At 39.2% G+C, this 72089-nt stretch overlaps 5 long non-coding RNA genes and 1 pseudogene across 5 annotated transcripts; 3 read left to right on the forward strand and 3 right to left on the reverse strand.

Annotated features, from left to right (window-relative positions):
* The first annotated feature begins 2887 nt into the window (after positions 1–2887).
* On the forward strand, positions 2888–3623 carry LOC125000829. Its single transcript, XR_007111404.1, has 4 exons — positions 2888–2923; positions 3056–3128; positions 3373–3443; positions 3577–3623. It is a non-coding gene; the product is annotated as an uncharacterized LOC125000829 (long non-coding RNA).
* Positions 3624–8515: 4892 nt separating this feature from the next.
* LOC125001213 lies at positions 8516–39420 on the reverse strand (annotated as a pseudogene).
* On the reverse strand, positions 16020–18230 carry LOC125000825. Its single transcript, XR_007111400.1, has 3 exons — positions 18142–18230; positions 16221–16352; positions 16020–16138 (listed from the first exon to the last, which is right to left on the reverse strand). It is a non-coding gene; the product is annotated as an uncharacterized LOC125000825 (long non-coding RNA).
* Positions 19126–23165, forward strand: LOC125000826. Its single transcript, XR_007111401.1, has 5 exons — positions 19126–19216; positions 21485–21557; positions 21841–21919; positions 22053–22115; positions 22588–23165. It is a non-coding gene; the product is annotated as an uncharacterized LOC125000826 (long non-coding RNA).
* Positions 23555–25385, forward strand: LOC125000827. Its single transcript, XR_007111402.1, has 2 exons — positions 23555–24173; positions 25094–25385. It is a non-coding gene; the product is annotated as an uncharacterized LOC125000827 (long non-coding RNA).
* Positions 39421–49280: 9860 nt separating the features above from the next.
* LOC125000822 lies at positions 49281–50906 on the reverse strand. Its single transcript, XR_007111397.1, has 2 exons — positions 50770–50906; positions 49281–49831 (listed from the first exon to the last, which is right to left on the reverse strand). It is a non-coding gene; the product is annotated as an uncharacterized LOC125000822 (long non-coding RNA).
* Positions 50907–72089: the final 21183 nt, after the last annotated feature.

Raw genomic sequence — 72089 nt, forward strand, 5'->3', positions numbered from 1 at the left:
CTTCTGCTACTTAACGTTACATGTTCCCGTTTAGAAAATTTTTAATCCGCTACCATCAAGATAAATGCAAGTGACAGCGATGCACGACTATATTAATCATTGAAATAAAGGAGATATTTGATGCTGTGCGAGAATTATTTTTGAAATGTGAGTTGAAAAACTGTCCGCTTATTTTAACGAAATAAAGAAAATACTGTCAGTGACAATGGGGAAGCTGGTTAGCTCTACCGCTAGCTCGGCTAAACATTTCTCTATTTAGGACACACTGTCGTCTTAAATAAGATAATAATTATATACAATTTTATATACACAGACACACTTATTGTAGTTTACTCCGTTTGACATATAATATGTTGTGTTTTATTGTTTATAAATTGTTTTAACCGGAAGTGAAAGTTATATGCAGTCTCTCTAACTTTACACCAATTGCACTGTAGTTACACTTTATGGCCATAAGAGGACGATAAAAGGCTTTACTGGTCTGTGTTTTAGAGACTGGCAATACATGAAATTTATTTATTTTTTTATGGTTGTAACTTTACTTAAATGTAAATTATAGTGATCCTGTCGCGCAAAATCCTCCACTGAAACCACAGCAGAGAGATCCAGGACCTGTCGGCTTCAAGTCACAAATTAACTTGTACAGTCCCCCTCCCCCTTCCTTAAATCTAGTTGGAATCGTCCACTTCCTGTTTGCCAGTCTGGCCTCCTACCTGGACAGTGTGGATGGAGCACATGGAACAAACATTTGGGTAATTTGAATCTGTGAATGAATGAGACTGAATGTCAATGTTTTTTCTCTGAGTTCACCCTGAAATCCTTCAACTCAGACATTTACCAGTGAAATCATTTCACAAAACATTCAAATCCATTGATACCATCCAAACCAGTTTAGTGAAGAAGGCCAGGACGTCATGTTCCTCTGTCCCTAAAACACCACCAGCTGGAAATGTGATGATGAGAATCAAGTAACAACAGGAAAACACAACTAAAGAGACACAGAGACAGACACTGCTCCATGATGAAAGACTAAAGTTGGGATGTTTTGTTTAACGTTTTAATTCTCTGGTATTCTCTCAACAAACCTTTAGGCTTTAATCAAGCAGCAGTAGTTGACTTCATGTCTCTTTAACTTTGATTTTCATGTTAAGTATAAGTTCAGTAAGTTGGCAAAACGTTTTTATATATTAAAATAATGAATTGATTCCATTGAAACCACTATAGTACAAAGGCCAGAATGCCCCTCTCCCTCCTCTACCAGTTCAACCACCTCTACTGGCCCCTCCCACTGAGAGGCTTATTCTGTCAACTACCTCAAATGAAACGGAAAGAAAAACCAATAACACGTTCATCAATACCCCTTTGTTTATAATTATTGACTAATAATAATATCTTTAAATCTATTTTCAAATCTATTAAGTGTTTAACGTCATTTTGTTTCTGTTTCTAAGTTGTTCCATGAATTTACACCTTTTAATTTAATTTGATGATTTGCACATTGAAGACAGAAAACATTAAAATGGTATAAAAATACTTAATAGTTGTTCAGGAGAGATGGAAGCAAAGAAAGACGAATGAAACACCTCCCTATGTAAAGCAAAATGTATCAACACATGGAAAGTAAAATTAAACTACAAATAATATATTAAAAAGTAAAGAACAACAATTCATTATCTATAAACAACATTAAATAAAATATATAGATGATTTAAAAAGCTACAAATCTTGACTGGAGAGTCACATTTTCAATAGTTTTTTAAACAAACAAACAAACAACTTTTAGATAAACTGTGAATAAGAAAGGTCCTCTGTGTTTAAAGGTTATTAATTAAGATTTATGCTAAATAAAACTCTTTACAATGATGTGAATGAATGTCTGAGGAAAACTGAAAAAAGTCTGAAAAGTGAACGACAAATTACAAGAAAGAAGAACAAACTTGTTAATAAACAGGTTTGGAGTTAAACTTTCTAAATAGAGGAGGAGAAGAATCATTATTCTTGGAAAAACTAATCATTTTAAACATTTCTTCTGGATAAATTTAATCTTGTTGAGAAAAGTTGAACGTATGGTGTTAAATAAATAAATAAAGATAAATTAACTATTTAGTTAAAACAGGTCAAAGGTCAAAGTGATGTTGGAAAAACTTCCTTCAAGGTTTGATTATTTTTCAGCTTCACTTCATAAAATGTTTCCTGGTTTACTGATCCCTGTGGATCTGAAAGTAATAGACTTCTTCTTTCTTTCTTTTCTAATAGTAGAGGAACAGATGGTAATAATCCCCACCCCATACAGCCTCAACTATTTCATTTATTTCATTAGTAGTTTAACCATTTAAATCCTCACATTCATTATTATTATTATTATTATTATTATTAAGTTCTTTGTTTGTAGTTAGGACACATTCTCGTAGCTTCATAAATTTACTCTCCATCTTTCTGACATCAGTGACTTCGATGGAAAATTAGATGATGCCTTCGTGAAAACTCGGAAATTGTACATTCCAACTCGGATTTCAGACTTCTGATATAATAACGTTCATGTTTCAGGTTAACTCGACAAAAATAAGTTTGGTTTGTTGTCACCGTTTGTTGAACATTTAAATATGTGCAGACACTATTTTTCTTTTTCTTTTAGAAGCAGTCATTTCTGAATTTGACAAATCAGAGCTAATTTTTCCCAAGTTGTCCTGAATGCAGCATCTCGCCCCGATAAATAAACCAACATTTCTATTCATTACTATTTCAAACAGTTTTAAAATGACCTAACCTACATCTGCCACATCTCTATGGAGTCAAAGGTCACAACTTTCTTCAACATCTGTTTTTGTTGCAGCCTCACTTTTAGGTTTTGTTCTAAGCCCCAGTTTCTATCACTCCAGAACATTGGGAGGGGACACGGCCTCCACCCTCACAGACCACAGTGGTATCACGTATTATGACATTTTTCTCACATACTGTACTTTTACTTATTCATGGCAGTAACAGATGCTAATAATCTAGTGACATTAGTAAATGTTGTTGGTTTGGTTCTAACCTCCTACTTCTATCACTCCAGAACATCAGGAGGAGACACGGCCATGATGGTTTCACCCAAACAACAGGAACTAGACAACAACAACAGCCTGTAGGTAGAGTATGTTACATTACTATTAAAACTCATTTAACATGAGTCATTACAACAAATCACAATAATCCAAGATGGCTTCCTCCACAGTAAAACTCCTGCTCATAGAGTTTTTATATATACTCTATTACTATTTTATGATAGTAGAGTAACAGGTAGTAATAAAATAGAAATAATAGTAATGTATACATTAGTAAATGTTGTTGGTTTTGTTCTAACCTCCTACTTCTATCACTCCAGAACATCAGGAGGAGACACGGCCATGATGGTTTCTAAGACTTCACCTGAAGAACAGGAACTTCTCAAGAACACCCTGAAGGTATCGTATATGAAATTATCATTTAAAGCTTTTGTAACTTGTAACTCCTGCTGCTAGTAGACATTTATTTTATGTCATATTGTTTGACTATTTCATAATTGTAGACTAACATGTTTTGTTCTAATCTCTCCAGGAGGAGACTCGGCCATGATGGTTTCCAGGACTTCACGTGAAGAGGAGGATCTTCGTGCTACAGGTAACGTATATATATATATTTTTTTTTTTTTTTTATAGATTATTTATATCTGTCCCTCTGTTTGGAGGGACAGATATGTTTGTACTGGACCCCCACAGCTTTTCCACGTGCGGCGGCAAAGAGATGATAAATGCCCTCCCCCCCTCTGCAGACTCCTCCCATGAATCCCTCCCCCTATGCTGACTCCACCCACTAAGCCTTACCCCTCCCACTGGTCACTCCTCTCGACTGACTCCTCCCCCTACAGCCTCTGACTCCTCCCACCACACACTGACTCCACCCACTAGCCACTCCTCTTGACTGACTCCTCCCCCTCACCTTTGACTCCTCCCATTAACCCACTAGCTCCTCCTCTCTGCAGACTCCCCCCCCTCACCACTGGCTCCTCCCCCCTCACTGTAAAACTCCAGCTGCTCTTAGTTATGGGAGACATAACCCCGTCCTTCTACCTCTCAGAAACCACGGGGAGGACACGGTCCCCCCGCGCCTGCTACCACAGGACCCGCCCTGATGATCCAGGCCCCCGACAACGGGTGGGATTCGAACCAATCTCCTGCGACTTCCAGCCGGGGTGTTGAACCACCACACGCCACCGAGAACCCTTCACACTTGGACCTTCTCTCTGAGCGCTTTTGTCATCGTCACTTTGGAATCTGGACTTTAAAAGTCACGACTGTCATAAGATTTGAACCCATGACTTAGAAAGTTTCAACCACTCATTCAACTCTCTGAGCTATTTAACTGCAGGTTTCTAGTCTTTCATTGACATTTTCCATCTGTTTCTTTGGATGTTGATCTTCAAAAGTCACGACTGTCATAAGAGTTGAACCCATGACGTCACACTCACCATAGACTCTTCTAACAGTCTGAGCTATTTGTCCACATGTTCCTGGTCTTTCTTGGAGCTTTTCAGTCTCTACTTTGAGTGTTGGACTCTAAAATTCATAGCCTACGATAAGATTTGAACCCACGTCTTCAGAACCTCCAATAAGTCCTCTACCAGCCTGAGCTATCTGACCACACATGTCCTCACTCTTCCTGGAGCTTTTCTGTTTGTTTCTGTGGTTGATTAAATCTAAAAGTTCTCATGGGGGATTGAACACATGTCTCCAGAACATTAATGAACTGACCTAACACCTTAGGCCACCAGAGAAAAGCTGCTGCGTTCAGATTATATCCGGGTTTTTTAGTCTTTTCTTTGGATGTTGGACATTAAAATGAAAAGTAAACTGTGCAAGGATCAAACCAACAACCTCCCAGTCCTTAGAGGAAAACTCTAACCACCTGAGCCACTAAACCAGAGACAACAACACATCTACTTTTACATCTTTTCAGTCTTTCATCTTGGTATTAATATTTAAAATGTATTGAACCATCCAGGGCTTGAACCCAAACCTTCAGAACCTCTGAGGAAAGACTTAACATCATGAGCCACGACCCCAGAGACGTTGAGATGCTTTAAACTTTAAAAGCATTTTAGTTTTTCCTCTGTCACTTAGAGAATAAAATGTAAAAGCAGAGCTCTGGATTTGATCCACTGGTTTCAGACTGAGAGACAGAACCACAGCTGATCTCACTGAGCTACTCTTCAACCTGGATGTGCAGCTTTTTGTTGTTGTGTTCATTGTTCACTTCCCTCAGACGCAACAACAGAAAGAAGTCAGTAGCCTAGAGTTGAACCTAGGACCTAAGAACAAGGAGGAGTTAATAGGACATCTCACCTCACTGAGCTATTCACAAAGTTTAACCAAAGGAAGTTTGTCCTTAGATCTCTAGATCACCAGCCTCAGCACCAGCTCATCCTTCTCTACTGGGTTTTCTCTTCTCAGTAAATGAGCCATAAAGTCTCTTTGAGGATCAGTGTTTGTGGATGTGGACAGTTGTAGTTTCTGACACTGACCACTGGAGGGCAGTGATGGTGATAGTTTAAAAACACTTCCTGTCCTCTGGGTTCATTAAATCGTTCAGGATCAGGAGGAACTCTGATTTATTTGAGCTTCATCACTCCTCCTCCTGCTGCTGCTGCTGAAGGTAAAACCGTTTCTCTGGTTCCTCTCCTTTAGTCTGGTGTCAGTGTTTGTGTTGATCAACAGGCTGCGTTCACCTGCGCAGGTGAGTGTGTTTTCAGAGCAGTGAGCCTCCTCCTGCCTCTGACTCATCAATTCACTGGTTAAAGAGTCAAAACAGACTCTGCAGACTGACCTGCTGCTTCCTCTCAGTCTCAGTGTTCACCACTAAGTCACAGTTGATCAACTCACTGGAGAAACGTGGAAGAAACACGCGGACAGAGGCAACGTGTTGCTGCTCAGCTGTTTCAACTTCCTGATCAGTCGGCTGCGTTCAGGACAAATCGGACATTTCAGACTCTTTGGTCAAATCCAGCTGCATTTAGAAAAATAATTAACTGACAAAATAAATGTTGATTTAAAGACGTTTTTCTGTATTTTATCAACAATTAAAGTATCTGATGCACAAAGCTGTTGAAGTGTTCACTGTAGAAACAAACCTGTCAGTTCAGTCTGTTACTGATTATCTCAAATGATAGAAACATGGGTGATTTTTAAGATCAGGTGGAGCTTTGTTTAAATGTGCTGCAGAAATATAAATAAAACTGAAAACATATTATGTGTCGTCCAACAGAAACTTGAACATTTGGTTCGTATCTGTGTGTAAATAAGAAGAATAATGTAGAAGGAGTTGGTCTATGAGTTAAAATGTTGAGGCTCCTTCTGTAAAAGCAGCTATAATTAGATAAACAGTGTCTCTAATATTTTGGAGTTTCCATTACATACATTAACTTTTCAACAGGAACAAATGATGAAGGTCTGAGGTTGACTCCACATGGAACCTCCTCCTCTAGTTTGTTTGTGTGTGTTCACGTCATTTAGACTGAGTTCAGTCATTTTTCACATGTGAATCCAGGACGTGTCGTCCTTCTTTTTATTTTTCAGATGAGTTTCCAGGTGAAAACTGAAGATGAGTTGTGGTCTGACTTGGTCTCCTTCTCATCCTGAACCTTTCCTCAGAGCTGGTCTCATCATGAGCTTCACAGAGAAACCTTCTGACTTTTAGGTCAGCACAGTCACCTCAGAAACAGCAGAGAAACTAAAGACTCACTTTCTTTGGACACAGTTATTTTTATTAAATGATCAAATGTTCTTCCACAGTGACTCCTCACAGGAAACTGTATTAAAATGTGATTTGTTGTTTTTTATGGGGAAAATAAAATCTTTTTATCGAACTAAAGAGTGATTATTTTTGTTCCTAATATTTTGTCCCTGTTGTTAAACTGGTGGTTTTGTGGTGAAACATCAGTGTGAGGCTTTAAAAGGACGTTTGTGTGTCGTCCACCGTGTCTCTCAGGTGTGGTGGTGAAGTTTTGGAGGTTGTGTGTTCAGCTCCAGGTCAGACAGTGACTTGAAGGAAGTCCTCCTCACCCAGAGGAAGGACGGCCCTCACCACCTGAGTGGTTTCAGAGAAAGAGTCGTTCATCTGACTCGTCCCAGTCATTTGAGTCAGGAGTTGACGGTTCGGATGTGAAAATCTCAGGAAACCGTGAAGGTCGGGACTTGAACCCCGACCTCCTGATATCAAACCCTTTACTTTACCTCTACACTAAAAACCCAGAGCCCGCTGGCTCCTGCCTGGAGCTGGGTAGTCGCCTTTTTTCAGCTTTTGGCCACTTCAACCAGAAATAGAAGTTAAAAATTTTATATTTTAAGTTGAGAAGTAGCTCAGTGCGTTAAAAAGCAGCCTCCAAACCTGGAGGTTGCAGGTTCGAGACCAGCTTTTATAAATAAGCTTGTATGCTTGTCATTGTAAAATAAAACAAGTCTTTGTGGGACTTGAACTCACAACCTCTGTACCTCCAACCCTTCTTCTTGCTCCCTGAGCCACTTTCTCACACTTTTCCATCATTTTTTGATATATTTGTCATCTAATTTTAGGGAAATTTTTCAGATTTTGGAAAAAATAAAAAAGTTGGCTCCGCCTCCCACAGACTCCGCCCCTCCGAGGAGCCGTTCAGCTCTTGATTCAACTCCCGACTCACTGAGCCGTTCAGTCAGTGACTCCCTCAACCTGAAGACTCTCAACCTCAGACTCTCCTCTGGACTTTGGAGAAGCTTTGAGTGTTGGACCAGTGAAGCAGCTGAAGACTGAAGACACAGTCTCTCAGTGTTTTTACAGCCACTAACCCTCCACCTCCAAATGTCTGAACCTTCTAACAGCCACAGCTCTTTGAGCTCATCTGAAGATCTTTAGTTTAACTTTGATTTAGATTCACATGAGCAGAAGAAGTTTTCTTAGAGTTTCATCTATGAATTAAATCTTTTCTTCACTGGACAGATTCCTGAATCTCAACAGTATCAAAGACCTGAACACTTTAAAACCACAGAAACACATCCAGCAGCTTTTTCTTTCTTTTATTAAATATGTAAATAACTGCACAACTTTTCACGTGTGACAGATTCTTTGGAGCAAAACAACAACAGTTTACACACAACGTCTGATTAGTTACAGCATCAAATGTTTGAAGCACTCAACAAGGAAAACATTTCAGATTTATGAAAATATGATTAAAAAACTATTCAAAATGAAATGAGTTCATTCGTTTTCGCTGCAGATCCTTAATTCCTACAAAGCTAAAATATACAGAAAGATGAATGAAAACTAAGCTACTTTGAGTACATACAGTGATATAATATGAAAACATGTACTAACATGAGGAGGAGCTTTACACTGGAGAGGAGCAGGGACCTGGTTTCTAAGGTTATTCTTCACTGTACAGTTTCTTTAATGTTGTTTGTTGTTCATCAGGATTTCTGGTTGACATTTAGATTTTCTCAGGAGGGATTTCTCCACCTGAATCTTTCCCTCAGATCCTCCCGTCCAGGTTCTTGTCGTGGTGTCGTCCTGAGGGCTGCTCTGGTGGTGGTGATCCATCAGCATGTTCTCCACCTGCAGTAAACACACATCACGTCACTGTTCTTCATTTCACATCATTTACATTTAAATAAAAATGCACATCTCTGTTGTTCCAGGCTTGAAATATAAAACTTTGCGTGTCCACCTGTGATTTCTATGATAAACTGAGTGTCTTTAGGCTGCAGACTGCTGGTCAGACACAAACAAGGAAACAAAAAGATGACTTTACCATGAAGAACTGGAGGCTCCTGCTTTGGTTTTATATGGACATGTTCACATTTCTTCTCCATGTTACACTGATGACACGTCGTTTAAAATAGTAAATAAATATTTGTAATGTCCCTGTTTACCTGAACCGTTTTTAATATTAAATTAATGCTCAAACCAGTTTATTTGGGATGAAGCAGTGAAACGCTACATAATATTTCTTCTTAACTTTAGCAAAACAACACAAGCTCCTCCTCTATTAGCTTCAAAGCTAACAGCTAAACACGAACAGGAAGTCAACTTTAACACGAATTACTGTACCTGGATATAACTTTAGTGTCTTCATGTCGGGTTTTTACTTATTTGTTCCCTATACAGTGAGACCAAAGTCAGTTGCTAACTCAACATTAATCAGGTTAATTAATCAACACCATTGACTGATCAACACCTGTTCACTACTTCCGGTTTCTTCTTCTACCAGAGTAAAATGACCGGTGACAGTTTTTCTCCATCTGGCGGTGAAACGATGAACTACATGATATTGCTTTAATAATGACCAGAGAAACCATCACGATCACTGCCCTCCAGTGGCCACATCATTAAACTACAGCTAGCGCCTAACATACACTAAAAAATTTAAACTAGAACATGAACTGTAAAAAATGGAAAATGAGAAACTGATCATTAATCACTGAGAAAGGAGAAGGGGTCGGATTAAATAAGCTTCTTCCTACTTCCTTTCGGACATTTTATGTTAACATTGTTTTTGTAGTTTTGACAAGTTTGATTTCTGTGTGTGTTTGAAGTAAAGCCATCATTCAATAATAAGACATAAAACAATGTTTATTTATCGCACATATGGGAAATGACCTTGTCACAGTAGTGCAGAATTTGGTACGAAAATATATACAAGCAATCTACAAACAAAAAAAGACAGTATGAAGTTTGAAAGAATGTACAAAATACATAAGAATATGCAGCACTCTGACAGTCAGTATATACAGCGTGGGCAGGGAACTTCAAAAATACTAAAAAAAAAAAAAAACGTAATATAATATAAATTTCTAGGATAACACAACGTGGACACTGGTGAAATTAGTGTCAGAAAGACAGTGCAAAAAAGCTGATTATTGTGCAAAAGTGCAATAAGAACTTGCAACGATCATTATGGAAAACCTAGAAGTGCCATTAATTTAGTCTTAAATGAGCCTTTAAGTTTTTCTGAAGGCGCTGAGCTCTTAATTTTAATTCTGAGACATTTTTTAAATAATGTCTCTGTAACCAGTCAGTGTGAGTGAAGCACAACAAAGCAAAGTGTAGATGAAAGTGTGTCACAATAACAACAATAGTTTATCTCCATCTCTGACAATGATACATAAAGCAGAGGCTCAGTGTGAAAACTGCTTCCTGTTTCTTTTCAAATGAAATAAATGTTTGGTTGAAAAAGGAGTAAAATAAACAGTACAATAAATACAGAAGTGAAGAGACACATTGGAATATAGAAAGACTGTTGATGCTGGTTGATTAATGTGTCCAATTATTCAGGAGAGGGACTGGTCTTTACTTGTTGGTGTTAATAGTTTGTGCAGCTCTGTTGAGGATCTTTAATCTCTTGACTCCACCTCCCAGTAACATGGTCCAGTCAGAGTCTCTCTACACACAAGCTGCTGCTGATTCAACCTCTGGATCATCAGGACTCAGCTCATCCTCTCTCAGCTCACATACCGTCCTGTTCACCTCCATCTGTAGAGAGAACAACAACAACAGTAGATAAGTCAGTGTTTACAGAGAATCACTTCATCATCAGCAGCAACAAATATTCACAGTCCACAGAATTCTTGAGGCTGAGAATATTTTTAACATGAAGGACAATAAAATGGTTCCTTTTACAATTAAATCTACTTAACTACTACTACTTTAGTGATGGATTTCCAGCTGTTCCATTTCAATAAAGAGTCTGAGTGTGTTGATGAACATCTCATGTGTTTCTGAAGCATCAGCTGACTAAGAAACATTGAAGATATCTGATGAGACTAATGACAGAGATACAGATGTGATAACTGGACCTCAGCAGAGGTTCTGCTCTGTAGAAAGACCACATGGTTACTAAATGTAATGATGGTTCTGTGATTTACAGGCTTCAGTCAGACTGATCTCAGAGCTGTGACAAAGATGAAACTGATCAGTTGTTTAGTTTTGAGGTAAGAGAACAAATAGTCTGAGATCAGATCTGATGAATGAGGACCACTGTCTCTATTCATCTAGTAAGGCTGTCAGCTGGAATCCACATTTATTTCCTGAAAACATCAACACAACAAGCTTCAGGATGATCTGATTGCCTGACTGTTGTCTCTGTCTTTCTGTCCAGTCTGTCTCCATTCTCCTCTGACAGCATCTCTGAAGAAAATAGCAGCAGGTTTACAGGAAACACTTTAGATTCTGTGTCTAGTACAAAACTACTGAAAGAACAATGAACTGACTCCAACCCTCCACTCACATCAGAGTCTCCAGTTTACAGTCTGGACTCTCCACAAGATCAAGAAGCTGCTTCACATCTGGATGGTTCACGTTGTTGATACTCAGGTCCAGATGTTTCAGATGGGAGGGGTTGGACTTCAGAGCTGAGACCAGAGAATAACAGCTGATCTCTGACAACCTGCACCACCTCAATCTGAATAAAGAATAAAAGATGTTAATAAAATCATTGATAATCTATCAGATGTGTTCAGGTTTTGCTGTTCAGATCAACAAAAAAACAAACAAAAAAAAAAAAAAAAAAAACACATGTCGTTGAGATGATGGATGAAATTAGGAAGAAACAACAAAGAACTAGAGGGAAATAAAGCTAGAACTGAAAACTAAAGCTTCAAGTTCTGTATGAACATAAATTAAGTTCAGTTTGTAATTAAACAAATCAGATCCACAATAGTAACAGACATTCAGTAAACTGACCTCAGAGTCTCCAGTCTACAGTCTGGACTCTCCAGAAAACCACACAGATGTTTCACTCCTGAATCCAGCAGGTCATTTACACTAAGGTCCAGATGTTTTAGATGGGAGGGGTTGGACTTCAGAGCTGAGACCAGAGAATCACAGCTGATCTCTGACAAACTGCAGTATTTCAATCTGAATAAAGAATAAAAGATGTTAATAAAATCATTGATAATCAATCAGATATGTTCAGATGTTAATGTTCAGATCAACATTACTACGTCCTAATCAATGAGCTGTTCTCTAACATGAGCAGAGTGACTTTGTCCTTGTGTTATTGTGGATCATCATCGTGTCAGCCTTCTACACACATCATCCAAACATCAACACAACATTCAGACAACTATTCATTCTCATTGCAGGACCAATATCAAATCACACGTGTTGATATTAACAACATGATGCTCCTTCATTTAAACCAACTGTTGCTGGTCCATTTTCGATCTGTCAATCCTGACAAGAGAACTGTTTAATCTGATAAAAACATTCAGTGAACTGACCTCAGAGTCTCCAGTCTACAGTTTGGACTCTTCAGTCCATCACACAGATGCTTCACTCCTGAATCCTTCAGGTTGTTGTTGTCACTCAGGTCCAACTCTGTCAGATGGGAGGGGTTGGACATCAGAGCTGAGGCCACAACTTCACAGTGACTCTCTGAGAGTACACAGTAAGACAATCTGTCATGACACATACATATAAAATATGTTAATATCAATGAAGACACTTTATTATTTAGTTCATCCATTTGATAACAGTTGGACTCATCCTGTTTGACATTTTGTTTATCACATCAGTGATTCAGCTTCTTATCTGACATGACACAATGATTCTCATCAGTTTCTCTTAAACCTGCAGACTTTTAAACTTTGATTTGTTTTAATCTGCAAATAAATGGAGATAAATGGAGTTACAATGAGGCTTCTTCCAGACAGTCTGTTGGTGTGATCTAATTTGAAATCTGACTTCACAAAGTCATGATTGAAATAATAAAAATGTGGAAAACCTCCCTTTATGGGACATTTAGAATAGATTAGAAATTGCCAATTAATGTCTAATTACATATATTATTCAACGGACAGCTCCAATGTACTGTATATATAAATAAAGGACGATGAATACTGTTTGATAGGGTGATAATTGTACAGTTTAAACATTTAAAGAACAAAGCTAATCTAAACTGATTTATAATGTTAATCACATCTGGACTCACTGAGCCTTTCTGCAGTTCCTCACAGCTGGAATTAGTATCCATCGTCCCAACCACGATGTGTTGAAATCCTTCAGGTCCAACTCATCCAGAACCTCCTCTGACATCTGCAGCATGTAGGCCAGAGCTGAGCAGTGGATCTCAGAGAGTTTCTTCTCTGATTTGTTCTTTGACTTCAGGAACTCTTGGATCTCCTGATTAACTGAGAGGTCGTTCGTCTCCATCAGACAGTGGAAGATGTTGATGCTTCTGTCAGGAGAAATGTTGTACATGTTTATCTTCTTCAGGTTGTTGATGGCTCTCTGGATAATTTCTGGACTGATCTCTGTCTGACCCAGCAGACCTCTTAACAGTCTCTGGTTGGACTGCAGACAGACGCCATGAAGGAAGCGAACCATCAGGTCCAGGTGACCATTTTTACTCTCCAGGGATTTCTCCATGACTCTGTTCAGAAACTCATCCAGAGTTGAGTCATTGATGTTTTGTCCCAGGAAGTCCTCCAGCACCTCTGTCTTCTTGTTGGTGTAACAGTGGATCATGTAGACTGCAGCCAGAAACTCCTGAACACTCAGATGGACGAAGCAGAACACCTTGTCCTGGTACAGTCCTCTCTCCTCTTTAAAGATCTGTGTCACCACTCCTGAGTACACTGAGGCTGCTCTGATATCGATGCCACACTCTGTCAGGTCTGATTCATAGAAGATCAGGTTTCCTTTCAGCAGCTGATCAAAAGCCAGTTTTCCCAGAAACGCAATCATCTCCCTGGTCTCTGGACTCCAGTGTGGATCTGTCTCAGATCCTCCATCATACTTGACCTTCTTCACTTTGGTCTGAACCACCAGGAAGTGGATGTACATCTCAGTCAGGGTCTTGGGCAGCTCTCCTCTCTCTCTTGTTTTCAGCACATCCTCCAGAACTGTAGCAGAGATCCAGCAGAAGACTGGGATGTGACACATGATGTGGAGGCTTCGTGATGTCTTGATGTGGGAGATGATCAAGCCGGCCTCCTCCTCATCTCTGAATCTCTTCCTGAAGTACTCCTCCTTCTGGGGGTCAGTGAACCCTCTGACCTCTGTCACCATGTCAACACACTCAGGAGGGATCTGATTGGCTGCTGCAGGTCGTGTGGTTATCCAGAGGCGAGCAGAGGGAAGCAGTTTCCCCCTGATGAGGTTTGTCAGCAGCACATCCACTGAGGTGGACTCTGTAACATCAGTCAGGATCTCAGTGTTTTGGAAGTCCAGAGGAAGTCGACACTCATCCAGACCGTCAAAGATGAACACAACCTTGAACTCTTCAAAGCTGCAGATTCCTGCTTCTTTGGTTTCAGTGAAGAAGTGATGAACAAGTTCCACCAAGCTGAACTTTCTCTCTTTCAACACATTCAGCTCTCTGAAAGTCAATGGAAATGTGAAGTGGATGTCCTGGTTGGCTTTGTCTTCAGCCAGTCCAGAGTGAACTTCTGTGTTAAGACTGTTTTCCCAATGCCAGCCACTCCCTTTGTCATCACTCTTCTGATTGGTTTCTGTCTTCCAGGTGAGGCTTTAAAGATGTCTCCTGGTCTGATGGTTGTTTCTGGTCTGTCTAGTTTCCTGGATGCTGTTTCAATCTGTCTGACCTCATGTTCATCATTGACCTCTGCAGTCTCTCCCTCTGTGATGTAGAGCTCTGTGTAAATCTCATTCAGAAGAGTTGAGTTTCCTGCTTTAGCAATCCCCTCAAACACACACTGGAACTTCTCCTTCAGACTAGATTTAAGTTCACGTCGACAAACTGCAGCAAAATGTTCTGAATGAACAAATGACAAATAGATCAGTGAAAACATTTACAACATTTAATTTCTTGAAAGAACAAGTGATTATACTCTATCTTGCTCCATATTTTTTCAGACATTAGTAAATGTTTAATTCATTCATCAGGTTCAATGTTCATAGAAATCCTCTTACTTCTCTCCAGACGATCAGCCAGCTCCTCCTGCTTCATTCTCCTCAGGAAGTTCAGTGTGATCTTCACAAATGCCTCTCTGCTGCTCCTCCTCTGCTCTTCATCCTCACCCTCCAACACCACCTCATCCTCCCTCTGACTCTCTAAGCATTCTGGGTAATCTGGACTTAGATCCCTCTGAATCTTCTTCAGCTCCTTCTTCACAAAAGTGACAATGTTGTCCTCCAGCAGCTGGAACAGAAAACTATCTGAATGACAACCAGACTGAAATCATGGAGACAAACATCAGATCCATGTTGGACAGACTGACAGTCCACTGGTCTACAAAGAGCAGCATGGAGATGATGGAAAGTAGTTGTTGTCCATGTACAGACCTGAAATATGGAGTCCAGCTGTGTTTGATGCTGACGAACAGACTGATCATTGAGGACATTTACACTCTGCTGCTTCACTCTGGACAGAAACAGAAACAACAGAGAGTTAAAGATTGTTCTGTGTGTGTCCTGATCAGAACAAACTCTACTGTGACAATAAAAAAGACGTGAAACAAAAGATTAATTCTAAACCTGATGACTGAGGATCACAGAAAGTCCATACCTCACCTATATATGCAGTTGTATAAATGTTGTTTTTGACAATAAAACTCATCTCTCTTTCTGTGCAATGTCTCTTTAATCACTGAGTTTTTTATCGTTCAGACAGAAAATGATTTCTATCTTTTTCCAAACAACTGCCACAGTATCACTTGCTGATGGGGACAGAAAGACAGCAGCCTGAACAGTTTTCTTCTAATTTTAAGGTGCAAATGACCAGTTATACTTATATCTTACTTATTTAGAGCACAGGGCTTTTGTCCTTTAAAGTCAAAAAAGGCATCTTTTGACCTATTACTCCTCATAGACACACAGCTGGGTCCAGATTTTGATTCAGATGAGCCTGGCTTCTGATAGATCCTGGGAGACAAGATGATTTCAAAATGAATAAATGGGTGTTGAAGACCAGAAAACTTACATTTATCACATACAGTTGGGTGGTACATCTGACTATGATGTTAATGATGTTATGGTATCACATTCACTTATTTCTTACTTATTTACAGTAGATGATTCTTCTCTTTTAAAGTCAAAGAAGGCATCCTTTGACCGATCACTCCTCATAGACACACAGCTGGGTTCGGGTTCAGGTCCAGGTCTAGCAGAGTCTGGTTTGTGCTGCTGCTTTGTTCTTCAACACAACACAGGAAACATGAAATGACAATAATAAAGGAGCAATGAGAGTCATGGACAGTTATAAATGTTCATCTCACCTCTGATCTCTGGTCTGGTTCTCATGTTCTCCACTCAGAGTGGTTTTAGAGGGAGGGACTCCCTCCTCTCTGTCCTCACACTGATCCATGCTGCTGGATTCACATCAGCTCACACACACTTTCTACCTTCACCTGCAGAGGAAACACAAATCATTCACCTGAACATTAACTGCAAATAACCTATGAGATCATTTCAGTTGTTAAAACATCCGCTGTCCCTCCAATGACTGGTTCTTATTTTCAGTGTCATATCAGCCAGCAGGGTGTGACTGTGTGAGTAAATGAATAATACATACAATTGTAAGTGCTTTGAGCATCTAAAAATAGTCACAGGTGTTCTCCGTGATCATTACAAATTACTAGAACACAAAGTACACATCTGAACCAGAGTTTGTAAATAACCATGTTCTTTTAATAAATAATGGGATTACTGTTGTAAATTAAGTGCAGATATCTAACAAACAGGTGAACACACACCTACAGCCAGATGGAGGAAGAAGAGACATCATGTTATGTAACTGGTACAGTGTGACTACATCTTTGTCTCAGAGCGAGATCAGTGGCTCCTCTCCACCTCCTCCACAGACTGGTCAGTGTTTCCTCTATATTCATTTAGGATTTATCAAATTTCTTCAAAGTGGAAAACCCTTCTCTAAACAGAGGAGGTGGCCTGAGATTTGATTTACCATCTATTTACCATCTAGCCTAGGCTCACAGTTCCCCCCATTCAAGGACAGGTAAGTACCAGACATTATGGAAATAGTGACCCCAGTTTCTGGTCAAGCAAGTTTCTTTCTTTTTTCCTTTTTGAACCTCAATTTGCCACTAGTTCATCAGAACCGAAGAACTACTCGGATGAGTGGCGAAACATCTTCAAGAAATTCTACAAGTCCAGTTGCCTTTATTCAATGGCTTTTTGGCGTAAAATCTACCTCCAGTCATTAGAAAGTGGAGCGACACAGAAACAACGATTCTATGTTCACCTGATGATCATCAACTAACTCTACAGCTGATCTTATTCACAGACACTAACAACATTGACACAAAATGGCGGATATTCAATACTGAACCTCAGCTGCTGACATCTGATCACATGTTGATGAAAGTGAAACTAAAGCTTAAAACACTGAAAATAAGGATTTATGAACTTTACCTTCAATCTATTAAAATGAACATGAACTGTGAAATGAAAGTGTTCCATGTCGACTCAACCAGAGGTTCCCACCTAAAACTTGTTTTTGTTTGGAAGGTTAATGTACCGTATATCAAGGAAAATCTAAAGTATTATATTATTATTAAATTATTGCCATTACAAATTGCAGCAACTTTACGGAACTCTTTCATTTCTAGTGTTTATTTATAAGTTTAGGGTTTAACCTTCACAGCAAAGTCACTGAAGACAAAGTTAAAGTCTGAAACAAACCAATCTTTCTGTTTAGTGAAACAATCCAAAGAAGTGAAGAACAAGATGCCACTTGTAATGGAAGTTTAGCTTCTTTGTCTCCTCTGTAAAAAAACAACAAAAAAAAAACATTTCTGTATATTGAACCTACCAGGGTGTCTACCACCTCACAGGGCAGGTGTGGAAATGCACAGACATGGGAAAACAACAGGCGTCGACCTTACTTCACATGCAAAGTCGGCAGCAACGACGACGACTGTGCTAGCTCCAGCTCAAGTGCACGATCCTGATTACATATGTAACAAAGGAGACTGTACTGGTTCCTGTCTAGGTGTAAAACCCCGGGCCCGCCAATTGATCACAGGGCCTTTTGAAGACCCCTGGAGGTGTTCCCTGTCTTTTATGAGGTGGATGCCAGCTCTCAGTGTTACCTGAGAGCTGGCATCCACCTCATAAAAGGTGGACCTTGCCAGAAGCTCAGAGTCTGTCTTCACAATCACCGCTCGTGTGTAGACTGACCTTTCTTTGAAGAAATAAAATCAGTGTCGGCCAGCAGAAGTCTCCATTTCGTTATTCACCAGCACCAGAGAGAAAAATTTCCACAACACACTCAACACAAGTTTCCTGGAACAAAGCAAGTCTGTGCCTGTTGGGGGTAGGACACGTAGGAGGAGCTTCGGAATTGTTACATTAGAATCTGCACTTTCATTCCTGAATAAGGTCAGAAACAGCTTCCTCTGTGGGTCTCTATACAAACATTACATACATTCACTCTGTGTTTATATTTGCAGGGGAAGTGGACTCATTTTAACATGACCTGTTCTGAGTAATTTTGGTGACTTCTTTCCTGCCTACAACCAACAGGAACATATAAATGAAATGAACAGAGGTCATCTTGTCTAAGTATCTCATCTATGTTTACTGTACAACCTGTTATTCCAGTTTGAACTAACACTTGGAAACTCCCTCATGATTAAAACAAAAACACAAACTACTGAATTAAAATATAAAATGTTCACAACAAATGTTTCTAAAACTAAAATATAATATAAAGTATTTGCAGAAGTGGCTTTCTATCCCTGATGATTACCACCATTGTCAGTGTGGGGCTCAATGGATCATAAAACAACACACAATAGGCTTAAAGCTGTACTTTACAAGTCTGATATTACCTGTATGTCATATCCTACCCTACTCTCTTTCTACTTGACATTTATTGATTTATAACTGAGCTGCAAAGTAAAAAGTATTCAACTTATTAAAAATGATGTGTCCTGTTATGTAAACAAAGTTATGAAAGACTGAAACACCTTTGTACACCAATGTCCGAAACTACAACATAGAAACTAAACTAGTGAAATTGCTGAGTTTAACTAGCATTCGACTCACAGTAAATCACATCATAATAACTAAAATTCATCATCACTAACTATATAACCAGGACTTAAAGAACCTTTACTCCTGCTACAATACCTCACTTGGTACAGTCCACCTCCCCCTTCCTTAAATCTAGTTGGAATCGTCCACTTCCTGTTTGCCAGTCTGGCCTCCTACCTGGACAGGTGTGGATGGAGCACATGGAACAAACATTTGGGTAATTTGAATCTGTGAATGAATGAGACTGAATGTGAATGTTTATTTCTCTGAGTTCACCTGAAATCCTTCAACTCAGACATTTACCAGTGAAATCATTTCACAAAACATTCAAATCCATTGATACCATCCAAACCAGTTTAGTGAAGAAGGCCAGGACGTCATGTTCCTCTGTCCCTAAAACACCAGCAGCTGGAAATGTGATGATGAGAATCAAGTAACTACAGGAAAACACAACTAAAGAGACACAGAGACAGACACTGCTCCATGATGAAAGACTAAAGTTGGGATGTTTTGTTTAACGTTTGAATTCTCTGGTATTCTCTCAACAAACCTTTAGTCTTTAATCAAGCAGCAGTAGTTGACTTCATGTCTCTTTAACTTTGATTTTCATGTTAAGTATAAGTTCAGTATTTTGGCAAAACGTTTTATATATATTAAAATAATGAATTGATTCCATTGAAACCACTATAGTACAAAGGCCAGAATGCCCCCCTCCCTCCTCTACCAGTTCAACCACCTCTACTGGCCCCTCCCACTGAGAGGCTTATTCTTACAATAAGAAAGTTCTGTCAACTACCTCAAATGAAACGGAAAGAAAAACCAATAACACGTTCATCAATACCCCTTTGTTCATAATTATTGACTAATAATATTATCTTTAAATCTATTTTCAAATCTATTAAGTGTTTTACATCATTTCATTTCTGTTTCTAAGTTGTTTCATGGATTTACACCTTTTAATGTTACACATCTTTTTTCTGTTGCATTGATTTAATTTGTTTATTTGCACATTGAAGACAGAAAACATTAAAATGGTATAAAAATATTTAATTGTTGTTCAGGAGAGATGGAAGCCAAGAAAGACGAATGAAACACCTCCCTATGTAAAGCAACATGTATCTACACATGGAAAGTAAAATTAAACTACAAATAATATATTAAAAAGTAAAGAACAACAATTCATTATCTATAAAACAACATTAAATAAAATATATAGATGATTTAAAAAGCTACAAATCTTGACTGGAGAGTCACATTTTCAATAGTTTTTTAGACAAACAAACAACTTTTAGATAAACTGTTCCATAAGAAAGGTCCTCTGTGTTTAAAGGTTATTAATTAAGATTTATGCTAAATAAAACTCTTTACAATGATGTGAATGAATGTCTGAGGAAAACTGAAAAAAAGTATGAAAAGTGAACGACAAATTACAAGAAAGAAGAACAAACTTATTAATAAACAGGTTTGGAGTTAAACTTTCTAAATAGAGGAGGAGAAGAATCATTATTCTTGGAAAAACTAATCATTTTAAACATTTCTTCTGGATAAATTTAATCTTGTTGAGAAAAGTTGAACGTACGGTGTTAAATAAATAAATAAAGATAAATTAACTATTTAGTTAAAACAGGTCAAAGGTCAAAGTGATGTTGGAAAAACTTCCTTCAAGGTTTGATTTAGTTTCAGCTTCACTTTAATAAAATGTTTCCTGGTTTACTGATACCTGTGGATCTGAAAGTAATAGACTTCTTCTTTCTTTCTTTTCTAATAGTAGAGGAACAGATGGTAATAATCCCCACCCCATACAGCCTCAACTATTTCATTTATTTCATTAGTAGTTTAACCATTTAAATCCTCACATTTATCATTATTATTATTATTATTATTATTATTATTATTATTATTATTATTATTATTATTAAGTTCTTTGTTTGTAGGTAGAAATTTCAGACTTCTGATATCATAACGTTCATGTTTCAGGTTAACTCGACAAAAATAAGTTTGGTTTGTTGTCACCGTTTGTTGAACATTTAAATATGTGCAGACACTATTTTTCTTTTTCTTTTGGAAGAAGTCATGTCTGAATTTGACAACTCAGAGCTAATTTTTCCCAAGTTGTCCTGAATGCAGCATCTCCCCCCGATAAATAAACCAACATTTCTATTCATTACTATTTCAAACAGTTTTAAAATGACCTCACCTACACCTGCCACATCTCTATGGAGTCAAAGGTCACAACTTTCTTCAACATCTGTTTTTGTTGCAGCCTCACTTTTAGGTTTTGTTCTAAGCCCCAGTTTCGATCACTCCAGGACATTGGGAGGGGACACAGCCTCCACCCTCACAGACCACAGTGGTATTACGTATTAGGACATGTTTCTCACATACTGTACTTTTACTTATTCATGGCAGTAACAGATGATAATAATCTAGTGACATTACTAAATGTTGTTGGTTTCGTTCTAACCTCCTACTTTTATCACTCCAGAACATCAGGAGGAGACACGGCCATGATGGTTTCACCCAAACAACAGGAACTAGACAACAACAACAGCCTATAGGTAGAGTATGTTACATTACTATTAAAACTGATTTAACATGAGTCATTACAACAAATCACAATAATCCAAGATGGCTTCCTCCACAGTAAAACTCCTGCTCATAGAGTTTTTATATATACTCTATTACTATTTTATGATAGTAGAGTAACAGGTAGTAATAAAATAGTAATAATATGAATGTATAATTGTAGAGTAACAGGTAGTAATAAAATAATAATAATAGTAATGTATACATTAGTAAATGTTGTTGGTTTTGTTCTAACCTCCTACTTCTATCATCCAGAACATCAGGAGGAGACACGGCCATGATGATTTCTAAGACTTCACCTGAAGAACAGGAACTTCTCAAGAACACCCTGAAGGTATCGTATATCAAATTATCATTTAGAGCTTTTGTAACTTGTAACTTCTGCTGCTAGTAGACATTTATTTTATATCATATTGTTTGACTGTTTGATAATTGTAGACTAACATGTTTTGTTCTAATCTCTCCAGGAGGAGACGTGGCCATGATGGTTTCCAGGACTTCACGTGAAGAGGAGGATCTTCGCGCTACAGGTAAAGTATATATATATATTTTTTTTATAGATTATTTATATCTGTCCCTCTGTTTGGAGGGACAGATATGTTTGTACTGGACCCCAACAGATTTTCACGTGTGGTGGCGGCAAAGAGATGATGAAGGCCCTCCCCCCTCTGCAGACTCCTCCCATGAATCCCTCCCCCTATGCTGACTCCATCCTCTAAGCCTAACCCCTCCCAGACTCCACCCACTACTCTTGACTGACTCCTCCCCCTACAGCCCCTGACTCCTCCCACCACACACTGACTCCACCCACTAGCCACTCCTCGACTGACTCCTCCCCCTACATTAACTCCTCCCCCCACTGCCCCTGGCTCCTCCCACCTTACATTTGACTCCTCCCATTAACCCACTAGCTCCTCCTCTCTGCTGACTCCTCCCCCCTCACTGTAAAACTCCAGCTGCTCTTAGTTATGGGAGACATAACCCCGTCCTTCTACCTCTCAGAAACCACGGGGAGGACACGGCCCCCCCCCGCGCCTGCTACCACAGGACCCGCCCTGATGATCCAGGCCCCCGACAACGGGTGGGATTCGAACCAATCTCCTGCGACTTCCAGCCGCGGTTGAACCACCACACGCCACCGAGAACCCTTCACCCTTGGACCTTCTCTCTGAGCGCTTTTGTCATCGTCACTTTGGAATCTGGACTTTAAAAGTCACGACTGTCATAGGATTTGAACCCATGACTTCAAAAATTTCAACCACTCATTCAACTCTCTGAGATATTTAACTGCAGGTTTCTAGTCTTTCACTGACATTTTCCATCTGTTTCCTTGGGTGTTGATCTTCAAAAGTCACGAATGTCATAAGGTTTGAACCCATGACTTCACACTCACCATAGACTCTTCTAACAGTCTGAGCTATTTGTCCACATGTTTCTGGTCTTTCTTTGAGCTTTTCAGTCTCTACTTTGAGTGTTGGACTCTAAAATTCATAGACTACGATAAGATTTGAACCCACATCTTCAGAACCTCCAAGAACTCCTCTACCAGCCTGAGCTATCTGACCTCACATGTTCTCACTCTTCCTGGAGCTTTTCAGTTTGTTTCTGTGGTTGATTAAATCTAAAAGTTCTCATGGGGGATTGAACACATGTCTCCAGAACATTAATGAACTGACCTAACACCTCAGGCCACCAGAGAAAAGCTGCTATGTGCAGCTTATATCAGGGTTTTTTAGTCTTTTCTGTGGATGTTGGACATTAAAATAAAAAGTAAACTGTCCAAGGATCAAACCAACAACCTCCCAGTCCTTAGAGGAAGACTCTAACCACTTGAGCCACTGAACCAGAGACAACAACACATCTACTTTTACATCTTTTTCAGTCTTTCATCTTGGTATTAATATTTAAAATGGACTGAACCATCCAGGGCTTGAACCCAAACCTTCAGAATCTCTGAGGAAAGACTTAACATCATGGGCCACGACCCCAGAGATGCTGAGATGCTTTAAACTTTAAAAGCACTTTAGTTTTTCCTCTGTCACTTAGAGAATAAAATGTAGAAAGCAGAGCTCTGGATTTGATCCACTGGTTTCAGACTGAGAGACAGAACCACAGCTGATCTCACTGAGCTACTCTTCAACCTGGATGTGCAGCTTTTTGTTGTTGTGTTCATTGTTCACTTCCCTCAGAAGCAACAACAGAAAGAAGTCAGTAGCCTAGAGTTGAACCTAGGACCTAAGAACAAGGAGGAGTTACTAGGGCGTCTCACCTCACTGAGCTATTCACAAAGTTTAACCAAAGGAAGTTTGTCCTTAGATTTCTAGATCACCAGCCTCAGCACCAGCTCATCCTTCTCTACTGGGTTTTCTCTTCTCACTAAATGAGTCATAAAGTCTCTTTGAGGATCAGTGTTAGTGGATGTGGACAGTTGTAGTTTCTGACACTGACCACTGGAGGGCAGTGATGGTGATAGTTTAAAAACACTTCCTGTCCTCTGGGTTCATTAAATCGTTCAGGATCAGGAGGAACTCTGATTTATTTGAGCTTCATCACTCATCCTCCTCCTCCTGCTGCTGCTGCTGCTGAAGGTAAAACCGTTTCTCTGGTTCCTCTCCTTTAGTCTGGTGTCAGTGTTTGTGTTGATCAACAGGCTGCGTTCACCTGCGCAGGTGAGTGTGTTTTCAGAGCAGTGAGCCTCCTCCTGCCTCTGACTCATCAATTCACTGGTTAAAGAGTCAAAACAGACTCTGCAGACTGACCTGCTGCTTCCTCTCAGTCTCAGTGTTCACCACTAAGTCACAGTTGATCAACTCACTGGAGAAACGTGAAAGAAACACGCGGACAGAGGCAACGTGTTGCTGATCAGCTGTTTCCACTTCGTGATCAGTCCGCTGCGTTCAGGACAAATCGGACATTTCAGACTCTTTGGTCAAATCCAGCTGCATTTAGAAAAATAATTAACTGACAAAATAAATGTTGATTTAAAGACGTTTTTCTGTATTTTATCAACAATTAAAGAATCTAATGCACAAAGCTGTTGAAGTGTTCACTGTAGAAACAAAACTGTCATTTCTTTCTGTAACTGATAATCTCAAATGATAGAAACATGGGTGATTTTTAAGATCAGATGGAGCTTTGTTTAAATGTGCTGCAAAAATATAAATAAAACTGAAAACATATAATGTGTCGTCCAACAGAAACTTAAACATTTAGTTCGTATCTGTGTGTAAATAAGAAGAATAATGTAGAAGGAGTTGGTCTATGAGTTAAAATGTTGAGGCTCCTTCTGTAAAAGCAGCTGTAATTAGATAAACAGTGTCTCTAATGTTTTGGACTTTCCATTACATACGTTAACTTTTCAACAGGAACAAATGATGAAGGTTTGAGGTTGACTCCACATGGAACCTCCTCCTCTAGTTTGTTTGTGTGTGTTCACGTCATTTAGACTGAGTTCAGTCATTTTTCACGTGTGAATCCAGGACGTGTCGTCCTTCTTTTTATTTTTCAGATGAGTTTCCAGGTGAAAACTGAAGATGAGTCGTGGTCTGACTTGGTCTCCTTCTCATCCTGAACCTTTCCTCAGAGCTGGTCTCATCATGAGCTTCACAGAGAAACCTTCTGACTTCAGGTCAGCACAGTCACCTCAGAAACAGCAGAGAAACTAAGACTCACTTTCTTTGGACACAGTTATTTTTATTAAATGATAAAATGTTCTTCCACAGTGACTCCTCACAGGAAACTGTATTAAAATGTGATTTGTTGTTTTTTATGGTAAAATAAAAGCTTTTTATCAAACTAAAGAGTGATTTATTTCTTTTTTGTTTGGATTGTTCCTAATATTTTATCCCTGTTGTTAAACTGGTGGTTTTGTGGTGAAACATCAGTGTGAGGCTTTAAAAGGACGTTTGTGTGTCGTCCACCGTGTCTCTCAGGTGTGGTGGTGAAGTTTTGGAGGTTGTGTGTTCAGCTCCAGGTCAGACAGTGACTTGAAGGAAGTCCTCCTCACCCAGAGGAAGGACGGCCCTCACCACCTGAGTGGTTTCAGAGAAAGAGTCGTTCATCTGACTCGTCCCAGTCATTTGAGTCAGGAGTTGACGGTTCGGATGTGAAAATCTCAGGAAAATGTGAAGGAGGGGACTTGAACCCCGACCTCCCGATATGAAACCCTTTACTTTACCTCTACACTAAAAACCCAGAGCCCGCTGGCTCCTGCCTGGAGCTGGGTAGTTGCCTTTTTTCAGCGTTTGGCCACTTCAACCAGAAATAGAAGTTAAAAATTTGATATTTTAAGTTGAGAAGTAGCTCGGTGCGTTAAAAAGCAGCCTCCAAATCTGGAGGTTGCAGGTTCGAGACCAGGTTTTATAAATAAGCTTGTATACTTGTCATTGTAAAATAAAACAAGTCTTCGTGGGACTTGAACTCACAACCTCTGTACCTCCAACCCTTCTTCTTGCTTCCTGAGCCACTTTCTCACACTTTTCCATCATTTTTTGGTACATTTGTCATCTAATTTTGGGGAAATTTTTCAGATTTTAGAAAAAATAAAAAAGTTGGCTCCGCCTCCCACAGACTCCGCCCCTCTGAGGAGCCGTTCAGCTCTAGATTCAACTCCCGACTCACTGAGCCGTTCAGTCAGTGACTCCCTCAACCTGAAGACTCTCAACCTCAGACTCTCCTCTGGACTTTGGAGAAGCTTTGAGTGTTGGACCAGTGAAGCAGCTGAAGACTGAAGACACAGTCTCTCAGTGTTTTTACAGCCACTAACCCTCCACCTCCAAATGTCTGAACCTTCTAACAGCCACAGCTCTTTGAGCTCATCTGAAGATCTTTAGTTTAAGTTTGAGTTAAATTCACATGAGCAGAAGAATTCTTCTTAGAGTTTCCTGAATCTCAACATTATCAAAGACCTGAACACTTTAAAACCACAGAAACACATCCAGCAGCTTTTTCTTTCTTTTATTAAATATGTAAATAACTGCACAACTTTTCACGTGTGACAGATTCTTTGGAGCAAAACAACAAGAGTTTACACACAGCGTCTGATTAGTTACAGCATCAAATGTTTGAGGCACTCAACAAGGAAAACATTTCAGATTTATGAAAATATGATTAAAAAACATTCAAAATGAAATGAGTTCATTCGTTTTCACTGCAGATCCTTAATTCCTACAAAGCTAAAATATACAGAAAGATGAATGAAAACTAAGCTACTTCGAGTACATACAGTGATATAATATGAAAACATGTACTAACATGAGGAGGAGCTTTTACACTGGAGAGGAGCAGGGACCTGGTTTCTAATGTTCTTCTTCACTGTACAGTTTCTTTAATGTTGTTTGTTGTTCATCAGGATTTCTGGTTGACATTTAGATTTTCTCAGGAGGGATTTCTCCACCTGAATCTTTCCCCTCAGATCCTCCCGTCCAGGTTCTTGTCGTGGTGTCGTCCTGAGGGCTGCTCTGGTTGTGGTGATCCATCAGCATGTTCTCCACCTGCAGTAAACACACATCACGTCACTGTTCTTCATTTCACATCATTTACATTTAAATAAAAATGCACATCTCTGTTGTTCCAGGCTTGAAATATAAAACGTCGCGTGTCCACCTGTGATTTCTATGATAAACTGAGTGTCTTTAGGCTGCAGACTGCTGGTCAGACACAAACAAGGAAACAAAAAGATGACTTTACCATGAAGAACTGGAGGCTCCTGGTTTGGGTTTATATGCACATGTTCACATTTCTTCTCCATGTTACACTGATGACACGTCGTTTAAAATAGTAGATAAATATTTGTAATGTCGTGTTTACCTGAACCGTGTTAATATTAAATTAATGCTCAAACCAGTTTATTTGGGATGAAGCAGTGAAACTCTACACAATATTTTTTAACTTTAGCAAAACAACACAAGCTCCTCCTCTATTATCTTCAAAGCTAACAGCTAAACACGAACAGGAAGTCAACTTTAACACGAATTACTGTACCTGGATATGACTCTCAGTGTCTTCATGTCGGGTTTTACTTATTTGTTCCCTATACAGTGCGACCAAAGTCATTAACATTAATCAGGTTAATTAATCAACACCATTGACTGATCAACACCTGTTCACTACTTCCGGTTTCTTCTTCTTCAACATTAAAATGACCTGTAACAGAGATTTGTCTCCATCTGGCGGTGAAACGATGAACTACATCATGTCGCTTTAATAACAGAGAAAAATCATCACGACCACTGCCATCCGGTGGTCACTGTCTGTAACTACAACTGTCTGAAGAATGTTATCTGCCCTCCAGTGGTCACAGCAGGGAACTACAGCTAACTCCTAACACTGTAAAAAATGGAAAGTAAGAAACTGATCATTAATCACTGAGAAAGGAGAAGGGGTAGGATTAATTAAGCTTCTTCCTACTTCCTTTGGGACATTTTATGTTAAGACTGTTTTTGTAGTATTGACTACTTTGATTTCTGTGTGTGTTTTCTCATGTTCGAAGTAAAAGCTTCATTCAAAAATAAGACATAAAACAACATTTATTTATCGCACATGTTGGAAATGACCTTGTCACAGTAGTGCAGAAGTTGGTAGGAATATATATACAAGCAATCTACAAACAATAAAAGACAGTATGAAGTTTGAAAGAAGGTACAAAATACACAAGAATATGCAACGATCATCATGGAAAACCAAGAAGTGCCATTAATTAAGTCTTAAATGAGCATTTAAGTTTTTCTGAAGGTGCTGAGCTCTTAATCTTAATTCTGAGACATTTTTTAAATAACGTCTCTGTAACCAGTCAGTGAAGAGTGAAGCACAACAAAGCAAAGTGTAGATGAAAGTGTGTCACAATAACAACAATAGTTTATCTCCATCTCTGACAATGATACATAAAGCAGAGGCTCAGTGTGAAAACTGCAAATGAAATGAATGTTTGGTTGAAAAAGGAGTAAAATAAACAGTACAATAAACACAGAAGTGAAGAGACACATTAGAATTTAGAAAGACTGTTGATGCTAGTTGATTAATGTGTCCAATAATTCAGGAGAGGGACTGGTCTTTACTTGTTGGTGTTAATAGTTTGTGCAGCTCTGTTGAGGATCTTTAATCTCTTGACTCCACCTCCCAGTAACATGGTCCAGTCAGAGTCTCTCTACACACAAGCTGCTGCTGATTCAACCTCTGAATCATCAAGACTCAGCTCATCCTCTCTCAGCTCACATACCGTCCTGTTCACCGCCAGCTGTAGAGAGAACAACAACAACAGTAGATAAGTCAGTGTTTACAGAGAATCACTTCATCATCAGCAGCAACAAATATTCACAGTCCACAGAATTCTTGAGCCTGAGAATATTTTTAACATGAAGGACAATACATATGGTTCCTTTTACAATTAAATCTACTTAACTACTACTACTTTAGAGATGGATTTCCAGCTGTTCCATTTCAATAAAGAGTCTGAGTGTATTGATGAACATCTCATGTGTTTGTGAAGCATCAGCTGACTAAGAAACATTGAAGATATCTGATGAAACTAATGACAGAGATACAGATGTGATGACTGGACCTCAGCAGAGGCTCTGCTCTGTAGAAAGACCACATGGTTACTAAATGTAATGATGGTTCTGTGATTTACAGGCTTCAGTCAGACTGATCTCAGAGCTGTGACAAAGATGAAACTGATCAGTTGTTTAGTTTTGAGGTGAGAGAACAAAGAGTCTGAGATCGGATCTGATGAATGAGGACCACTGTCTCTATTCATGTAGTAAGGCTGTCAGCTGGAATCCACATTTATTTCCTGAAAACATCAACACAACAAGCTTCAGGATGATCTGATTGTCTCTTTCTGTCCAGTCTGTCTCAATTCTCCTGTGACAGCATCTCTGAAGAAAACAGCAGCAGGTTTCCAGGAAACACTTTAGATTCTGTGTCTAGTACAAAACTACTGAAAGAAGAATGAACTGACTCCAACCCTCCACTCACCTCAGAGTCTCCAGTCTACAGTCTGGACTCTTCACAAGATCAAGAAGATGCTTCACATCTGGATGGTTCAGGTTGTTGTAACTCAGGTCCAGATGTTTCAGATGGGAGGGGTTGGACTTCAGAGCTGAGACCAGAGAATCACAGCTGAGCTTTGACAACCTGCAGCACCTCAAACTGGATAAAGAAAAAAAGAGAAGTTGAAAGGAAAAAGTTCAGAAATTATTGCTGTTGTTTTGTTATCATTCATTCAGGTGTCAGACGACCAGTGGATCCATCGCTACAAACTCATGTTGACCAAAAAACAAATGTCTGACATTTATGACTAAACATGACGATGCATTTCATCACTGATTCATGTGACATTTATCAATTTTTTGATGAGATGTCAAAGTTAATCAAGTAGAATATCAGCCTGATGTCTGTAGATTAGTGTCAACACAACTTGGAATAAATGAGAAAAGATGGAATAAAGACAGATGGAATAAAATAAGTTGTGCAGTGTTCACTGTGGCAGTGGAGCTGAATCATTCTGCTGGAGAATGAGCTCCTCTGACCCTCTACTGTTGGGTTACTGGGGTGGATTGTCCATAATGGAGAGTAGTTTATCCAATGTCCTCTTGTCCCTCACAAATGACTCCAACTCTCTACTGATCACATGTCCAGTCTTTCAGATCAATTTGCTGGTCCATCTTTTTTGCTGCTACTACTCTCCTAACAAACCACAGGAAAGAACAGGGCACTCGCTACAACAGACTGGTAGAAAGACTCTAGTAATTCACTGCACACGTTGAAAGACCTGAGCTTCCTGAGAAAGTAGAGTCTACTCAGGTCCTTCTTGTACACAGCATCTTAGTGGTCCACTACTTCCACCTCCAGGCCCTGGATGGGGATGAGCTCCACTGGTGACCTCTTCCAGCTCTGTGATCTTGTCCACATTCACGAGTAGGTGGTTTGCCTGGGACCACTTCACAAAGTCTGTGGTCAGTGTCCTATACTCCACCTCCTGTCCATCTCTAACACACCCTACTACTACAGAGTCATCAGCAAACAAATAAAACATGATGTCTGACCTCAGAGTCTCCAGTCTACAGTCTGGACTCTCCAGAAAACCCCACAGATGTTTCACTCCTGAATCCTGCAGGTACAAGTTGTGACTCAGGTCCAGATGTTTCAGATGGGAAGGGTTGTACTTCAGAGCTGAGACCAGATAATCACATCTGATCTTTGACAAACTGCAGAAACTCAGTCTGAATAAAAGATAAAAGACGTTAGGTTAGAAGGTCTGTGTATCATTAATTCATTTGATATTTCATTAAGAATCTTGACCTGCAGGATTTCAATCTGAATAAAGAAAAATAAGATGTGTTCAGGTTTTAAATGTGTAGCTGAACCCAACTACCAGTCAAAGGTTGAACACACCTTCTCATTCAATGGTTTCTCTTTATTTTTACTTCTTTCTACATTGTAGATACATACTGAATATATTGAATATACAAAGCAAGATATATAGAATTGCGCAGCAAATAACGTTTCTTAAATATGTTTTACATTTTAGATTCCTCAAAGTAGCCACTCTTTGTTTTATTGACATCTCTGAAAACCTTTGACCTTCTCTGAATGAGCTTCATGATTTTCATCTCACAGCTGAGTCTTGTCAGGGTTCACTTGTTTTCTTGCCTTCTTGATGAAGTTGGGACAATCAGTTGTGTTGTGTAGAAGTCATGACAACTGTTAGAATTTATATCATGGCAAGAACCAATCAGCTAAGAAAGGAGAAAGGACAGTCCATCATTACTTTAAGGACTGGAGGTCAGTCTGGAAAACAGCAAAAACTTTGAATGTGTCCCCAAACTGGTTGACATGAGGATCCCAGGAAAAGAAGACCAAGAGTCACCTCTGCTGCTGAGTCACCAGCCTCAGAAATAAAAAGTTAACAGCACCTCAGATTAGAGCCCAGATAAATACCACACAGAGTTCTAGTAGCAGACACATCTCTACATCAACTGTTCAGAGGAGAATCAGGTTTATGGACAAATAGCTGCTAAGAAACAACGACTAAGGAAAAACAACAAGCAGAGGAGATTTAGACCAGCTGAAATCTGTGCTTTGGTTTAATGAGTCCAAATCTGAGATGTGTGAATGGTCTCTACATGGATGGTTCCCACTGTGAAGCATGGAGGAGGAAGCATGATGGCATTTATTTTTCAACAGGACAATGACCCCAAACACACCTCCAGACTGTCTAAGGGCTATTTGATCAAGAAGGAGAGTGATGGACTGGCCTTGCCTCCACAGTCATCTGACCTAAACCCAATCCAGATGGTTTGGGATGAGATGGACCACAGAGTGAAAGCAAAAGGGTCAATAAGTGCTCAGCATGTCTGGGAACTCCTTCAAGATTGATGGAAAACCATTTCAGGTGAGTACCTCATGAAGCTCATATAGAGATAACTAAGAGTGAGCAAAGCAGTAATTAAAGCAAAAGTTGGCTATTTTGATGAATCTACAATATAAAACGTGTTTTGAATTATTTAACACTTATTTAATGCTTTCAGAGAGAATCTACATGTAAATAGTCGTGAAAATAAGAAAAAAATATTAAATGAGAAGGTGTGTCCAACATTTTGACTGGTAGTATATGTCTCAATTATTGTGGATCACTGACACTAACATGAAGCTTCAGTCTGACACTGTTTAATTCATTGAATTGTTGTAGAACAAAGTTCTATCTTTTAGTTTCTGTCCATGAAAACACAAAGATAGTGACTGGATTTGTGGAGCTCTAACTGCTGCAGCAGGACATTAGTTTAAGATCAACTTTACAATCATTCATTCACAGAACAACACTGTAGAGTTTGTCCTCCATCTGGTCACACTGGACTCAGATTATTGGGAGATTTCTTCACAGACAGTATGAAAAGAAAGAATGATTACCGACTACAATAACTCTTTAGTGTGTTAACCCATCTATAGATGAAAATTAAACAAAGACCTGAAGTGTTCTGACTTTGTGTCCTTTCATGTGAATTTCCACCAAACCTGACAAGAGAACTGATAAAACAGGATCTTCTGTCTTCAATCAATAATAATTCAATAAAATGAAAGAAAGCTGAAATAAAAACATAAATAAAAAACAAAGCAGTCTGAACTGACCTCAGAGTCTCCAGTTTACAGTCTGGACTCTTCAGTCCAGTACACAGCTGCTTCACTCCTGAATCCTCAAGGATGTTGTTACTCAGGTCCAGTTCTGTCAGATTAGACGACTGGGAGCTGAGAATTGAGGACAGAGCTTCATAGCTTCTTTTTGAGAGGTTACAGCCACTGAGTCTGCAGAGAAAATAAAATATAAAGAACTAGTCAGACTTGTATTTTCCTCAGCTTAAAGATTGCTGTGTATCTATTAATGACTAAAACTATCTCTGTACTTACAGAGCTTTGTTGGAGGCTTTGACCACTGGCAGCAGCCTCAGAAGAGTTTCCTCTGAAGCAGAGTATTTCTTCAGGTCAAACTCATCCAGATTATTTTCTGATGACAGTAAGATGAAGACCAGAGCTGACCACTGAACAGGAGACAGTTTATTAGTGGAGAGACGTCCTGATTTCAGGGACTGTTGGATCTCCTTCACTAGAGAACGATCATTCAGTTCATTCAGACAGTGGAACAGGTTGATGCTTCTCTCTACTGACAGACTCTTACTGATCTTCTTCTTGATAAACTGGACTGTTTCCTCAGTCTTTGAGCTTTTTGTCTGTTTCATCAGGCCTCGTAGAAGAGTCTGATTACTCTCCAGTGAAAGACCCAGGAGGAAGCGGAGGAACAAGTCCAGGTGTCCATTTGGACTCTGTAAGGCTTTGTTCACAGCTCTCTGGTGGAGATGTTTTAGATCTGGTTTGTTAAACATTTTAAACATCCAGAAAGTAGTTTGTTGTTCTTCCATCAGATTAACAGAAGAGTTGATGAAGGTCTGATGAACATGTAGAGCAGCCAGAAACTCCTGAACACTCAGATGGATGAAGCAGAACACCTTGTCCTGGTGCAGTCCTCTCTCCTCTTTAAAGATCTGTGTCAACACTCCTGAGTACATTGAGGCTGCTCTGATATCGATGCCACACTCTGTCAGGTCTGATTCATAGAAGATTAGGTTTCCTTTCAGCAACTGATCAAAGGCCAGTTTTCCCAGAGACTCAACCATCTCCCTGGTCTCTGGACTACAGTGTGGATCTGTCTCAGATCCTCCATCATACTTGACCTTCTTCACTTTGGTCTGAACCACCAGGAAGTGGATGTACATCTCAGTCAGGGTCTTGGGCAGCTCTCCTCTCTCTCTGGTTTCCAACACATCCTCCAGAACTGTAGCAGAGATCCAGCAGAAGACTGGGATGTGACACATGATGTGGAGGCTTTGCGATGTCTTGATGTGGGAGATGATGCTGCTGGCCTGCTCCTCATCTCTGAATCTCTTCCTGAAGTACTCCTCCTTCTGGGGCTCAGTGAACCCTCTGACCTCTGTCACCATGTCAACACACTCAGGAGGGATCTGATTGGCTGCTGCAGGTCGTGTGGTTATCCAGAGGTGAGCAGAGGGAAGCAGTTTCCCCCTGATCAGGTTTGTCAGCAGCACATCCACTGAGGTGGACTTTGTGACATCAGTCAGGATCTCAGTGTTGTGGAAGTTCAGAGGAAGTCGACACTCATCCAGACCATCAAAGATGAACACAACCTGGAACTCTTTAAAGCTGCAGATTCCTGCTTCTTTGGTTTCAGTGAAGAAGTGATGAACAAGTTCCACCAAACTGAACTTTCTCCCTTTCAACACATTCAGCTCTCTGAAAGTCAATGGAAATGTGAAGTGGATGTCCTGGTTGGTTTTGTCTTCAGCCCAGTCCAGAGTGAACTTCTGTGTTAAGACTGTTTTCCCAATGCCAGCCACTCCCTTTGTCATCACTCTTCTGATTGGTCCATGTCTTCCAGGTGAGGCTTTAAAGATGTCTTCTGGTCTGATGGTTGTTTCTGGTCTGTCTAGTTTCCTGGATGCTGTTTCAATCTGTCTGACCTCATGTTCATCACTGACCTCTGCAGTCTCTCCCTCTGTGATGTAGAGCTCTGTGTAGATCTCATTCAGAAGAGTTGAGTTTCCTGCTTTAGCAATCCCCTCAAACACACACTGGAACTTCTCCTTCAGACTAGATTTAAGTCCACGTTGACAAACTGCAGCAATATGTTCTGAAAAACAAATAACAAATAGATCAGTGAATAAATTATTTTGAATATATGTTTGTTTATCTTTTCTCCATCTCTTGAGACATTAGTAATGTTTAATTCATTCATGAGGTTCAATGTTCATAGAAATCCTCTTACTTCTCTCCAGACGACGTCACCCAGCTCCTCCTGCTTCATTCTCCTCAGGAATAGTTCAGTGTGATCTTCACAAATGCCTCTCTGCTGCTCCTCCTCTGCTCTTCATCCTCACCCTCCAACACCTCCTCATCCTCCCTCTGACTCTCTAAGCATTCTGGGTAATCTGGACTCAGATCCCTCTGAATCTTCTTCAGCTCCTTCTTCACAAAAGTGACAGAAAACAGAAAACTATCTGAATAAGAACCAGACTGAAATCATGGAGACAAACATCAGATCCATGTTGGACAGACTGACAGTCCACTGGTCTACAAAGAGCAGCATGGAGATGATGGAAAGTATTTTTACTTTTATGTACAGACCTTAAGTATGGGGTCAAGGTGTGTTTGATGTGATGACAGACTGATCACTGAGAACATTTAAACTCTGCTGCTTCACTCTGTGAATGATCATCAACAATTAGTTTCAACTTTATTGTCTCCACCATCTGTGATCAATGTGTGTTTTCCCTACAAACATAAACCACAGTGAGTTAATGATAGTGTGTTGTGTAGTGAATGTTCTGATCAGAATAATCTCTACTGTAACATTAATAAAGAGGTGAAACCACTGATCAAAAACCTGATGACTGAGAATCACAGAACGTCCACATGTCTCAATCCTAAGTTTTTTCTACATAACTAGTTTCATTAATGTCTCCTCTCTGCTGCTGGACACTGATACAAACAACTGATCTGGAAATGAAAATAATTTGAAGCAGATAATTTCCTTTTAAAGCTCAAGAATGGATTTCTCTTCTTTGAGCTGGGTTCATGTTTTGGTTCTTGTGAGTCTGGTTTCTGTTGTATCCTGGCAGATGGAGAGAAATCCTCAGTTTATCAGGTTTAAATAAGGAAGAGATGAAACTTATCAAAGTCCAACAGAAATATCATATCATACATAAACCCAGAAAGCCTCTGACATCACACAGTAACCTAGTCTAAAGGTGCTGCTTGTGTTACCAGTCGATGATGACAACATGAATTTTCCTCAGTTATTTCAGCAGAGACGTATTGTGACTCTATAGTAGCAGGATTTACTCAGAAGTACATCTGACCATGATGTTAATTTTAAATTAATTTATAACTTACTTCTTCACAGTCGAAGGTTCTCGTCCTTTAAAAGTAATGGCAACACCCTTTGATCGATCACTCTTCATAGACACACAGCTGGGTTCAGGTTTCTGCTGCTTCCTGGTGGATTGAGAGAAATTCACTAATTATCAACATTCAACAAAGTCTGAAGCTTCACACAATGAACATAGTATTTCACATATGAACTCCAGAGGACAGTTATTATTTCTTTACTTCTTTACAGTTGAAGGTTCTTGTCCTTTAAAGTTAATGATGGCTTCTTTTGATCGATCACTCTTTATAGACACACTGCTGGGTTCAGGTTTAAAGTCGTCAGATTCTTCTCTCTGATGACTCCTAGGAGACAAACATGAAAAACATTACCTCACAGTTACTGAAGCTGCTATAAAACTAGAAAGAGCAGATCGCTGTGGACCAATGGACCACTGAGACCAGCTGAAACCTGACTGAACACAAGGGGTGCGTCTCACTGATGTTGTATTCTTGTAACATTATCTCACCTTTTCTCAGATTAAATGTTGTTGTTTAAAATGCTGTTCTCCACTCAGAGTGGATTTAGAGGGAGGGACTCCTCCTCTCTGTCCTCACACTGATCCATGCTGCTGGATTCAATCAGCTCACACACACTTTCTACCTTCACTGCAGAGGAAACACAAATCATTCACCTGAACATCAATCTTGACATCATTTCTGCTGTTAAAACATCAGCTGCTCCTCCAGTGTCTGGTTCTTATTTTCTGATTCATACAGTGTCAGTGGATGAAGTCAGACAGTGACTCTACTATCAGCTGTTGTTCTACTATCAGTCCACTAGATGGAGACATGAAGCTGTAGAAATGAAAAGCAGTTAAACAGACACAGACTCTGACACCACATCAAGAACTTTACGTTTTATTTCGATTTTAATGAGACGACGGTTTCATACCCAGAAATTAAAATAAAATACAGTTTGTGTTCTGAGGAAAGTAAATGAAAATCAGCTGATCATCATCATTTTGTTTGATTCCAGAGAATCATTGATCTAAAAATAACAAAGACTGAAAGAGCAATGCAAGGTTATAAATGAAATAAGAAGTGAACATCTTCTACAAACATTACTGAGCAGAAACAAACTGTAAAGTTACTGAAGACAAAGTTAAAGTCTGAAACAAACTAAACTTTTGAGTTTTAAAACCTTCAAGTGACATTAACTCGTGTGAAGAGGCAAAGTTATTACTTTTACTCACTGAACACATCTGTCAATAAGTCGACTTTATTCTCCAGCAAAATCAACGTGGGTTTGTTGATGCTGTAGTCATGGACAGTATGAAGCTTCTCACATTATTCAAACTAGAGATTAACATTTCATTAAAGCTGCAGTTATGATCACATAAATGGATGATGTTAATTGAAGCCTTCTGGAAACACTCGTCTGATAGTTTCTATGTTGTAGGAAAAGACAGTCTGCAGTGTTATATTTAAACAACACATTATGACGCCTTTCCTTCATAAATATTCAGTGACTGACTCCAGATCAAACAGGTCACTGATGGGATTTAGTGCTGAAACAGTGAACTGTAAGAAAACCAACATGACATGAAGCTACAGTGATAGAAAAACAAATCCCTATCTTTTCTCTTTGTGAGTCATCAAATGTCCCAATGGAGAAACTGTCCTAATGCTCATTACTGGGAGGACAGATTATTAGGAACAGTCCAACCTGAAGGATTCAGCAGCAGAAAGATTAAATGTCCCATTTCCCCTGAACGTTCCTTGAATGATAAACTGAAGACAGCAGTAAGATGTCGACTAGTTCATCTGTTCATCTTCTGCTCTGTTTAGAAAATACTTCAGATCATGTCAAACAATATTCTGGTGAATATTAAGAAGGTTCTTCATCAGAAATGTTATCGGGGAAACACGTTATTATGACGAATAAGTCATCTAAACTAGATTAATCTGAAGCGGAGTGATGTCCTTTCCCCCCACCAAATTGTTTCCCAAGATAAAGAACACACCCCCAACAGGAAACTCATCACTGACAACGACAACAACAGGCAATAAAATGACAGACTGAGATGCTGCGCTGTCCCTCAGAATAACGACAGGAACTTTTGGACCACCAGCATCAACAAAACCGCCCCCTTCATGACAAAGGGCAAAAACACATCATCCAGCTCCGGCGAAGACTGCTCAGGAGAGGAGCGTGAGAGAGATGGACTGGGAACACTGGGAGACTTACCCAATGATGTCTCGGTTTTTGACAAACTAACAGCTTTTTTTAACAGGCCTGTCTTTTTTGTTCAACGCAAAACAGTAATTAACTGTATGTCCAAGCTTCTTGCAAAAGAAACAAACCCTGTCACTCTCCTCAAACCCCACACTCTCCCTGCCCACTGACCTCACACTCTCATCTCCACTCACTTTCTGTGGCACAGGGGACCTGGGCGCAGAGAAGCTGCGTCCCAGAGAGGTCTGCGGTCTATCATAACTGTCCCTATGCGTCAGAACACACTCACCAGCAATCACCACAGCCTCAGAGACTTTCAGCACTTCATGGTCATTAATGTGTGTCACAACTCGTTCAGGTAAACAATTCCTAAAGTCTTCCATAAGAACCAACTCATGCAGGGCAACAAAATCAGAAACATGCAGAGAACGACACCTACGACCAAACATCACTCCCCTCTTATGACCACATTCCACGTATGTCTATTCTTCTGACTTCCTAAAGAGCCGAAACCTCTGGCGATATGCCTCAGGCACCAACTCGTATGCCCTCAGCACCGCCTCTTTAACACGATCATAATCCAGGCTCAGATCCGACTCTAAAGACACGTAAGCGTCCTGGGCCACACATTGCAAAAGCAGAGGCCACACACACTTGGGCCAATGCAAGGTGGTAGCTACACATTCAAACAGGGTGAAATACTTGTCAGCATCTTTGTCATGAAAAGACAGAACAAAACGGATTCATTTGTTGATGTCAAAATCACTGGAGGAGGGGGGACACTGAGACAGAGGAGACTGTTGTTAGTCTAATTCCTTCAGATGAATCTGCCTCTTCGTTTCCTCCTCCATCTTCCGCACCTCCAGGTCACCAAACAACTCTTTCTCCCTCAAATCCAGGAGGCACATCTCAGTCTCCAACTCCTTGAGACGGACCTCTTCACCCACATCTAAACCTGCATCCACCCTCTGCACTGTCACTTCACTCAAAACACCCTTTTTAGTCAACACAGATAAAAGTTCAGCTTTCATAGCTTGTTTCTTCACCTGCTTAGACACAGGAACGTCAAGAACCCTTGCCAAGGAAATGAACTGCTCTTTAGTGCAAGAATGGAACAGTTCCAGCATCGGAGGAGCAACAAACTCCTCAGCATCAAACTCCATCATGAAACGAACCACACTGACCAGACAAGGGTGAGAAGAAAACAAACCGCCCACAAATCTACTCCTTCAAAATACCACCCAGGAGGACAAAAACAGCAGCACCACAAAAAAAACACGGTGCACAAGTGTGCCGGTGAAAACAAACAACCACACTAGGATGTCTATGTACACAGCAATCCACACAAAACAGCCTATCCTGAATGACAGTGCCAACACCAACATCACGACACACAAATTCAATCGCATTATCTGGGTTTCTCAATCGGATAATGAGAACTCCGATTTTAATTGGAATAACAAGTTTACATGCACTTAAATTCTCTTGTTATAGTCCGATTAAGGCGATAATTCGTTTTTTTTTCATGTGCATGTAAACGCACCGATAAAAATCATTAGTAGAAGTAGCGTGAACATTACGTACAAGATTAAAAAATGTAGCTGCTGAAACTAAGCTGATGTTAAAGAGTTAAACATTATAAACGGAGTTTACACAGAGAAAAATATCTGTGACACAGCGGAGGTGAAAGTGAAAGTAACTTTAGACTTAAACCTGAGGCTGGATCCAGATTAATGAAGATTTAATCATTTAATTTAATCTGATCATCATACTGTTTGAATCCAGTGAATCATTAATCTAATAATAATGTAGACTGATCTTCAAACAGAGTGATACAAACTTAATCATGAAATAAGAAGTGAACATCTTCTACAAACGTTACAGAGCAAAAACAAACATTAAAGTTACTGAAGACAAAATTAAAGCTTTAAACGAATCAAACTTACAGTTTATTTAACCAGTCCAGAGAGATGAAGAAGACTCCACTCCAACCTGAACACTGAACAGGTGAGTTGGTTACTTCCTAGAATGAGGCAGGTTTTTACCTGTGATAGAGACAGGACATGTTAGACAGGTTTATCCCTCAACATGTCTGTTCTTGATTCATGATCTTCTGTATCAGTGTGTTCAGGTTTCAGTTTAAGGAGTTTAATAATAATATTTACAAAACTTACAACATTATTTCCTGATAATTATATTGATATTTCACAGGGAATATTTTTACTCTTGATACTATAACTACATTTTCATGTTAACACAGATTGTCAGTGCAGGACTGGAGTATTTTACCAAAGTAAATGATGTGAATAAATCCTCAGTGTAACTAAGCTGTCTGCTGTGAAGGATTCAGTTTTTTCCTCCTCATTATAAACAGACATAATGTTGACTGACGGCTTCTGGAAACGCTCGTCTGATAGTTTCTATGTTGTAGTAAAACACAGTCTGCAGTGTTATATCTAAAAAACTTGTTTAAGTTGCTTTTCATTCATAAATATTTAGGTTATTGGTGGGATTTGGTGGTGAAACAGTAAACTGCAAGAGAGTCCACAACATGACAGTCAGTGACAGGTAGATACAGTGGTAGAAAAATATGTCAAAATATTAGGAACAGCGATCACTGGCCTCTAGTGGTCACTGTCAGTAACTACAACTGTCCACATCCAATAATACTTTCACTGCAGTGTTGTCAATGACAATGACTGAGTTGTTTGTTTCCACATTTTTATTGGAGTTTGTACCAAAAGAAATATTAAAGACTTTATATGTTGAATGAACGATATTTATTCTACTCCTGTAAATTTTGGTCACTTTCAGAATATGATTCTCCATAAAAAAAAATGTATTCAGCTCAGTTAATTATTTGATAATTATAAAAAAAATAATGTGACATAATAATGATGTAGTACTTAAATTATTCACATATTCAAAGAATAAATAATCGACGAATAAATCCACAATAAATTAATCTTTAGTTATGGCCTGAAATGAAATGAATAAAACCAGCTACCAAAGAAAAACGTTTATAAGTAAAAATAAAATAAACTATTTTCTCATTTTTACTTTTGCTATGTACATTTTCCTGACAACTTTCAAAGTTTGTGGACACACAGGCAAACATATCACCTGACAGTTTCAATAAAGAAAACAAATATATGAAATGAAGGGAGTAGGTTTGATTGTGACATTGTTGGGGAGACACAAAAATTCTCCAAGGCAGCACTCCTGAAAGTTGATGTTACTTTTGCATTTGTAAAGATGATTTCACATGATGTAAAGTAGATCAAGCAAATGATCATAGTCAGAAAAACACAGTGAGTAATGGACATGTTTCATTCATATCTGAGTACATAAGGAGAAGAAAACCCTGAGGATATAAATGAAGCAACATTTGAACAAGCAGATTAGTGTCCACTGGTTGTTATTCAGATCATCATCACACTAACATTTGTCCCTGTGATGAATCTCAAGACTAACACATCCATCATTATTTGACCTCACCTGTGAATTTCCATTTCCAAGGCCTGAACATGTTGACAGCTCACACTTTCTGTTGTGGATAAATGCGCTGCTGCCTCCTTTCCTGTGCAAGTAGCAGCAGGTTGCAAGTAGCTCCAAGCAGATGGAGTGACAGCGGGGACGGCCAATCACATGTTAGTGGAAAACTGGGATCAGAGAGCGACGTTTAGATCAGAGGCGGAACTTGTAGCAGAGACAGACTGTTAACGCTTTGTGTGCTGTAATTATTAACTAAACACTATGGACAGGTTGAGTGATGATCCAGTAATGGCTGGATAATGGCAGGGATGTGTCCCTAGTGTCTCTACCCAATTCTACGGCCCTGTATGAAATGTACGAGTCACATTTAACTTTACATTTCATAATATTGACTTTTACAAGAATATAAGTTTTGTTTAATGAGTCTACAAATCAAAGACAACACTTTATTTTACAGCTAATCTGTCTTCCAGATAATTTCGTGGAACTTCCTAAAATTTCCTAAAAAAAAACAATAACACACAAACAACCAAAACCAACTCTAAACAATGACTCTGACCTGCTGAACATATTTGAATACATGTTGTTATTTTATTTATTTTATTTTTCTTATCTTCTTACCTCCTTTTTCTATAGATACAGCTTTTCTATAGAGATCCAGGACCTGTCGGCTTGAAGTCACAAATGAACCCATAATAATTTAAGTTTTTTAGTCTCTTGCTGTTATATATCAACAACTTCTACAACTTGCCAACGATCTCTCAATCCTTTGAGGGAGATTAGGTATAAAATATATAGAAAATAACCAGATTTTATTATCGTAGATTCTTCTCTCTAGGTGAAGTCTTCTTTGATTTCACATACGATCAAATACTGATTGACATTGTCATCAGCAAGTAGGAAACGATCATCATTAATGAATATAAACTGTATGAATGCATGTAAAGTCCAACACCCCTGCTACAATACCTCACTATGTACAGTCCACCTCCCCCTTCCTTAAATCTAGTTGGAATCGTCCACTTCCTGTTTGCCAGTCTGGCCTCCTACCTGGACAGGTGTGGATGGAGCACATGGAACAAACATTTGGGTAATTTGAATCTGTGAATGAATGAGACTGAATGTGAATGTTTATTTCTCTGAGTTCACCTGAAATCCTTCAACTCAGACATTTACCAGTGAAATCATTTCAGAAAACATTCAAATCCATTGATACCATCCAAACCAGTTTGGTGAAGAAGGCCAGGACGTCATGTTCCTCTGTCCCTAAAACACCACCAGCTGGAAATGTGATGATGAGAATCAAGTAACAACAGGAAAACACAACTAAAGAGACACAGAGACAGACGCTGCTCCACGATGAAAGACTAAAGTTGGGATGTTTTGTTTAACGTTTGAATTCTCTGGTATTGTCTCAACAAACCTTTAGTCTTTAATCAAGCAGCAGTAGTTGACTAGTAGTTGAAACCACTATAGTACAAAGGCCAGAATGCCCCCCTCCCTCCTCTACCAGTTCAACCACCTCTACTGGCCCCTCCCACTGAGAGGCTTATTCTTACAATGATAAAGTTCTGTCAACTACCTTAAATAAAACGGAAAGAAAAACCAATAACACGTTCATCAATACACCTTTGTTCATAATTATTGACTAAAAATTTATCTTTAAATCTATTTTCAAATCTAATCTAAAATGGTATAAAAATAGTTAATAGTTGTTCAGGAGAGATGGAAGCCAAGAAAGACGAATAAAACACCTCCCTATGTAAAGCAAAATGTATCTACACATGGAAAGTAAAATTAAACTACAAATAATATATTAAAAAGTAAAGAACAACAATTCATTATCTATAAAACAACATTAAATAAAATATATAGATGATTTAAAAAGCTACAAATCTTGACTGGAGAGTCACATTTTCAATAGTTTTTTAAACAAACAAACAACTTTTAGATAAACTGTGAATAAGAAAGGTCCTCTGTGTTTAAAGGTTATTAATTAAGATTTATGCTAAATAAAACTCTTTGCAATGATGTGAATGAATGTCTGAGGAAAACTGAAAAAAAGTATGAAACGTGAACGACAAATTACAAGAAAGAAGAACAAACTTATTAATAAACAGGTTTGGAGTTAAATTTTCTAAATAGAGGAGGAGAAGAATCATTATTCTTGGAAAAACTAATCATTTTAAACATTTCTTCTGGATAAATTTAATCTTGTTGAGAAAAGTTGAACGTACGGTGTTAAATAAATAAATAAAGACAAATGAAACTATAAGTTAAAACAGGTCAAAGGTCAAAGTGATGATGGAAAAACTTAATTAATTAATAGAAAAATTAGATGATGCCTTCTTGAAAACTCGGAAATTCTATACTCCAACTCGGAAATTTCAGACTTCTGATATCATAACGTTCATGTTTCAGGTTAACTCGACAAAAATTAGTTTGGTTTGTTGTTACCGTTTGTTGAACATTTAAATATGTGCAGACGCTATTTTTATTTTTATTTTAGCAGCAGTCATTTCTGAATTTGACGACTCAGAGCTCATTTTTCCCAAGTTGTCCTGAATGCAGCATCAGCATCTCGACCCCCATAAATAAACCAACATTTCTATTCATTACTATTTCAAACAGTTTTAAAATGACCTCACCTACACCTGCCACATCTCTATGGAGTCAAAGGTCACAACTTTCTTCAACATCTGTTTTTGTTGCAGCCTCACTTTTAGGTTTTGTTCTAACCCCCAGTTTCTATCACTCCAGAACATTGGGAGAGGACACGGCCTCCACCCTCACAGACCACAGTGGTATTACGTATTAGGACATTTTTCTCACATACTGTACTTTTACTTATTCATGGCAGTAACAGATGGTAATAATCTAGTGACATTCGTAAATGTTGTTGGTTTCGTTCTAACCTCCTACTTCTATCACTCCAGAACATCAGGAGGAGACACGGCCATGATGGTTTCACCCAAACAACAGGAACTAGACAACAACAACAGCCTATAGGTAGAGTATGTTACATTACTATTAAAACTCATTTAACATGAGTCATTACAACAAATCACAATAATCCAAGATGGCTTCCTCCACAGTAAAACTCCTGCTCATAGAGTTTTTTATATATATATATACTCTATTACTATTTTATGATAGTAGAGTAACAGGTAGTAATAAAATGAATGTATAATATGAAAATGAAGAGATAATGAAGGCCCTCCCCCCCTCTGCAGACTCCTCCCATGAATCCCTCCCCCTATGCTGACTCCACCCTAAGCCTAACTCCTCCCACCACACACTGACTCCACCCACTAGCCACTCCTCTCGACTGACTCCTCCCCTACAGCCCCTGGCTCCTCCCACCACACACTGACTCCACCCACTAGCCACTCCTCTCCCTACATTAACTCCCCCCCCCCACTGCACCTGGCTCCTCCCACCTCACCTTTGACTCCTCCCATTAACCCACTAGCTCCTGCTCTCTGCTGACTCCTCCCCCCCTCACTGTAAAACTCCAGCTGCTCTTAGTTATGGGAGACATAACCCCATCCTTCTACCTCTCAGAAACCACGGGGAGGACACGGCCCCCCCCGCGCCTGCTACCACAGGACCCGCCCTGATGATCCAGGCCCCCGACAACGGGTGGGATTCGAACCAATCTCCTGCGACTTCCAGCCGCGGTTGAACCGCCACACGCCACCGAGAACCCTTCACACTTGGACCTTCTCTCTGAGCGCTTTTGTCATCGTCACTTTGGACTTTGGACTTTAAAAGTCACGACTGTCATAAGATTTGAACCCATGACTTAAAAAGTTTCAACCACTCATTCAACTCTCTGAGCTATTTAACTGCAAGTTTCTAGTCTTTCATTGACATTTTCCATCTCTTTCTTTGGATGTTGATCTTCAAAAGTCACAACTGTCATAAGATTTGAACCCATGACTTCACACTCACCATAGACTCTTCTAACAGTCTGAGCTATTTGTCCACATGTTCCTGGTCTTTCTTGGAACTTTTCAGTCTCTACTTTGAGTGTTGGACTCTAAAATTCAAAGACTACGATAGGATTTGAACCTACATCTTCAGAACCTCCAAGAAGTCCTCTACCAGCCTGAGCTATCTCACCACACATGTTCTCACTCTTCCTGGAGCTTTTCTGTTTGTTTCTGTGGTTGATTAAATCTAAAAGTTCTCATGGGGGATTGAACACATGTCTCAAAAACATTAATGAACTGACCTAACACCTTAGGCCACCAGAGAAAAGCTGCTATGTTCACATTATATCAGGGTTTTTTAGTCTTTTCTCTGGATGTTGGACATTAAAATAAAAAGTAAACTGTCCACGGATCAAACCAACAACCTCCCAGTCCTTAGAGGAAGACTCTAACCACTTGAGCCACTGAACCAGAGACAACCACACATCTACTTTTGCATCTTTTCAGTCTTTCATCTTGGTATTAATATTTAAAATGGATTGAACCATCCAGAGCTTGAACCCAAACCTTCAGAACCTCTGAGGAAAGACTTAACATCATGAGCCACGACCCCAGCAATGTTGCGATGCTTTAAACTTTAAAAGCATTTTAGTTTTTCCTCTGTCACATAGAGAATAAAATGTAGAAAGCAGAGCTCTGGATTTGATCCACTGGTTTCAGACTGAGAGACAGAACCACAGCTGATCTCACTGAGCTACTCTTCAACCTGGATGTGCAGCTTTTTGTTGCTGTGTTCATTGTTCACTTCCCTCAGAAGCAACAACATAAAGAAGTCAGTAACCTAGAGTTGAACCTAGGACGTAAGAACAAGGAGGAGTTACTAGGACGTCTCACCTCACTGAGCTATTCACAAAGTTTAACCAAAGGAAGTTTGTCTTTAGATTTCTAGATCACCAGCCTCAGAACCAGCTCATCCTTCTCTACTGGGTTTTCTCTTCTCACTAAATGAGTCATAAAGTCTCTTTGAGGATCAGTGTTAGTGGATGTGGACAGTTGTAGTTTCTGACACTGACCACTGGAGGGCAGTGATGGTGATAGTTTAAAAACACTTCCTGTCCTCTGGGTTCATTAAATCGTTCAGGATCAGGAGAAACTCTGATTTATTTGAGCTTCATCACTCCTCCTCCTCCTCCTCCTCCTCCTCCTGCTGCTGAAGGTAAAACCGTTTCTCTGGTTCCTCTCCTTTAGTCTGGTGTCAGTGTTTGTGTTGATCAACAGGCTGCGTTCACCTGCGCAGGTGAGTGTGTTTTCAGAGCAGTGAGCCTCCTCCTGCCTCTGACTCACCAATTCACTGGTTAAAGAGTCAAAACAGACTCTGCAGACTGACCTGCTGCTTCCTCTCAGCCTCAGTGTTCACCACTAAGTCACAGTTGATCAACTCACTGGAGAAACGTGGAAGAAACACGCGGACAGAGGCAACGTGTTGCTGCTCAGCTGTCTCCGTTTCCTGATCAGTCCGCTGCGTTCAGGACAAATCGGACATTTCAGATTCTCTGGTCAAATCCAGCTGCATTTAGAAAAATAATTAACTGACAAAATAAATGTTGATTTAAAGACGTTTTTCTGTATTTTATCAACAATTAAAGTATCTGATGCACAAAGCTGTTGAAGTGTTCACTGTAGAAACAAACCTGTCAGTTCAGTCTGTTACTGATAATCTCAAATGATAGAAACATGGGTGATTTTTAAGATCAGTTGGAGCTTTGTTTAAATGTGCTGCAAAAATATAAAGAAAACTGAAAACATATAATGTGTCGTCCAACAGAAACTTGAACATTTAGTTCGTATCTGTGTGTAAATAAGAAGAATAATGTAGAAGGAGTTGGTCTATGAGTTAAAATGTTGAGGCTCCTTCTGTAAAAGCAGCTATAATTAGATAAACAGTGTCTCTAATATTTTGGACTTTACATACGTTAACTTTTCAACAGGAACAAATGATGAAGGTCTGAGGTTGACTCCACATGGAACCTCCTCCTCTAGTTTGTTTGTGTGTGTTCACGTCATTTAGACTGAGTTCAGTCATTTTTCACATGTGAATCCAGGACGTGTCGTCCTTCTTTTTATTTTTCAGATGAGTTTCCAGATGAAAACTGAAGATGAGTCGTGGTCTGACTTGGTCTCCTTCTCATCCTGAACCTTTCCTCAGAGCTGGTCTCATCATGAGCTTCACAGAGAAACCTTCTGACTTCAGGTCAGCACAGTCACCTCAGAAACAGCAGAGAAACTAAGACTCACTTTCTTTGGACACAGTTATTTTTATTAAATGATAAAATGTTCTTCCACAGTGATTCCTCGCAGGAAACTGTATTAAAATGTGATTTATTGTTTTTATGGTAAAATAAAATCTTTTTATCAAACTAAAGAGTGATTATTTTTTTTCCTAATATTTTGTCCCTGTTGTTAAACTGGTGGTTTTGTGGTGAAACATCAGTGTGAGGCTTTAAAAGGACGTTTGTGTGTCGTCCACCGTGTCTCTCAGGTGTGGTGGTGAAGTTTTGGAGGTTGTGTGTTCAGCTCCAGGTCAGACAGTGACTTGAAGGAAGTCCTCCTCACCCAGAGGAAGGACGGCCCTCACCACCTGAGTGGTTTCAGAGAAAGAGTCGTTCATCTGACTCGTCCCAGTCATTTGAGTCAGGAGTTGACGGTTCGGATGTGAAAATCTCAGGAAAATGTGAAGGTCGGGACTTGAACCCCGACCTCCTGATATCAAACCCTTTACTTTACCTCTACACTAAAAACCCAGAGCCCGCTGGCGCCTGCCTGGAGCTGGGTAGTTGCCTTTTTTCAGCTTTTGGCCACTTCAACCAGAAATAGAAGTTAAAAATTTTATGTTTTACCTCGAGAAGTAGCTCGGTGCGTTAAAAAGCAGCCTCCAAATCTGGAGGTTGCGGGTTCGAGACCAAGTTTTATAAATAAGCTTGTATCTTTGTCATTGTAAAAATAAAAGAAGTCTCGGTGGAACTCGAACTCACAACCTCTGTATCTCCAACCCTTCTTCTTGCTCCCTGAGCCACTTTCTCACACTTTGCCATCATTTTTTGGTATATTTGTCATCTAATTTTGAGGAAATTTTTCAGATTTTAGAAAAAATAAAAAAGTTGGCTCCGCCTCCCACAGACTCCGCCCCTCTGAGGAGCCGTTCAGCTCTTGATTCAACTCCCGACTCACTGAGCCGTTCAGTCAGTGACTCCCTCAACCTGAAGACTCTCAACCTCAGACTCTCCTCTGGACTCTGGAGAAGCTTTGAGTGTTGGACCAGTGAAGCAGCTGAAGACTGAAGACACAATCTCTCAGTGTTTTTACAGCCACTAACCCTCCACCTCCAAATGTCTGAACCTTCTAACAGTCACAGCTCTTTGAGCTCATGTGGAGATCTTTAGTTTAACTTTGATTTAAATTCACACGAGCAGAAGAAGTTTTCTTAGAGTTTCATCTATGAATTAAATCTTTTCTTCACTGGACAGATTCCTGAATCTCAACATTATCAAAGACCTGAACACTTTAAAGCCACAGAAACACAGAAACACATCCAGCAGCTTTTTCTTTCTTTTATTAAATATGTAAATAACTGCACAACTTTTCGCGTGTGACAGATTCTTTGGAGCAAAACAACAAGAGTTTACACACAACGTCTGATTAGTTACAGCATCAAATGTTTGAAGCACTCAACAAGGAAAACATTTCAGATTTATGAAAATATGATTAAAAAACTATTGAAAATGAAATGAGTTCATTCGTTTTCGCTGCAGATCCTTAATTCCTACAAAGCTAAAATATACAGAAAGATGAATGAAAACTAAGCTACTTAGAGTACATACAGTGATATAATATGAAAACATGTACTAACATGAGGAGGAGCTTTTACACTGGAGAGGAGCAGGGACCTGGTTTCTAATGTTCTTCTTCACTCTACAGTTTCTTAATGTTGTTTGCTGTTCATCAGGATTTCTGGTTGACATTTAGATTTTCTCAGGAGGGATTTCTCCACCTGAATCTTTCCCTCAGATCCTCCCGTCCAGGTTCTTGTCGTGGTGTCGTACTGAGGGCTGCTCTGGTTGTGGTGATCCATCAGCATGTTCTCCACCTGCAGTAAACACACATCACGTCACTGTTCTTCATTTCACATCATTTACATTTAAATAAAAACGCACATCTCTGTTGTTCCAGGCTTGAAATATAAAACGTTGCGTGTCCACCTGTGATTTCTATGATAAACTGAGTGTCTTTAGGCTGCAGACTGCTGGTCAGACACAAACAAGGAAACAAAAAGATGACTTTACCATGAAGAACTGGAGGCTCCTGCTTTGGTTTTATATGGACATGTTCACATTTCTTCTCCATGTTACACTGATGACACGTCGTTTAATATAGTAGATAAATATTTGTAATGTCGTGTTTACCTGAACCGTGTTAATATTAAATTAATGCTCAAACCAGTTTATTTGGGATGAAGCAGGTGTAAAGCTACATAATATTTCTTCTTAACTTTAGCAAAACAACACAAGCTCCTCCTCTATTAGCTTTAAAGCTAACAGCTAAACACAAACAGGAAGTCAACTTTAACAAATAATATTACTGCACCTGGATATAACTCTCGATGTCTTCATGTCATTTTAGGACAAACAACATTAACTTGAGACCGAATTTACGTTACTAACTCAACATTAATCAGGTTAATTAACCAACACCTGTTCACTACTTCCGGTTTCTTCTTCTTCAACTTTAAAATGACCTGTAACAGAGATTTGTCTCCATCTGGCGGTGAAACGATGAACTACATAATGTCGCTTTAATAACGACGGAGAGAAACCATCACGAACACTGCCCTCCGGTGGTCACTGTCTGTAACTGTACTGTACTATTAAATTCATGCTCAAACCAGTTGATTTGGGATGAAGCAATGAAACGCTACATAATATTTCTGCTTAACTTTAGCAAAACAACACAAGCTCCTCCTCTATTAGCTTTAAAGCTAACAGCTAAACACGAACAGGAAGTCAACTTTAACACGAATTACTGTACCTGGATATAACTCTCAGTGTCTTCATGTCGCGTTTTACTTATTTGTTCCCTATACAGTGAGACCAAAGTCAGTTGCTAACTCAACATTAATCAGGTTAATTAATCAACACCATTGACTGATCAACACCTTTTCACTACTTCGGTTTCTTCTTCTACGAGAAGGAAAATGACCGGTGACAGTTTTCTCCATCTGGCGTGAAACGATGAACTACAAGATATTTCTTTAATAACGACCAGAGAACCATCACGATCCTGCCCTCCAGTGCCAACATCATTAAACTACAGCTAGCGCTAACAACATTAAAAAAATGTAAACTAGAACATGAACTGTAAAAAATGGAAAAATGAGAAACTGATCATTTAATCACAGAGAAAGGAAAGGGTCGGATTAAATAAGCTTCTTCCCTACTTCCTTTCTGACATTTATGTATAACATTGTTTTTGTAGTTTTTGGACTATTTGAGATTTCTTGTGTGTTCGAAGTAAAGTCTTCATCAATAAATAAGACATAAAACAACGTTTAATTTTATCGCACATCTGGGAAATGACTTGTCACAGTGGTGCAGATTTGTAACGAAAATATATACAAGCAATCTACAAACAATAAGAAGACATATGAATTTGTAAGAAGGTACAAAATACACCAGAATATGCAGCAATCTGACAGTCAGTATATACAGTGTGGGCAGGGAATTTCAAAAATACTAAAAAATTGTAATATAATATAAATTGCTAGGATCACAGTGCAAAAAAGCAGATTATTGTGCACAAGTTCTGATGTGGTTAAGTTGCTTCTCTTATTTTATTTTGCATTATTAGTAATATAGAGATCAACATAACTGATTAAGAACATGCAACGATGCATTAAGGACAAACCTAGAAGTGCCATATAATTAAGTCTTCAATGAGCCTTTAAGTTGTTTCTGAGGCACTGAGCCTTACTTTTAATCCGAGACTTTTTTAAATAACATCTCTTTAATCCAGTCAGTGAAGAGTGGAAGCACAACAAAGCAAAGTGTAGATGAAAGTTTGCACAATAACAACAATAGTTTATCTCCATCTCTGACAATGATACATAAAGCAGAGGCTCATGTGAAAACTGCAAATGAAATGAATGTTTGGTATGAAAAAGGAGTAAAATAAAACAGTACAATAAATACAGAATTGAAGAGACCCATTAGAATATAGAAAGACTGTTGATGCTAGGATGATTAATGTGTCCAATAATTTCAGGAAGAGGACTGGTCTTTACTTGTTGGTGTAATAGTTTGTGCAGCTCTGTTGAGATCATTAAACACTTGACTCCACCTCCCAGTAACATGGTCCAGTTCAGACGTTTTTGTCACTCTATAACACAAAGCTGCTGCTGATTCAACCTCTGGATCATCAGGACTCCGCTCACATACGTCTGTTCAACCGCCACCTGTAGAGAGAACATCAACAACAGTAGATAAATCAGTGTTTTACAGAAATCACTTCATCATCAGCAGCAACAAAATATACACAGTCCACAGAATTCTTGATCCTGAGAATATTTTTTTAACATGAAGGACAATATATAGGTTCCATTTACTATGAAATCTACTTAACTACTACTACTTAGTGAAGATTTCCAGCTGTTCCATTTCAATAAAGAGTCTGAGTGCGTTGATGAACATCTCATGTGTTTTTTCTGAAGCATCACTGACTAAAGAAACATAGAAGATATTTATTTTTCTGATGAAAACCAAATGACAGATATACAGATGTGAAGACTGGACCCTCAGCAGAGGTTCTGCTCTGTAGAAAGACTCACATGGGTACTAAATGTAATGATGGTTCTGTGATTTACAGGCTTCAGTCAGACTGATCTCAGAGCTGTGACAAAGATGAAACTGATCAGTTGTTGTTGAATTGTTTCAGTCTGCAAATTCTGTTGAAGAAATGTCAATTAGCAGCAGGATATGTGAGTATATGCTGAAGTAAATCTCTGTTACCAGCCTGCTTTTGAGGCTGTGCAGTATCTAGGTTCTGTATCACATGTTTTTATTAGCACCACATCACAACTTCACATTCATTCTGTACTAAATAAGCAGGAGATCTCCACAACACTGGAATGATACCTCAAGCATTCTGGAGTCCAGTGACAGCGTCTCCTCATCTGCAGAGGTTCACTTCTCCATGCCATATACATGCTAATGTGAACCAACAGAACTTTGTCATTCAAAGGTCACGCTAAGGCCTTTTATTTCAACTAATGTAGAGAACTAACTGTGAGTTTTTCTAGTGGCTCCAACAGCGCAACCGTCATAGTTCTTGATGTGTGACCCATAGCAACACAGCAAGAATAATTGATTAAAATTGCAACCAACACACAGAATCAGTCACGTCAACAACAAAACTCCCCCCGTGTGAGGCTCGAACTCCACGGACCTCAGATTATGAGACTGACGCGCGCCTACTGCGCCACGAGGCCCAAAAAACTGTCAAAATTGTGGATTTTTCGTACTTTCACATAGGGAATGGTTCGAATCCCTACCACGAGTTGAATGAACTCTGGTGTTGTTTTTTGTAAATCGTGGAAAAACTCCACGTAGCAGCGCCTAAAGGCCGGTTAGCTCAGATGTCAGAGCGTGGTGCTAAAAAACGCCAAGGTCATGGTACAAACCCCAATACTGGCCATCTGCAGGATCTCTTTTTCAAAGAAACCATCTTAAAAACCTATGCAAGATAATCATGATTGGTCACAGAGCTACATCCTGTAAGTTTGAACGAATTTGTTGCTGTACCATCTTAATTGATACTTTTCCTGGCTTCCAACAGTGACCCATCTGTGTGACCAAGGGATGCAATTGATATGTGTCTGACTCAGATCGGAGAACGAGGGTTCCAGTCCTTTTGTCATTGGTAACTTGAGTTTTTTTCGATGATGGCAGCCCAGACTGTTAGCATAAAAGAAGATACACCTACCATCATCATTACTGAAGTAGTGTCCATAGCCACAGACAGCAGATTAATTGATGTAACTTGCAACTCTACCACAAGAATCGGTCACATAACAACAAAAGTCCTCCCCGTTGTGAGGCTCGAACTCCACGACCTTCAGATTAATGATACTGACGCGCTGCCTACTGCGCCAACGAGGCCCAAAAAACTGTCAAAATCGTTGAGTTTTCGTGCTTTCACATAAGGGGAATGGTTCGAATCCTTTCGAGGTTGGAATTCACTGTCTATTGTTTGTAAATTGTCTGTTACTGCAGGTGTTCTTCGTACCGTACAGAATTCTTTCAGTCCGCAAATTTTTTTCACGAAATGTCAATTAGCAGCAGTATATGTGGGTGTATGCTGAAGTAAATCTATGTTACCAACCTGCTTTTGAGGCATATGACTGTTCTGCACACATCTTTTATATTAGCACCACAATCACTGACTTTATTTCATTCTGTACTAAATAAGCAGGAGATCTCCACAACCATATACATGAATACCGTTCAACAACAGAACTTGTACTGACACTTAAAGTCAAGCCAAACTCCTCTTCTAGTGTCAGCTCGGCTGGCTGAAATGGACCATCCACACTGTCAGTTTTAGTGCTTTTTTTTCCTTGACGTTTATAATCAGACAGAAATACCGTCTTAGTTGTGAGCAGAATATTCTTGTACATGGTTTTCCAAAACCAAATACAAAAAGAACAAACTTGTTCTTCCAGAAGAACTGAAAGATGACAGGATGACACAGAACAAGGGAAAAATAAGATTAACAGAAGACAGATCAATTCTCGAACTTAATTATACCCTAATAACATGAGTAATCATGTACTTCTTTCTATGTACAATTAAAGCCAAAAACACAACTAATGATTAATGGACAATCATCACCACATCCTTAACTGTGTATTTTTCAGTGGAGAACAGTTTATCATTAGTACATTTTCGGGCTACTATACACATTAAACTGGTCCACCATATTGTTCGGCCAGGTCTTTTTCTTCTCCTTTTTAATTGCACTGGTGTTGACATTTTTTCTTATAAGGTCTAAAATTCTTCCATATTGTTCAACAAGCAGCTCTGTTTCAGCGACGGTGAAGTAGGTGGTGCGTCCTGTCCCATTTTCCTGTCGGTGATTCTGGGATCGATCTCGTGGTCTTCTTAAGAATGAACGTTTAACACGCACTTTTCTAACAATCCACACCTGGCTGATTAAGCCGCTCTTTTTATCCAGTTCCAACTGCAACTAATAATCCAAGAAAGCACCAATGAGGTTAGTCAAGCCAGGCATGCCTCACTTATCCAGATGTCTTTATCCAACTGTTGTGCAATACCCCCCAGAGTGATAAAAATCCTTGTTATGGCATCATAAAGTATTTTATTTTAACCAAAAGTGTGATTTTGTGTATATGTATGCACATCACAGAGGGGAGAAGGAGGATTGTTTGCTGTATCCAAGGGAGAATCGAGGCTGTAGATTATCCAATGGACGAGAGTGAGTTCATGATTACTGTTCAAAAGAAGTTATTTAAGTCCATGTAAGACAGTTATGTAATAACAAGATTTGAATACTGATGAAATGTAACACTTAAGAGCGACAATCTGTTTTTCATTAATATATTTATACAAGTTACATTATGTATTCTAAAGTGCTACCAATACACTAATACACACAAATACTTAACCCAACATAGCATCAGCTGCTAATTTTAAAGTATACGGTTCCTTATAATTAAAGAAAATGTAATAAAAGAAAACTAATACAACAAACCTGCTCCGTGTAGTTTTTCATTTAAACTCGCAGTCAGAAGTTTGAACACGACATTGAACCTAATGAGAAGACGTGATCGCACAACTATTTGACTGATAATAATTTGACTGATGCTTATAGTGGATTTTTTTTGTTTGTTTTGTTTGCATAAAAACATATAAAATTGCACAAAACACAACACAAAAAAGCGAGGGCTCCATTCTCATTTTAACTCATAATCCATTTCTTTTATTATAAACCACAAATAATTCCTCTATACCAATAGGTACAATTTTTTTTTGCTAATTTACTTACTTAAATCAAATCTAAATTAATTTACATTCATTTCATTATATTCAGTATCAGGGTTATTCATTTTAACAGTAAGTTTATTGTTTTTATATTTGCAATAAATCACATTTTGTGCATCACACATTTTCCTCAACCTTTTTTATGGTTAAAAATAAAAAATCACGTACAAATGGAACAATAAAAATAAAAAAAAAAACAAAGTAAGCATGGTCCCAGTCAGAGTCCTCTCTACACCCAAGCCAGCTGCTGATTCAACCTCTGGATGCAATCAGGACTCAGCTCATCCTCTCTCACGCACACGATACCGTCCTGTTATACCTTGACTTCACCTACAGAAAGAAAAAAAAAAAAAAAGAAGAAGATAGAAAGAGAGGAGATGTGTTAGTGTGTTTACCCCAGAACCTCTTTTCATCAGGTTCAGTTCAGTGATGCAGCACATCCAGTATAAAGCTCACAGACCTGCCACAACTTTACATCAGTCTGTTTCCACAGCACATTTCTCCTCAAGTCCACAAAGAAATAAACTGCTGATAGTCATCTACGCTTCCATTACTCGCACAACACTTTAGTGTGGATTTCCAGCTGTTTCCATCTCAACTAAAGAAGTCTGAGAGTGTGATGAACATCTCAAGTGTTTCTGAAGCATCAGCTGACAAGAAACATTTGAAGATATGTAATGGAAACTAATGACAGAGATACCATGATGTGATGAGCTGGACTTCAAGCAGAGGTTCTGCTCTGTAAGAAAGACCAAATGGTTTACTAAAAAGAAATGATGGAACTGTGGATTTACAGGCTTTCAGTCAGACGATCTCAGAGCTGTGACAAAGATGAAACAGATCAAGTTTTTTAGTTTTGAGGTGAGAGAACAAGAGTCTGAGATCAATCATGATGAATGAGGACAACTGTCTCTATTCATCTAAAAGGCTGTCATCGGAATCCACATTAATTCCTGAAAACATCAACACAACAAGCTTTCAGGCAGATCCTGCTATGTCTGACAGTTGTCTCTGTCTTTCTTGTCCAGTCTGTCCTCCATTCTCCACTGACAGCATCTCTGAAGAAAACAGCCAGAGGATTCAGGAACACTTCTAGATTCCTGTGTCTAGTACAAAACCACAGAAAGAAAAGGAACTGACCCAACCCTCACTCACCTCAGAAGGTCTTCAGTCTACAGTCTGACTCTTCACTAGATCGAGAAGCTGCTTCACATCTGAATCCTTCAGGTGTTGATACTCAGTCCAGAAAGTTAACAGATGGGAGGGGTTGGACTTAAGAGCTGAGGCCAGAGAAATCACAGCTGATCTTTTGCCAAACTTCGGTACCTCAACCTGAAAACCAAGAGAATAAAATAATGTTGATAAAATCCTTGATAATCAATCAGATGTGTCAGTTTTAAATGTTCAGATCAACATTACTACGTCCTAATCAATGAGCTTTCTTCTAAAAATGAGCAGAGTGACTTTGTCCTTGTGTTATTGTAGGATCATCATCATGTCAGCCTTCCAACACACATCATCCAACATCACACCACATCCAGACCACTATTCATGTCAACCACACATCAATAACAAGCTGCTTGACTCAGTCCAAGACTCTCATTACAGGATCAATATCAAATCACACATGTTTGAAAAACAAACAGTTCATTATTATCATTGATCCATGACCTCTTCTTCCTGTAATTGGTATCTACAGTAGGTGTTGTTTGTTTAAAATGTTAAAGGACAAGATCATATTTTTCAAGTCCTGACTTCAAACAACAGTCACATGTCAAAGAACATTACAGAGTTTCTTAGAATTCCTTACTGTCCCACCCTGACTGGAAGATGGTCTCTTCCTAACAACTACACTGAAGATATGACTTGATGAGTTTTCTCCACAGACCATTATGAACAGAAAGAATGATTCCCTGACACCCACAAACTCCTTTAAAAGTCTATAATTTACATGTGAACACTAGACTGGGTCCTGATTTGAGATAAACCCGACCACCGATGACTGAGGAGACACCTGCTGATATTAACAACATGATGCTCCATTCATTTAAACCAACTGTTGCTGGTCCATTTTCTATCTGTCAATCCTGACAAGAGAACTGTTTAATGTGATTAAAAACATTCAGTGACTGACCGTCAGAGTCTCACAGTCTACAGTTATTGGACTCATTCGTCCAACACACAGCTCTTTCACTCCTGAATACCATCAGGTTTGTAGAAGCTCGTCCAACTCTGTCAGATGGGAGAGGATGGCCTTCAGAGCTTAGGCCACAACTTCCACAGTAGACTCTCGATAGTTCACAGTCCAGGAAAATTCTTTCCCAAGAACACACATAAATATAAACATATGTAAAGATGAATGAAGACCACTTATTATTTACTTCATGCGTTTAATAAACAGTTGAACTCATCCTGTTTTGACAATTTTGTTTTTTCCACATCATGATTTCAGCTTCTTATCTGTACATGAACAAAAATTGTTCATCGGTTTTCTTAAACGCTTGCAGACTTTTAAACTTTAGTTTGTTTTAATCTGCAAAGAAATGGAGATAAATTGGAGAGTTACAAAGAGGGCTTCTTCCAACAGTCTGTCAGTGTGATCTGATCTGAAATCTGACCCCACAAAGTCATCATGATTGAAATGATAAAAATGGGAAAACATCCCTTTAATGGGACATTTAGAACAGATTAAAACAGGCCATTAATGTCTAAAAAACATATATTATTCAAATGACAGCTCCAATGTACTGTATATATAAATAAAGGATATGAAATACTGTTTCATAGGGAGATAAATTGTACATTTTAAACTTGAATAAACTTAACAAAAACTAAACGGAATTTAGAATAATAAATGAATAATCAACATCTGGACCTCACTGAGCCTTCAGCAGTTCCAACACAGCTTGAATCATTCTCCTCGGCCACACCAAGATGTGTTGTACATCTTCAGGTTTAACTCAACCATAACCTCCTCTTGACCATCATCTGCCGCATGTAGACCTGAGCTGTGCAGTGGATATCCAGAGAGTTTTCGTGTTGAACTGTCTCAGACTTCAGGAACTCATGGATCTCCTGATGAACTGAGAGGTCGTTCAACTCCATCAGACAGTGGAAGATTTGATGGCTTCTGTCGGCGAAAATGTTGATCATCTTCATCTTCTCAGGTTGTAGATGCTCACTGGTATGATTTCTGGACTGATCTCTGTCTTGGACCCATCCCCCCCCCCCTCCCCGCCCGCAGACCTCTTAACATCTCTGGTTGTTACGCAGACAGACGCCATGGAAGGAAACGAAACCATCAGGTCCATTGACCATTTTTACTACTTCAGGGAAATTCTCCCATACTCTCTCAGGAAGACAATCCATAGTTGAGTCATTGAAGTTTTGTCCAGGAAGATCCCTCCAGCTCCTCTGTCCTTTCTGTTGGTGTAACAGTGGATCATGTAGACTGCAAGCCAGAAACTCCTGAACACTCAGATGGACGAAGCAGACACCATGTCCCTGATACAGTCGTCTCTCCTCTTTAAAGTTCTGTGTTAAAAAAAAAAAAAAAAAAAAAAACCAACACTCCTGAGTACACATGATGGCAGCTCTGATATCGATGCCACACTCTGGTCCAAGGTCTGATTCATAGAAGATCAGGTTTTCCTTATCAGCAGTCTGATCAAAGCATTATTCCCAGAAACCAATCATCTCCTTGGTCTCTGGACTCCAGGGTGGATCAGTCTTCAGGTCCTCCATCATACTTGACCTTTCTTCACTTGGGTCTGAACACCGGAAGTGGATGTACATCTCAGTCCGGGTCCCTTGGCAGCTCTCCCTCTCTCCTCTGTTTTCAACACATCCTACCAAACTGTAGCAGAGATCCAGCAGAAGACAGGAAGTGACCACATGAGAGGAGGCATATCGTGAATGTTTGATGAGGGAGATGAATGCTGCTGGCCTGCTCCTCATCTCTGTAGACTACTTTCCTGAAGTACGCCGCCTTCTGGGGGTCAGGAACCCTCTGACTCTCTGGTCACCATGTCACACACTCAGAAGGGATCTGATTGGCTGCTGCAGGTCCGTGTGGTTTTTATCCAGAGGTGAGCAGAGGAAGCAGTTTTTCCCCCTGATGAAGGATTGTCAGCAGCACATCCACTGAGTTGGACTCTGTACATCAGATTCAGATCTCAGTGTTGTGGAAGTCCAGAGGAAGTCGACACTCATACCAGACCGTCAAAGATGAACACAACCTGGGAACACTTCAAAGCTCAGAGTCCATGCTTCTTTGGTTTCATGAAGAAGTGATGAACGAAGTTCCACCAAGCTGAACTTTCTCTCTTTCAACACATACGCTCTCTGAAAAGTCAATGGAAATGGTGAAGTGGATGTTCCTAGGTTGGCTTGTCCTTCAGCCCAGTCCCCAGAGTGAACTTTCTGTGTTAAGACTGTATTTCCACCAATGCCAGCCACTCCCAGTGTCATCACTCTTACGAATCGCGGATTCTGTCTTCCAGTGAGGCTTTAAAGAAGTCCTCCTGGTCTGATGGTTTGTTCCTGGTCTGTCAGTTTCCTGGATGCTGTTTCAATCTGTCCTGACCATGTTCATCATTGACCCTGAGTCTCACCCTCTGTTGATGTAGAGCCTCTGTGTAACTCATTCAGAAGAAGTTGAGTTTTCCTGCATATAGTAATCCCTCAAACACACAGCTGTGAAGCTTATCCTTCAGGACTAGAATTTTAAGTCCACGACGAGCTCCATCAGGAGTTCCTTAATGAACACACAAGAGGTAATTATTTAAAGAAATAACACAGTAAATATTCTTATATTTAATTCCCCTGAAGAGTAAGTGTCCGAATATATCTTCTTCCATCTCTTGAGACATTAGTAAATGTTTAATTAATTCATCAGGTTCAATGTTCATAGAAATCCTCTTACTTCTCTCCAGACGATCAGCCAGCTCCTCCTGCTTCATTCTCCTCAGAAGATCAGTGAGAACTTCACAATTGCCTCTCTGCTGCTCCTCCTCTGCTCTTCATCTCACCCTCCAACCACCTCCTCCTCCTCCTCTGACTCTCTACGCATTCTGAGGTAATCTGGACTCAGATCCCTCCTGAAAATCTTCTTCAGCTCCTTCTTCACAAAGAGACAATGGTAGTCCCCCAGCAGTTTGGAACTAAAAACTATGTGAATGAGAACCAGACTGAATTCATGGAGACAAAACATCAATTCCATGTTGACAAGACTGGACAGTCCACTGGTCTACAAAGAGCAGCATGGAGAAGATGTAAAGTAGTTGTTGTCCATGAACAGACTTAAATATGGTGTCCCATCTGTTATATTGATGCTGATGAACAGTACTGATCACTAGAAACAATTAAACTCGCTGCTTCACTCTGGAAAGAACCAGAAATAACTCCAGAGTTGAACATAGTACTGTGATAGATCGTCCAGACAGAACAAACTCTACTGTGACATAAAAAAAGACGTGAAACACAAGATTAAATCTAACCAGATGGGACTGAATGATCACAGAAGGTCCATGTATTCAGTTACGAAATATTTGCACATAAGAACTGAATCATCCAGATCTTTTTCTATACAAATGACTACTTAAACAACAGAGTTCTTCCTCGATCAGACAGAACATGTGTATCCCATCAGTTTTCCAAACACCAGTATCACTTCCCATGTGGACAAAATGACAACGGCGCAGAACATTTCCATTCTAGTATATTAAATGCCAGACACCGACGACCAGTTTTTACTTTAGAACTACTTATTAGATGCAGAGGAAATTTGTCTTTTAAAGTCCAATTAAATCCTCCTTCGGCTGATCACTCCTCAAAGACACACACTTGGTTTCAGGCTGAGGATGAGGTGAGTCCTGGTTTCTGGTCGTATCCTGGAGACAGAGAAAAGTTGACTGTTTTCAGCTTTTAAAAGGAATATGAGTCAAAGACCAGCAAACTTTGGAAGGACATTAATCACAAATAAAAACTTATTGTCAGACCTCTAATTCAAACATTAATGACACAAAATCCCAGACTATGAAGTTGAATTAGTTTCATGTTTAATAGTCACTCATACTTACTTCTTCATCAGCAGAGGATTCTTCTCCATCAAAAATTAAGAATTTATCAATTTGACTGATCACTCCTCCAGAGACACACAGCTGGGTTCAGGTCCAGGTTCAGGTCCAGGTTCGGGTTCTTAGCATAGTCCTGGTCTGGTGCTGCGCTTTGTTCTGCAACACAACACACAAGGAGCAGTGATTTGAGAGTTGAGCACAGACATGTAGAAGAAGTCATAGACAGTTATAAGATGAATCATCACACCTCTGAACTTTATGGTCTGGTTTCTCATGATCTCCACCAGAGTGGTATTTAGAGGAATGGACTACCCTCCTCCTGTCCTCACACTGATCATGCTGGCAGTATTCACAATCAGCACACACACACTTTCTACCTTCCACCTGCAGAGGAAACACAAATCATTCACCTGAACATCATCCACAACCTCTGCTGTTGAAATATCAGCTGTTTCCTCCAGTGACTCTGTATTTTAATTACTTCTACTATCAGTCCATCGCACCAACTCTGCAACTTCATCTTAGGCTTTGGACATCTTCAATAGATATAATATATCAGAAACAGTACGTAAACCTAACAGTTAAGTTAATAAAATCTGAAAACAAACCAAACTTACAGACCATTCAGAACCTTCCAAAGAGCTGAAGAAAAATTTTGTCAAATTATTATCTTATTCATAAATTCACATAATCATTAATAATGTCTATAATCTATATCAACATGTATATATAAATAAAGTCCTCTAACGCCTGAGCTCAACAGTGTGAAATATAATGACACAAGAAAGTCCTGATCTGTTCTCCAGTGTCTGTCAGTAAGATCTCAGGCCTCATTTAGAGGCTCAGTCCCGACTCAAGTTAATCGTGAAATAACAAACAGATTTCTACTTGAAGCTGCTGAAATCTGGATGTAAAAGGACTAAAACATGACAAACTGTTACAAACTATTACCTTCAGCTGGAGGGTTCACACGGAGGAAAAGGAACTGCAACACAGCGTTTAATGTAAACCAAAAAGCACGGACACAGAATGATGCCAAATTTAGGGTTTTGTAAATCAGGAACAGAAAATATGCTGTGTCCACATAAATGTCAGACATGGAGACAATATGCAACACCATTTGAAAAGCTTCTGGATATTTGTTAAACAATTATATATAACAATAAAAATAATATATTACTATTAATACTAAATACTACTAATAATATATTATTTTATTGATGTAATATATCAAATAAAACAAGATACAAGTTTACAGGAAAACGTGCGAAATAACGAAAGTCATAATATAATAAACTTAAATTTATAACAGACTTTAACTTTAAGGACAACACGCTCGGATACTCCGGTTCAAGTAACAGTTAAGTGTTACTTAAATCTAGGTGTTAGTGAAACTGATTTAATTGATAATTTAGGATTAACATGGCCTACTAGGAACAATTACAAACAGAAGGTAATTACTTCTAAAAGTCCCTTTTATCACTTATGATGTCTTACTAATAAAACTCCTTTTTGATATTTTTAGCATAAGCCCTAGTAACTTAATCAGATACAGTCGTTTTAATTAATGTTACTTTAGAAATAAGTTAAATCAAATGTGTAACAGTAACAGTTAAACATACAAAACATCTCTCTCACTTGGTCAAATGGTGACTTGCCCTGCTGCTTGGTATTGTGTTTCTTCATGGAACATCCGTAAAAACACAAAGTGTAAATTTAGTGTCAGTCATATGACAACGGCTGACTCTAGACCGTTTGGTCTGACCAATAGTTAAACCACCCTCCCCAAGATGGCGACGAGCGAAATACAGTCATAATAAGCATGCAGAAATGAAGCAGCACCGGGTTAGAAAATCAAAACTGACCTCTGACAAACTGTTGGAACTCAATCTGAAAACCAATAAAAACTCAATAAATATGTGGTGTCAAATAGCTCTCTGCTATTAAACATGAGGGTTATAATAAACATACATTAATACTGAATTTCCCCACAGGATAACTGCATTGGTGCACATTTCAAATAAAATAAATAAATATATATAAGAGCTAAAATACCGCAGTCAATGAGTATTCAGTGGTTTTTGGGATGTGGACAGTTGTAGTTCCCCATAGTTGACCACTGGAGGGCAGTGATGATAGTTTTAAACAGTCTCCGTGTTGCGTCTTGGATCTTCTCTCCAGTTGAAGTTTTCTTTGATTTCACAGACGATCTAATACTAGATCGGCCAACACAACATTAATCATTATAATGAAATAAAACATTTTTTCCGTCACGATATAACTTTTACTCTACAGTTTACATCTAAGATGCAACTGTATGAATGCATGTAATGTCCAAAGCACACCTATTGCTACAATACCCCACCTTGGTACAGTCCACCTCCCCCTTCCCTTAAATCTTAGTTGGAATGTTCCACATCCTGTAAGCCCCAGTCAGGCCTCGCTACCAGGACAGTGTGATGGAGCACATGGAACAAACAATTGGGTGATTTGAATCAGTGAATGAATAGACTGGAAAGTCAATATTTATTTCTCTGATTGACCTGAAAATCCTTCAACTCAGACATATACCAGTGAAATCATTTCAGCAAACATTCAAATCCATTGATACCATCCAAACCAGTTTTAGTGTAGAAGGCCAGGACGTCATTTCCTCGTCCCATAAAACACCACCAGCTGGAATGTGTGATGATGAGAATCCAGTAAACAAACAGGAAAAACACAACTAAAGAGACCACAGAGACAGACACTGTCCCATGATTGAAAGACTAAAGTTTGGGATGTTTTGTTTTAAACGTTGTAATTCTCTGGTATTCTCCTCAACAAACCTTTAGTCTATAATCAAGCAGCAGTAAGTTGACTTCATGTCTCTTTAACTTGATTTCATGCGCAAAGTATAAAGTTCAGTATGTTGGCAAAACGTTTTATATATATTAAAATAATGAATTGACTTCCATTGAAAACCACTATGAGTACAAAGGCAGCCAGAATGCCCCCCTCCCTTCTCTACCATTTCCAAACACCACTACTGGCCCTCCCACTGAGTAGGCATATTTCTTTACAATAAGAAAGATTTCTGTCAAATACATCAAATGAAACGGAAAGAAAAACCAAAAACACTTCAACGATACCCTTTGTTCACAATATTGACTAATAATATTTCTGTAAATCTATTTCAAATCTATTAAGTGTTTACATCATTTCTTATCTGTTTCTAAATTGTTTCATAAATTAACACCTTTAATGTTACACATCTTTTTTCTGTTGCATTGAATTTAATTTGTTTATTTGCACATGAAGACAGAAACATTAAAATGGTATGAAAATAGTTAATAGTTGTTCAGGAGAGATGGAAGCCAAGAAAGACGAATGAAACACCTCGCTATTTAAAGCAAAAATGAATCTACACATGGAAAGTAAAATAAAACCTGCAAAATAATAATATTAAAAAGTAAAGAACAACAATTCATTATCTATAAACAACATTAAATAAAAAAATATATAGATGATTATAAAAAGCCCCCCCAACAAATCTGACTGTGAGAGTCACATTTACAATTAGTTTTTTAAACAAACAAACAGCATTTAGATAAACTGTTTCCATAAAGAAAGGTCCTCTGTGTTTAAAGTTTATTAAATAAGATTTATGGTACATAAAACGCATTACAAAGAAGTGAAAGAATGTCTGAGAGAAAAACTGAAAAAGACTGAAAAGTGAACGACAAATTACAAGAGAGAAGAACAAACGTATTAATAAACAGTTTTAGGAGTTTAAATTTTCTAAATAGAGGAGGAGAAGAATCATTAATCTTGGAAAAACTAATCATTCTAATCATTTTCTTCTGGATAAATTTAATCTTGTTGAGAAAAGTAGAACGTATGGTGTTGAAATAAATAAAACACAGAACAAATTGAAACTATAATTAAAACAGGTCAATAGGTCAAAGTTGAAGATGGAAAAACTATTAATTAATAGAAAAATTAGATGAGTTGGCCTTCTTGAAAACCGAAATTCTATTACACCAACTCGGAACTTATCAGACTTCTGATATCAATAACGTTCATGTTTCAGGTTAACATCGACAAAAATAAAGTTTGTTTTATTGTCACTGTTAGTTGAACATTTAAATAGAGTCAACGCTATATTTATTTTTATTTTTAGAAGAGTCATTATCTGAATTTGACAACTCAGATCTCATTTTTCCAGGTTGTCCTGAATGCAGCATCAGCAACTCGACCCCCATAAATAAACCAACAATTCTATTCATTTACGTATTTCAAACAGTTTAAAAATGACCTAACCTACACCTGCCACATCACTATGAGTCAAAGGTCCGACAACTTTCTTCAACATCTGTTTTTGTTGCAGTCTATACTTATTAGGTTTTGTTCTAACTCCCAGTTTCTATCACTCCAGAACTTTGGGAGGGACACGGCCTCCACCCTCACAGACCACAGTGGTTATACATATTAGGACATATTTCTCACATACTGAACTTTTTAACTTATTCATGGCAGTAACAGATGTAATAAACTAGTGACATTAGTAAATGTATGTTGGTTAGGTTTCTAACCATCTACTCATCACTCCAGAACATCAAGAGGAGGAGACACGGCCATGATGTATACACCAACAACATGAACTAGACAACACAACAGCCAATAGTAAGAGTATGTTACATAACTATTAATACAGATTTAACATAAATCATTACAACAATCACAATAAACCAAGAAGGCTTCCTCCACAGTAAAACTCCTGCTCATAGAGTTTTTTATCTAATACAACTATTATAATTTATATGATAGTATGAGTAACAGGTATAATAACATAGTAATATTATTATTTAGGTTGTATAAAGTATAATAGTAGAGTAAAGGTAGTAAAAACATAATTAATAAAAGTGATGTAATAACAATTAAGTAACAAGTTGTTGTTTGTTCTAACCTTCTACTTCTATCACTCCAGAACATCAGGAGGAGACACGGCCAAGATGTTTTCTAAGACTTCAACCTGAAGAACAGGACTTCTCAGAACACCTGAAGTATCGTTTGTATCAAATTATCATTTAGAGCTTATGTACACTTGTAACTCCTGCAGCTAGTAACATTTATTTTTATGTCATATTGTTTGAACAATTGAAGACTAACATGTTTTGTTCTAATCTCTCCAGGAGGAGACTGGCCATGATGGTTTCCAGGACTTCACGTAAGAGAGATCTTCGCACTACAGGTAACGTATATTTTTTTATAGATTATTTATATCTGTCCCTCTGTTTGGAGGGACAGATAGTTTGTACTGGACCCCACAGCTTTTCCACGTGCAGCGGCAAAGAGATAGGAAGGCCCTCCCCCCCTGCGGACTCATCCATGAATCCCTCCCCTCATGCAGACTTTCCACCCACTAAGGCCTACGCAACAAATAGCCGGTCGTCAGAAACCATAAAGAAACAAGACGTGGGAAGCGTTCCGAGTCACAAAAAAGATACGCATCACCCCCACCCACTGGGGGGATTCACTCCCTGGACTTACTCCACCCCCTACATTAACTCCACCCACCACACACTGACTCCACCCACTAGCCACTCCTCTCGACTGACTCCTCCCCTACATTAAAGAACAATTAACAAAAACCAAAAAAAAAATAAAACAAAGAAAAAAAATACAAAAAAAAGAAAAAACAAAATAACCCCCCCCCCCACCTCACCTTTGACTCCTCCCATTAACCCACTAGCTCCTCCTCTCTGCTGACTCCTCCTCCTCTCTGCTGACTCCTCCCCCCTCACTGTAAAACTCCAGCTGCTCTTAGTTATGGGAGACATAACACCGTCCTTCTACCTCTCAGAAACCACGGGGAGGACACGGCCCCCCCCGCCTGCTACCACAGGACCCCTCCCTGATGATACCAGGCCCCCGACAACCGGTGTGGGATTCAGGAACCAATCTCCTGCGACTCCAGTCCGCGGTTGAAACCACCACCACGCCACCGAGAACCCTCACATTGGACCTTCTCTCTGAGCGCTTTTAGTCTTCGTCCACTTTTGGACTTGGACTTTAAAAGTCACGACTGTCATAGGATTAGAACCCATGACTTAAAAAGTTTCAACCACACATTCAACTCTCTGAGCTATTTAAACTGTCAGTTTCCTAGTCCCTTTCATATGACAATTTCCATCTCTTCTTTGTGTGTTGATCTTCAAAAGTCACGAATGTCATAAGGTTTGAACCCATGACGTCACACTCACCATAGACTCTTCTAACAGTCTGAGCTATTTGTTCACATGTTTTCTGGTCTTTCTTTGACTTTTCAGCTCTACTATTGAGTGTTGGACTCTAGAAAAATTCATAGACTACGATAAGCTTTGAACCTACATCTTCAGAACCTCCAAGAACTCCTCTACCCAGCCTGAGCTATCTGACCACATATGTTCGCACTCTTCCTGACTTTTCTGTTGTAATTCTGTGGTTGAAATAAATCTAAAAGTCTCATGGGGATTGAACACATGTCTCCAGAACATTATATAATGAACTGACCTAGGACACCTTAGGGCCACCAGGAGAAAAGCTGCTATGTGCAGCATAATATCAGGGTTTTTTAGGTTCACTTTTCTCTGGATGTTGACATTAAAATAAAAAGTAAACTGTCCAAGGATCAAAACCAACAACCTCCCAGTCCTTAGAGGTAGGACTCTAACCACTTGAGCCACTGAACGGGGGGGGGCCACCCATAGACAACAACACATCTACAATAACATCTTTTCAGTCTTTCATCTTGGTATTAATATTTAAAAAGGCCTGAACATCCAGGGTTTGAAACCCAAACCTTCAGACCTCTGAGGAAAGACTTAACATCAATGAGCCACGACCCCGGAGACGCTGAGGTGCTTTAAACTTTAAAAGCATTTTAATTTTTTCCTCTGTCACTAGAGAAAAAATGTAGAAAGCAGAGCTCTGGATTTGATCCACTGTTTCAGACTGAGAGACAGAACCACAAGCTGATCTCACTGAGCTACACTTCAACCTGGATGTGCAGCATTTTGTTTGTTGTGTTCATTGGTTCACGGTCCCTCAGAAGCAACAACAGAAAAAGTCAGTAGCCTAGAGTTGAACCTAGGACCAAGAACAAGGAGGAGTTACTAAGACGTCCTCACTCACTGACTATCACAAAGTTTAACCAAAGGAAGTTTGTCCATAGATTATTCTAGATACACCAGCCTCAGCACCAGCACATCCTTCTCAACTGGGTTTTTTCTCTCTCACAATAAATTAGTTCATAAAGTCCCCTCTCTGATGATCCAGTGGTTTAGTGGACGTGTGGACAGAGTTGTAGTTTCTGACACAGACCACTGGAGGGCGAGTGAATGTGATAGATTTAAAAACACTTCCTGTCCTCTGGGTTCATTAAATCGTTCATGATCAGGAGGAACACTGATTATTAGAGCTTCATCCCTCCACCTCCTCCTCTCCTCCTGCTTGCTTCTGCTGAAGGTAAAACCGTTTCTCTGGTTTCCTCTCCTTTAGTCTGAGTGTCAGTGTTTGTGATAGACAACAGGCTGCGTTCACCTGCGCAGGTGAGTGTTTTTTCAGAGCAGCTGAGTGCCCTCCTCCGCCTCTGACTCATCAATCACTGGTTAAAGAGTCAAAACATACTCTGCAAGACTGACCTGCTGCTTCCACTCATTCTCAGTGTTCACACTAAGTCACAGTTTGCTCAACACACAGAGAAAACGTGGAAGAATCACGCGGACAGAGGCAACTTTGTAGCTGATCAGCTGTTTCCACTTCGATGATCAATTCCCGCTGCGTTCAGGACAAATCCGGACATATCAGATTCTTTGGTCAAATCCAGCTGCAATTAAGAAAATAATTATTTTGACAAAATAAATGTTGATTTAAGAACGTTTTTCTGTATTTTATTCAACATTAAAAGTATCTGAAGCACAAGCTGATGAAACTGTTCACTGTAGAAACAAACCTGTCAGTTTCAGGCAGTAACTGAACCATCTCAAAAGATAGAAACATGGTGTGATTTATAAGATCAGATGGAGCCTTTGTTTTTAAATTGCAGCGGAAAAAAAAGAAAACTGAAAACATAAAAATGTGTCAATCCGAGCAGAAACATTGAGACATTTAGTTCGTATCTGTGTGTAAATAAGAAGAATAATGTAAAGGAGTTGGTCTATGATTAAAAATGTTGAGGGCTCCTTCTGTAAAAGCAGCTATAATTAGATAAAACGTGTCTCTAATATTTTGGACTTTCCATCACGTATGTTAACTTTTCAACATGGGAGGGGGGGGAAAAGGAACAAAAGAAAAGGTCAGAGGATGACTCCACATGGAACCTCCTCCTCTAGTATGTTTGTGAGTGTTTTTCACGTCATTAAAGACTGAGTCAGTCATTTTATCACATGTTAATCCCCAGGGAATTGGTCCGTCCCTTCTTTTTATTTTTCAGATGATTATTCCAGGTAAAAACAGGAAGATGATTCATGGTCTGACTTGGTCTCCTTCTCATCTAAACCTTTCTCGGAGGAGGAGGCAGGTCTCATCATGAGCATCACAGAGAAACCTACTGACTTTCAGGTCCAGCACAGTCACCTCAGACACACAAGAGAGCACTAAGACTCACTTTCTTTGGACACAGTTATTTTTTATTAAATGATAAAATGTTTCTTCCTCACAGTGACTCCTCAAAGGAAACTGTATTAAATTGTGATTTGTTGTTTTTTATGGTAAAAATAAAATCCTTTTATCAAACTAAAGAGTGATTAATTTTGTTCCTACTATTTTGGTCCCTGTTGATAAACATGTGGTTATGTGAGAAACATCATGTGAAGGCTTTAAAGGACGTTTGTGTTGTCGTCCACCGTGTCTCTCAGTGTGGTGGTGAAGTTTTGGAGGTTTGTGTGTTCAGCTCCAGGTCAGACATGACTTGAAGGAAGTCCCTCCCTCACCCAAGAAGTACGGCCCTCACCACCTGATTGTTCAGAGAAAGAGTCGTTCAACTGACTCGTCCCAGTACATTTGAGTCAGGAGTTGACGGTTTCGGATTTGAAATCTCAGGAAAAACGAGAAGTCGGGACTTGAACCCCGACCTCTTGATATCAAACCCTTTACTTTACCTCTACACTAAAAAACCAACCCGCTGGCTCCTGCCTGGAGCTGGGTAGATGTCCCTTTTGTCAGCTTTGCCACTTCAACCAGAAATAGAAGTTAAAAAAATTTTGTATTTTAAGTTGATAAGTATCTCTGTGCGTATTAAAAAGCAGTCTCCAAATCTGGGAGGTTTGCGGGTTCGAGACCAGTTTTGATAAATACAGCTTGTATGCGGTGTCAGCAAAAATAAACAAGTCTCCAGTTGGACACAAACTCACAACCTCTGTACCTCCAACCCTTCTTCCTTGCTCCCTAGCCACCATTCTCACTACTTTTCCATCCTTTTTTGGTAAGTATTTGACATCTAATTTTGGGTAAATTTTTCAGATTATGGAAAAAATAAAAAAGTTTGGGCTCCGCCTCCTACAGACTCCGCCCCTCAGAGGAGCCGTCATCTCTTGATTCAACTCCCGACTCACTGAAGGCCGTTCCACACAGAGGACTCCCTCAACTCTGAAAGACTTCTCAACCTCATACTCTCCTCGGACACTGGAGAAGCTTTGAGTGGTTGGACCAGTGAAGCAGCTGAAGACTGAAGGACACAATCCACTCAGTAGTTTTTACAGCCACAAACCCTCCACCTCCAAATGTCTGAACCTTCTAACAGCCACAGCTCTTTGAGCTCAACTGGAGATCTTATAGTTTAAACTTTGATTTAAATTCACATGAGCAGAAGAATTCTTCTTAGAGTTTCATCTTTGAATGAAATCTTTTCTTCGCTGGACAGATTCTTGAATCTCAACAGTATCAAAGACCTGAACACTTTAAAACCACAGAAACACAGAAACACATCCAGCAGCTTTTTCTGACTTTTATTAAATATGTAAATAACTGCACAACTTTTCAAGTGTGACAGATTCTTTGGAGCAAAACAACAAGAGTTTTACACACAACGTTATTGATTAGATACAGCATCAAATTTTGAAAGCACCAACAAGGAAAACATATCAGATTTTAATAAATATTATTAAAAAACCAATTCAAAGATGAAATGAGAGATTCCTGTACTTAATTCCCTACAAGCGAAAATATACAGAAAGATAATGAAAACTAAGCTACT

The sequence above is a fragment of the Mugil cephalus genome, chromosome 23 (assembly GCF_022458985.1).
Source record: "Mugil cephalus isolate CIBA_MC_2020 chromosome 23, CIBA_Mcephalus_1.1, whole genome shotgun sequence".
In the NCBI taxonomy this organism is placed as follows: domain Eukaryota; kingdom Metazoa; phylum Chordata; class Actinopteri; order Mugiliformes; family Mugilidae; genus Mugil; species Mugil cephalus.